General features: G+C 39.0%; 1 protein-coding gene, 1 long non-coding RNA gene, 1 other non-coding gene and 1 pseudogene across 3 annotated transcripts; 2 read left to right on the top strand and 2 right to left on the bottom strand.

The window, feature by feature from the left end:
- Nucleotides 1-3,028: 3,028 nt before the first annotated feature.
- LOC127131832 (uncharacterized) lies at nt 3,029-3,928 on the top strand. Its single transcript, XM_051060728.1, has 2 exons — nt 3,029-3,180; nt 3,277-3,928. Exons 1-2 carry the CDS (start codon nt 3,029-3,031, stop codon nt 3,926-3,928), a joined length of 804 nt encoding a protein of 267 aa, XP_050916685.1.
- Nucleotides 3,929-24,199: 20,271 nt separating this feature from the next.
- On the top strand, nt 24,200-24,306 carry LOC127133043 (small nucleolar RNA R71). The gene has a single exon (XR_007807039.1). It is a non-coding gene; the product is annotated as a small nucleolar RNA R71 (small nucleolar RNA).
- A 25,286-nt stretch (nt 24,307-49,592) lies between these two features.
- LOC127129654 (uncharacterized) lies at nt 49,593-51,183 on the bottom strand. Its single transcript, XR_007806374.1, has 5 exons — nt 50,781-51,183; nt 50,519-50,605; nt 50,203-50,432; nt 49,972-50,124; nt 49,593-49,859 (listed from the first exon to the last, which is right to left on the bottom strand). It is a non-coding gene; the product is annotated as an uncharacterized LOC127129654 (long non-coding RNA).
- A 9,697-nt stretch (nt 51,184-60,880) lies between these two features.
- Nucleotides 60,881-60,980, bottom strand: LOC127133876 (uncharacterized; annotated as a pseudogene).
- Between the last annotated feature and the right edge of the window lie 11,109 nt (nt 60,981-72,089).

Genomic DNA, 72,089 nt, shown 5'->3' with positions numbered 1-72,089 from the left:
CAATCTCTATTGGCGTCTCCAATGAACCCAAGTACAATCTCCTTTTGCATCATTTTCAAAATACGATGTTCATGGGTAACCCACAATCTAACAACATTCAATTCCATAAAATCCAATCGCCATTGGTACAATAAATTACATTTTTGCTTGACCTTTTTGAGGAAAGAAGATAAAGCCACACACAAAAAACAGAAGAACCCCAATCACTCGTCTGCATTTCGACATGCATCAATCCTAACACTTAATACATAACATCTATGTCGAGGCGAAGCATTACATTAAATAAAATCCAATCATCCATTTGCACTTATACATGCATTAATCATACAATTTTAATGTGAAGGTAATGGAAGCACAAGAAAGGGGAGTTTAAATTGGGATTCAAGAATGAAAATTTCTGCAACCCAAAAAGCAATGAGAAAACTTAGAAGAAAAATAATGAACACAATTATTTTTATCATGGGTCGTTGTTAACTAAGCTACCCCAGTCCATCCACCAAGGTGATTTCTCCTTATCACAAGGACTTAATCCATTATAAGCAAACTTGATTAAAACCATAAAGACTAACTGTCAACATCTTCTTTATTATTTCTAACTAAACCCTAGTCACTCAAGGAAATAGAATCGCAAAGATTGACATACAAAGTGTGTTTACAAAATGTTTCTAAGAAATTAAAATGCAAAAATGAATTACAAAGTATTTAATAAAAAATATATTCAATGAAGAGTATGAACAAAATTTCCTTGTGTGAATGTTTATTTTCTCTCAAATACATTCACAGCATGCAATATTCACATAGATGATATTCTCTTAGAATTCTTGGTACTATCAATTCTTTCATGACTCCTTTATATAGGAAATGAAGAGATCCGTTGGAGGGCATAAATGGAATACACAAATTTAGATCTATTCTTGCATAACGGTCAGTGGAAATGTGATACACAATGATACAATAGTATAATCCTTTCTCCACAAAATTAGTGTAGCGGAAAGAATATTTGATCTTGTATTATGCACTATTTTCTCACGTAAAACCTTTTTGATCTTATCTTTAAATATTTAGGGGCTTCTTATAGAGAGGTGATGATGCATGCATAGAAGAAGAATCAAAGTCATTATGAGAGAATGTTTAGAAACATGGTCTTTAGAGTCTTAATTCAGTTCATCAGAACCTAGTCCTCAGAGTCTGGTGACACAATTCATCACTAAGAGGTCTGTTTTAGTGGTCCTCCACTCAATTCCTTTTCGGTGGATTGAGCCAAGGAATCTCAATTGATCCCCCAGCGGTAGTGTCCGCGTGGCCTCCATGAATTGGATGAAGAAAGATATTTTTTATTTATAATTTTCTTGGTTAAACAAATAAAATAGAAAATGTTAATTTATGGTTGGTTAAAAAAAGAAAGTGAGGATAATGCATGTGAACCTTTCATTAATTTGAATCAAGGATTAAGATTGAATCAAAGAAGCACAAACAATTCAAAATGATAGAGTTATCCCTTCTAGATGATTTAATTGATTTAAAACAACTTAACTCAATTGAATCAAATAAAATTCACAACTTTCTAAATAAATGTGATAAACATAAAATGAAGATGTGAAAAATTCTATTGAACTATCCCGATTAATTTGACAAAATAATAAAAATAAAATGACTAAAAATGAATAAAAGTCGGACACAAATATGCTCGAAAATTAAATTGAATGCATTAAAATGATTAGTGTGAAATAAACTTATTGGAAAAATACAACATTTCTTTTAATTCTAAAATAATTATTGACCGGTTAAAAGGTTCAGATTGATCAAAATGCGACTGAAAAAGTCATCAAAAACTATAACGAGCACACTAGGTTAAACTACGTGAACCGTAGATTAATAATACTGACGCCTGCAAGTTTGATTTCGAAACTTTTTACCCGCTGATATTGCACGTACTTGAGGAATTATTTAACCAATTTTTCTGTATATCCAAGAATTTATTTCGACTGATATTTTAGGTATTATTCATGATGAAATGCATGTCATGCTATACATATGATGCAAACTGAAATTAAAATCGAAATTATGAAAGTTTTAAAATTCCCGAACAAAACTGGGGTATGACATATGGCTGCTAGAAATGTAAAAATCTTTGAACCCTCTACTGCTATAAAGAAACCTCATTCATTGAAAAGCCTTTACCTTGATCCCATTAATTTCAAACCTAATGTTGGTGCTTCTGAAGAATGTCATGTTATGCCACATGTTACGAAAAATGTTGAAGCCTCTAAAACCAGAAATAAACCTCGATTTGTCACTATCTTGAGTAAATATAGCATGATTGTTGCCGATAGAGACGACGTAGATAAGAATATTTGTGTGCTAATCTCTCAAGTTTGCATTGAACCTAAGACTGGTTTTATGTCGGATGTCTCCACATCCTTGGCCCAACCTGATAACACTATTGAAACCCCTCTGAATAAATTTGATGTTAATATGTCTACTCAGTCTCTTGAAAAATCTAATAACAAAGAGGATTCTGACGGCATGTTTGATGGCTTAGCTAAAAAAGAAGAAAGATCTATAGAGAGGAAGGATCAATCCACTGACATAGTGAATATATACGATCTGGACTCTGATGATGAGCCAATTGGCAAAAAACTGGCTCCAGGAATAGCCAAGAGGCTAAAGAACAGAAAAGGTAAAGCAGTTGAATCCTCTAGAACACCCTCAAAATCTCTCGGGAGAAGGACGAGTGTTGGCCCTAAAAAAGGATGAAGCAAGGTGGTTACTCATGTTTCCAAGAATAAATCTCTTAAGAGGAAGGAAGTCCCTTCTGAGTCTAGTCAATCTGACCATGATGTTGAACACAATGTTCAAGACACCGTTTCTGCTACAAGAAAGCAAGCTTTTGGGAAGAAGATTCCAGCAAATATTCCCGAAGTCCCTATTGACAAAATCTCCTTTCACTCCATGGAGAATGTAGAAAAATGGAAATTTGTTTATCAATGATGACTTGGGAAAAGATGTGTTTGAATGCAAAGAAGTAATGAGTCTGATTCAAGAAGCTAGACTAATAAAGACTGTGTCTGGCTTTGGAAAGTGTTATGAAATGCTTGTTAATGAATTCATTATGAATATCTCCAAGGAATGTGACAACAAAAGGAGCAAGGAGTTTAGAAAAGTGTATGTAAGAGGAAGGTGTGTGGATTTCTCTCCTGAAATCATTAATAGGTTTTTGGGAAGAAATGAATAAAAACAAGCTGAAGTGGAAGTTTTTGACAATGTCATTTGCAGAGAGATTATTGTTAAGCAAGTGAAGGAATGTCCAAGGAAAGGGAAGCTATCAGCAAGTTACTTGAGTGTGACGTATGCAATACTTCACAGAATTGAAGTTGCTAATTGGGTACCAATAAATCACATTTCAAACATTCCTACTAGATTAGGTAAATTCATCTATATTTTAGGAACCAAGACAGAGTTTGACTTTGGATCCTATGTCTTTGATCAAACAATGAAGCATGTTGCCTCCTTTGCTGTGAAGATGCCAATAGCCTTTCCCTCATTAATTTGTGGTGTCATACTGAGTCAACACCCAAGTATTTTGCTCAGTTCTTATAGTGTGTGCAAAAGAGATCCCCCTCTGTCATTACATTATAGGATTTTCACTGGGAAACATGTTCCAGATATTGTCATGACATCTGACCAGAAATCTTCCAGGCCTATTATAAGAACATGCATCCTTGCTGACCTAAAAGACACATGCAAGACCTTGGATGAAACTATCAAAATTTGTACTGAAAAGAAGAGCAGGCTTGAGATCTTAATAAAGGCCTTGTCTGAAGAAGAAGGGAATTTGAAAGGTGATGAAACAAGTGAAGAATATGCTAATGAAGAAGGTACTGATGCAAGTGATGATGAAGAAAATACTAGTAGCGATGGGGACTGAAGTACTCTGGCTCTAGCTCTTCTGTGTTTATATGTGCTTCTAGTTTCTTTTTATGGGATTTTCCCTGAATATTTATGCACTACATAGTGCTATGGTATGTAACCTTTCGTTTGATTCTATGCTACTTCTAATATTTGTTTGTGCTTGTCAACTTTTTGGCTAAAAAGGGGGAGTAGTTGCGTTACGATTGTTTAATTTTGTGTTTGATTGGTTGTTAGCCCTTCCATGTCTCTTGCCCTTAGAGGGGGAGCATGTATGGAGTGGGAGTAGCTCTTTCCCCTGGATCTGCTACTCAGGGGGGGAGGGGATTTGTTTTTTTTAGCCTATGATGATAGACTAGTTTTGAGTGGGCTGCCGATTTTAATGAAGTCAGGAAAATTTTCTTGACATCCTGACTAAAGAGAATTTATTTTTCTATTAAGCAGGTTCTTCGTGTGAGAATTTATCTATTTTGATTATAAGGTTATCTTCTTTTCTGCTGCACCTGACTCTGTTGTTTTGGGTGGTAAAGGATTTTTTTGTGTGCTTGTGTTGTGGTTTATAGTTGTGATCCTTAACCTCTTTCTTGTTGGTCTATGCAAAGGTTGTTTTAGCCAAAATTTTCCAAATGGGGAGATTGTTAGGTCTGGTATATAGTGATTGGCTGCATTTTAGAAAAACAATTATTCTAGTCAGATGTTGAACAAGATGTTCTGACATGTTGGTTCAACGTTAGAGTGCAACCTGCTTTTGTGTCTTGTAAGATTTGTTTCCTTTTATGATATCTAAAGATACACTAAAGATTTAGTTCACGAGATATGTGAGTCAAGTAGCGTGTTTTCTAAAAAGCAAAAGATTGTTTTGCCTTGACTTATTTTTGAAGTAAAGATGTCAAAACATTTTAGGAAACATCTTATCTGATTGAAATCAAATATGTAGAAGATTATGCAGAGTCCTTGGATCTACTATGGATCAAGCCTGAAGCCCATGACTTTTCACTGCTATTTATAGATTGTTTCTAAACCTAAGAAGGCATCAAAGCAACGCTGAATATTGTCTATGTTAGGGTTTAGTTGTCTTTGCTTGTGAGCCATTAGAGTGTCTCCTTGTTACTTGAATTGGAATTGTTTTATTGAGTTGTAATTGTCAATCCCTCATAAGGTTTTAAGAAAGAGTGGATTGTGTTTTATGATATAAGTTATTGTCACTACTGTGTGGTCAAAGGGAAGTGATTGGGGTCTCATGTCTAGGAGTGTCTTAGATAGAAACGTCCACGAGTAGAGATTAGGTTAGAAGTTTGTAAAACATAAGGTTGTTTAGAACTTTGAACTAATTCTGTGATAGTGGATTCTCTTCCTGGCTTGCTAGCCCCTAGATGTAGGTGACGTTGCACTGGACTAGGTTAATAATTACTTATGTTATTTACTTATTGTAGCGGGGTATTCGTTACCATTAGAGATATTGACTAAATCCAAGGTAAACCATACAAGTCGAGTCGCCACCGCACTTCTATTTATCCAAAGGAATGGTTAGAAAGTGAACAAAAACCTAAAAGTTTTATCGAATCAAAAACTAGTAAAAATGTCAGAGATCTGGGTAAGGGGGTGGGTTATGCAATGGGAAGGTTTTAAGCACCCAAAACATCCTAGGTACTCCTAGGGAGCCCTTTTCATAAGTGTTGTTCTAGTCTAAAGGGTGTAGGTATATCTAAAGTACTATTTACTAAAAGGAAGGTTAAAAGAAAATGACTCGCAAGGATGACGCATCCACTGCCTACGTATCTCATCTGAGTATGAGAATCAAAGTCTTCGTAGCTCGGCTACCTATGGGTTAAAGAGAAGTGTGCTCGGTAAGACGTCGCGTCTTATGCCTACGTATCTCATCTGGAATGAGAATCAGAGCAAAACGTAGTTCGGCTAACTAGGGGTTAAGGATTGCCATCTGAACATGGACTTACAAAAGAGGACACCAGCTATGTCAAAGGAGGGTGGGAAGTATGTTCAACGTCCTAGCAGTAGGTGTCGTAGCTCGCTGAATCGAGTCTTGGGCAGTTACCTCTTTGCAATAGAACGGACTGACATGCCACAAGATCGGAGACGCACGGAAGGTCTAAAAATGGGGAAGCTCTACTCTAGAGTTGTCATGCAATATGTACCTATGTGCTAGGATTTATAAAGGGGAACATCTACCTAATGTTAGCATGCAAAGAATATGGGAATTCTACCTATGTTATCATACAAAGGGTTCTACCTAATGGGTGCTACCTAAACGGAACAAGAGTCGACGGATGGAGCGCGGAGAAGAGTTACAGATAAGGGTAGATGGCGATACCGGAGGCAATCGACTTACAGGTAGATGGTGATGCCTGAGGCAATCGACTTACAAGAGGATGGATGAATGCATGTTGGTTTTGTTAAGTTTTGAAAATGATTACTCGACGTTGGATCGAGCTTTTGATCTTATTTTAAAATGGTTATCGGATGTTCGTTTTAATTCTTGTATTAACAGGTGGCTAAAGAAATAAAGAAATAAATATTATACACTTTATGGGAGAGGGGTACATTTGTTATGAATGGGGATTGTTCATGGCAAACAAACAATAAGAATATATGCCTCATACATCATACAAGTAGGCAACAGTTATCAATCAGATCGGATAAATAAACAATATATAATCAAACCAAAGAATCAAATAATGGAGCATTTAAGTAATGCATGGGAGTACGAACATGTTAAATAATCAAGCAATAGAAAGCATGAATGAGAGAAAAAGTGTAAAAGATAACAGATGAATCAAACAGATGAAAATATGCATACGAAGGGTCCACTGAATAATTTAATCAGGAAATGAGGTAAGGACCAAATAAAATCAAGGTAAAAGGAATATAATACATGGCATATGAGATGAACGAGGGAGGATCAAAAGATCTCTTCAATTGCCATAAGCAATCCCTAAGTCAAACATCGATCATAAAGAAGTCAACTGAAAATTCAAGTCAACTTAAAAAATAACAAATAAATAGCAAATTCATCAAGAAAATTATGAAAAATTAAACTAAATAAATTGGGGTCAGGACATCATCATCCCCCAAAAAGAATTTAAAATTAATGAAAATTGGCACGTGAATTAATTAAAATTAAACATAGGTCAAACCAAAAGTCAATTAATAAGACTAGGTTAGAAATAAATCAAGAATAAATAGTAAATTAATCAAGAAAATTATTAAAAATTAAACTAAATAAGGTGGGGTCAGGACATCATTATCCCCCAAAAAGATTTTAAAAATAATGAAAATTGGCACGTGAATTAATTAAAACAAAACATAGGTCAAACCAAAAGTCAATTAATAAGACTAGGTTAGAAATAAATCAAGAATAAATAGTAAGTTAATTAATAAAATCATGAAAAATTAAACTAAATAAGGTGGGGTCAGGAAATCATCATCCCCCAAAAAGATTTTAAAAATAACGAAAATTGGTACATAAATTAATTAAAGTAAAACAGAGGTCAAACCAAAAGTCAATTAATGAGACTAGGTTAGAAATAAATCAAGAATAAATAGTAAATTAATCAAGAAAAATATGAAAAACTAAAATAAATAAGATGGGGTCAGGACATCATCATCCCCCAAATGGATTTTAAAAATAACGAAAATTGGCACGTGAATTAATTAAAATAAAACAGAAGTCAAACCAAAAGTCAATTAATGAGACTAGGTTAGAAATAAATCAAGAATAAATAGTAAATTAATCAAGAAAATTATGAAAACTTAAACTAAATAAGATGGGGTCAGGACATCAACACCCTCCAAAAATATTTTTAAAATAATGAAAATTGGCACGTGAATTAATTAAAATAAAACAAAAGTGAAATTAAAAGTCAACCAACCAAACTAGGTCAAAAATAAATCCAAAATAAAATGAAAATGTGAAATAAAATTCCAAGAAAATGTCAGGTTGACCATGAGACAGTGGTCAACCTTCATCCCAAAAATCAAATGCTAACAATAATTTTAAGTCATAAAAATAAAATCAATAAAAAAAGTGTGTTAAAATGGACCATTTAAAATAAATAATTAAAATAAAATATTAATATTAAAAAAATACGAAAATAAAAATTATATAAAATTAAATAAAACGTTAAGAAAAGTGAAAAATATTTTTTGGTAATTTTATGAACGAAGAAAATATTTTAAATAAGAAAAAGAAATATGAAAATGGAAGGATTAATGGTGATGAACATGGTAAGCAAGCGTAGATATATCAAAACATGGTCATGGAAGGGATGATTACCTAATGGAAAATAGAAGTGGAATGGAATCTGATATGTGATGAAGCTTTTCCTCCTTGCCACGAAATTCCAATGCTCCTTTAGGGTTAGGGTTTCAGCTTCTTAAATAGGGTGGATTAGGTGTTCTCATGGGCTTTTTAATAAGTGATTTATCCATAAGAATAAAAGTGTGAAGTGAGGTGTAAAATGTTGTTATTTTGGGCCAAACTTAAGTGAATGGATGTCCAATGCATGGCCAAAAGAGGTAAAAAAACGTGACCGGTTTGTGCAGCATGCTTAGAAAATCTGATTGGGACAGCCAGGCCCAAAATCTGCCTAGAAAATCAAGTCATGGTGCCCACTTTAAATGAATGTATCTCTCAAACCATGGATCCAAATGAGATGATTCCAAAAGGATGTGAAAGAGGACATGGCAAGGTACAATTGTTATGAAGAAAGTATTTTCAAATAATGCCTTGAAGCGCAAGAAAACTGGCCAAGAAGTCTTGACAAATTTTGAAGATTTTGGACTTAGAAATTTTTCTAAGTGTCCTTAAAATATGTCTCACTTTAACTAAGCATAACTTTCTCAATTCTAATCCAAATGGAGCAAACTTTATATATCTAGAAAGCTTGGAACAAGAGGAACAACTTTCATGTTGGAAAATTTTCAAATGGAGCTTTTTATCTTGATGCAAAATGGGCTTTAAGTGAGTGCAACAATCATGAAAACTTGCCCTAAATGGAAAGTCAACCATTTCCAAATTAAGTAACTTTTCCAATTCCTGATTAAATGATGAATCCATGATCCAACCTAGATCAAATTTCACATGTAGGATCCCCTAGGCATGGATTTTGAGATTCCACTCTCAAAATGTCAGGAGTTGACTTTTCTGGCCCCACAGTTGACTTTTCCCAAACTGTCTGATTCCTGATTCCATTGATCAATTGAAGCACTTCTAGCTCAAATAAAGAGCTGATTTTTTGTATGTAGACCCTTGTGGACATATGGAGGGCCATGGAAAAGAGTTTCACCCAAAGAATCAGAAATAAACTGATTTTATACCAAACCCTAGTTTTAGGGCAAAATGATCAGGAACTGATTGCACTGATTGCCAATGGATCTTTCTGAGATAATTGTGAATCTTCCTAGGCCAAGATGCCTCTCTAATCATGACATGGATGATATACTCTACTTCCAACCAAACATTTCCTGTTGCAGGTAGCCATGAAACCCTAATTTCTGATTAAATCCAAATGAACACTCTGATAGCTTTGAATCCTTCACTAATGAGCTGAGGACCATAATAAGATACTTGGACCCCCCTGAGACCCTTGAGACTTGTATACTTAGAAAATGAAGTTCAATTCTCAATCTTTCTTTGTGTGGGCTCCTTCTGTTAAGGAGTGATCAATCAAAACCTGATTTCCATGTCACTAATGCAGTATGCAATGTGTATGACCTAGTATGATGCTAATGAAATGTAAAACGTAATCCCATGCTTCCAGGGAAAAAATGAAGGGTAAATTTTGGGGTATTACACTTATGTGCTTTTATTTAAATCCTAATATTTTTTGTGGTGTGACAATGTGTTGACCTTGGTGCCATGACATCGTGTACGCCATTCGAGATCTACATACCAAAACTTCAAATCTTAAGAAATCATTGTGTGGTCTGAAACAAGCTCCTAGAGCATGGTATGAAAGACTAAGCGATTTTCTTTTAGAAAATAATTTCACCAGAGGGAAGGTTGATGCAACTCTTTTCTGTAAGTCATTCAAAAATGATATTCTTGTTGTTTAAGTTTATGTTAATGATATCATATTTGGTTTTTCTAATGCTACTTTGTGCAAGGAATTTTGCTAATGTGATGCTTGTCGTGACTATATATAAAATATAGTTTATCGGGTACTTAACTGCAAGTGCACAGTCCAATCACTTTAGTTTTAAAAGATATCGATCCCACGGGGACCTATGGTCAAACTAGTGTTACTAACGTCACTATGTTTAGCTAAAGGAATTGATTAATATAAGTTCGGAGGCAGAATAGTAAATCTAAGGGAAATTTAGTTTTAAGAAATAATTGATGGAAGGAATCAGTATGCAACGCATTAATTGTCAGGGATTCGATAAGTCACCGGTGAATAGTTTAAATGCCAAATATCTCTCAGTAGAAAATATTTATTTAAAAAGCTCTATCTCACACTCTCGTGATTGTTGATTCGGCCCATAGCTTTAAGTCAGAATGTACGCTCTCGCTATCCCATTTGAAGTTAAAATTACTTTTTTAAAATAAATAAGTTCTAATTGCTTTTAAAGTGCTCTCGTTGTTTTTAAACTCAATGCCTAATTTTTACTATCCAGCTCGAGCCTCACGCTCTCGCGATTGTTGGTTCTCACCTTAGTTAATTTCCCACTCTCATGGCAAAATCGTATTAAATAGCTTCTCACGCTTTTGTGATAAAGTTAACTAAATTTAAATTAAAAACCTCGGCCTAAAAGATTGTATGAGAAAAAGAGTTTTTACCGATTATTATTAAATCCCATCAAATTAAATTGTTACATACCGATACCAGTAATTTAGCTGGACATGTTAAATAAGGCAAACACAGAGCATAAACAGATCAACATTGCGGCAAACATAATTATAATAATAATCGGGCAATAATAATAATAATTTAATTAAAACCTGGCAATCGAAGTAATAGAGTATATCGAATCTCGGAGTTCTTGAGCAGTCCTCCACAAGTCGGTAGGCTTCTGCTTCTTCAATACAAATTGCTTACTAAAATTAAATAAAGTGTAGTAGTTCCCCAGTGTAGGAAACTACTACTATGGCTAACTGGAAAACGGAAAGGAAAAGGGAAAAGGGAAATTCTAAAAAGAATGGCAAAATCTAAGGCAACGGAAACAACATTTGCTGAAAAGAAAATAACTAAAAAGCTAGAAAGCTGTAAAAATTAATTGCAAAGCATAAGTGTAAATGTAGGCGTTTTCAATTTTTCCCACTTTGGTCCTTTATATAGTGCTCCTATAGGTCTTGATGGTTGAGCTATTTAAGGAAGACTTGGTTTGAATGAGGAATCCGGGGGAGTCATGTTATTGGAGGGAATTTAGGCACGTTTGGGTGCCTGTGATTGACTGTTTCAAAGCGCAAATTCTGGCCGTGTGACGCTCGTCATGGGCCTGTGACGGTCGTCACAGGCTGGGTCGTGACGGTCGTCATGAATCTGTGACGGTCGTCACATTAACAAATTTTTCATTCTGGTTTTCTGTTTTTTCCTGTGCTTTCTCATCTGTTTCTTCTTCTTTTTCTTCCTTTTCTTCATTTTGCTCATTAATGCATGGAGATTTAAATACCTGCAAAAACAACTCGAATACTTGCGCAATAATCGGGATATTAATTAAGATGGTATGATCTTTGAGTGTAAATCAAGGCAAATATCCGATGTGTTTTCGCGTTATCAAACTCCCTAAACTTGAATCTTTGCTTGTCTTCAAGAAAACACAATTTTGAAAACAAAGTTAAACGCGAATACATTACACATTCGTACGTGGTTGTCAGGTGGATTGTTAGGATGACCGATATTCAAGAAAAACACCAAAGATACTGTGACGACACGAGCGTTAAGCATTAGCGTAGATCTCTCCTTTGTACAAGCCAGTTCGAATCATGCTATTATAGCTTAACCTAGTGTCTCTCGTTTCTATTTCACCCAGTTTCATTCTAGCGCAATCACATTAAGCCCTTTGCCTTCGCACACACTTAGTGAAGTAGCTGGTTAGTGACTTTGATCCTTTTCTCAGTAGGGGGTCTGGTACACTAGTGCGGTACCCCTTTATATATCCCCTTTTTGAAGGTTGTGGGGGATCGAACCATAGTTCGCCCTACCGAGTCCAGTACCAGGTACCTCTGGACCAACCAACTGGGGTTTCTGTTCTTTCTTTTTGTGTATCTTTGCAACCTTTTATATGGTTCGTTTATCAATTTCTTGATAGCAACAGTATGAATGAATTTCTTAATTTGTAAGCATCAAACACTTATATTCATCGGCTCTCCACGTGGTTTGCGCTTGAGACGGTGTTGACTGCTAGTATAAACTACTAGGGGTTAATCTAGAATGGAGACTTAAGGTGTCGGTATAATGGTTATTCCAACTGATCTCGTAGAAGTGAGGGATCTAGGGTGTCCGGGCGGTATCAATCTTGTTAGATCTTTCTCAGTTTTCCTAACAAAACCTCTGCAAGACAACCTATATACTCGTAGGGTATGCATTTAATCTTAAGGAAAATATTTTTTTTAGTTATGCCAAAATATGTATAAATGATTGAAAAGGACAAACAAAAATTTATGTATTGGCTGAAAACTATTAGCAATAGAAACAAGTAGAGGAGTGATAAGGATTTCCTCCCACATTTAATCAATGCATTATCCTCAATGCGACAGTGTACAAAAAAAAGAAACAAATGTCACTACTCGTCGTTACGTTGTTGGCTTCTGCGAGCTCTAGCTCTTGATCTTGTGCGCTCACCTCTCCCTCGCTGGGTAGGATCCAATCCTACATGCTGAGTGTACTCCTGGATGGCATCTACGCAATAAGTCAGGGCACTCATCTGGTCTGAAAGCTCCGTCATCCTCTGATCATGCCAGTTTGCATAATCGTGTTGATCCCGTTGTATTTGCTGGATCGCTTGCATCATATCCGTTTGGCGGTCTTCCATTCTTTGGTTGTGTCACGGCATCTCAGCATAGATGTTTTTCATGGAGGCAGTTCCTCGTTGGCTTCTATGCTGCCCTCGGGAAGAAGTCTCTGCAGCGTGCTCTTGAGATGGTTGAGGCATGCCTCGGTCAAGCTCCTCTTCGACTTCATCTGCACCATTACCAGGATTTCCATCATTTGCCTCGGGGGCATCCAGATCAAAAATCCAATTTGCCATATCTCTCGGATCTGTGCGCTTCCTGTTGGGCATGATGATGCTCCGAACTACCTTGTTTCTGACAACAGGATGGTACTTCCGGTTATCTCTTGCTTTGATCAAGTGTGAAGCACGGCAGTAGTCGATGTCGAGGGATTCTGCCTGCAAGGCTGGTAAGTTGGCTAGCCTATCTCCCAAATTCAAGCCTAGTGCTATGGAGGTCATGATTCCCCCAAAACAAAATGTTTGGCTGCCTCTCATGCACGCAGCCTGGATGTTGGCTACTAGGAAAGGAGTGACATTGAATGCAATTTGGGCAAACACACAGTGAAGAAGGAAAAGTTCCTTGGAGTTTACCTTATGATTGCTGACTCTTCCAAAAACTGTGTGCCCCAGGACTCGGTGGAAGTATCTAATGGTTGGGTTGTGAATATATGTTGTGTTAAGCGTATCCCAGCTCGTGGCGTTCATGTTGGTGAGGTTGTGCCAAACTGGAAATGTTATCTCTGACCATCCGTCAGGGATGCAGCAGTGAATTCCTTCTCCATGTCGAAAACCAAGCATTCGCGCTATCTGGGTTTGATTTAGGGAATACTCGATGCCGAACATTCTAAATATGGCGACTCCGATGAGATATTGAGTAGCGCCAGGGGGTGTAATATAGGAGTAGGAACTCAGAAACTCCAGGGTCAACGCTTCGTAGGTTGGCTGCAGTGTGGTACACAGTTGCATCAAGCTGGAGTTTGTCAGCATCCAATCCTTGCCCTCCAAAAGTCTTAGCTACGTCAGGCATTCATGATCAACATACCTCGTAGCTTGAACGGAGCGTTGGTAGAACTTGAGTTAGTTTTCTCTTTGGCGTTCGCCGGCTTCTCCATTTCGGAATACGACGGTTGAAAGGTCGGGAGCGGCTCTTTCTTGACGGGCCATTGATAAGGTGTAGGAAACTTTTGGTGTTGGTGGGTGAGATGGAATATTTGTGAGTTACACGCTTGAAAAAAAAATGTAACGAATTGAATAATGGAGAGCAAAATGGTATGAGAGTGGTGATTGATGAGGAAGAAGAGAGGAAAAGCGCCTCCATTTATAGGAGAGCTCTCTGGAGTTCGTGACGGTCGTCACAGGGGTGTGACGGTCATCACGCGCAACGGATGCGTAACGGTCAGATGCTCGTAACGGTCATTTGTATGTCGTGTGACGATCGTGGCAGATCCGTGACGGTCGTCACGTCTGTGAGATGAGCGTCACATTATATGTGACGGTCGTCACACGCTGATTTTCAATTTTCTCATCACAGGTTGCAGCAGCATATGATAACAACATAATATGATAACTAAGCAATTGAATTTAAAAGCATAGATGCAAAGATAAATAAATAAATGAATAAGCGGAAATAAATGAATATCAATTGAATTAATAGATTGAAATTAAATGTAACATAGGAAAAAAAATAGTAACGATAACATAGCAAACAAAAGTAGTAAGGTAATAAAATAAATGTGCTCCCTCCCCACACAAAACAAAGCAGTGTCCTCATTGCTTAGTGCGAGTATGAGAAATCAGTGGTCAGTAGTATTAGCCACGGTTTTGTCCCAATGCAACTACATCTTCGTTCAGGTGATGAAACAGCTCGACGGCTATATCCATCAGGCCTAAGATATCAAGACGCATGATCTTTATCTCTTCTTTCACAATTGTGATGTTAGCTTGGAAATCATTCAAACGGGTAAGAAGCATGGCATGATTATCAGCATATGATGGAGGAACCGGTTCATCAATGTTATAATAGTTGGGAGGTGTTTCAGGGTCAGATTCTTCCATATGGATAGGGTCATTGATATACTCATATTTAGGCGGTGTCTCTAGAGGTGAAGGTGGATCAATAGGGTGTTCATCTAAGTCATAAAGCCAGTTATTGCGGTTGTGAGCACTCGTTCTTTCATGGTTAGGCAAGGTAAATAGTCGGACCACTTCGTTATTGATTAAATAATCAAAGGTATTCGTCCCAAGGTTTCCTATGATTCTGCAGTTAAAGCAAAATTTGATATCCATGGGTCGGATGTTTCCAAATGGTACAAGCTCATAAAGTGGGCGTCTAAGTCCGATGGCGTCTGCTATCATGGTTACTAGGCCACCTATTATTATTGGGGTACGGTTGTTCTTAGCAAGGTGAACAAATCTTTCCATCATGAATGTTACGATATTGACATGTCGACCTTGATCGACACATAGCAAGATGAAAAGTTCATCACGGGACACTATGGTGTTATTCTCTTCCTTACCAAATAACGTGTGGGCTAGTATTTTATGAAAGTATCGGATAGCAGGGTTATGGATATTTTGTGAGTGCATCTCATTCGGGTTAGGGTTGGATTCTCCAGTTAAGTTACCCCAAAAGTCATCTAAGTCGATGTCATCGATTAGTTCCTCCTGGCGGGTAGTAAAAACGAAAGGGCCACTAGGGAATCCTAGGAGGTCAGCAAGGTCTCGACGGCTATAGGTGAAGTCCATGCTAAACATCCTAAAGGATATCAACCCTTTGTTAAATCTGTAACCATGTTCGGGGTTGTATACAAGGGAGCTAAGGAATTCTAAGGTTAGTTCACGGTACGTGACAAACCGTCTCTTAATGGCTGCGTTCTCCCACCTAAGCTGGTTAAGCATAAATAGGATGTTATCTCGGATGCCTAGTTTATCCATGGTAGGTCCATCATAATATATGGTCAATGCCATATCCTTCCGAGCTAGATAATCATACCGCCTTCTTTGAACTCTGCCTCTGAAAACTGTCTCTATTTGTTGCATGATGAAAGTAATTAACTAACTAGTTAGTAATTTTCCTGTTTATCAGTATCCAATATGTCTAAGTTAGTTACTAGAAGCAACAAGAATGACTACAAAGAATCAAGAAGAGGGGAGCAAAAGATAAAGAAGAAAAGCAAAGAAGGAAAATAGTTTGTAACAAAGATAACAAAATAAAGAAAAAAAAGGTGGGTTGTCTCCCACTAAGCACTTTGTTTAATGTCATAAGTTCGACAGTAGCATCGCGGTGTACTAGGTTTGGGGTTGAGCGGGCAGCTCTATGAGTCTGAAACTGTTCGAATAGTCTTTATTTCCAATATTATGATAGTGCTTTAATCGCTGCCCGTTTACTATAAAAGGTTCACTATTCCTACCTTTTATTTCTATCGCACCGCTTTTGAGGACTTTGGTGATCTCGAAAGGGCCGGACCACCTAGATTTGAGTTTTCCTGGAAAAAGTTTAAGTCTTGAATTGAATAATAGCACTATGTCGCCCACATTAAACTCCTTCCTGGAAATGCGTTTGTCATGCCATCTTTTGGTTCGCTCTTTGTATATCCTGGCATTCTCATAGGCGTCCAGTCTTAGCTCTTCTAATTCGTGGATGTCCATAATCCGTTTCTCGCCTGCGGAAGTATAGTTTATATTTAGGGTCTTAATTTCCCAATATGCTTTATGTTCTAATTCCACAAGGAGGTGACATGATTTACCATAGACTAGTTTAAAGGGTGTGGTTCCTATCGGGGTTTTGTAAGCCGTCCTGTAGGCCCACAGAGCTTCGTTTAGTTTGGATGACCAGTCTTTTCTGGATATTCCTACAGTCTTCTCTAGAATTTGTTTGATTTCTCGACTCGAGACTTCGACTTGCCCGCTAGTTTGTGGATGATACGGTTTTGCTACACGGTGTCGGACTCCATACTTCAGAAGAAGTTTTCCAAAGATATTCAATATGAAGTGGGAGCCACCGTCACTAACTACTAGTTTTGGCACACCGAATCTAGGAAAGATGATGTTCTTGAATAACTTAATCACTACTCGTGTGTCATTTGTCGGAGAAGCTACAGCCTCGATCTATTTTCAAACATAATCGACAGCAACGAGTATGTACTTATTACCAAAAGAAGATGGGAATGGTCCCATGAAGTCAATCCCTACATCGAAGACTTCGACTTCTAAGATTCCCGTTTGTGGCATTTCGTCGCGTCTTGAGATGTTGACAGTGCGTTGGCACCGGTCGCATTTTATAACTGCATTATGGACGTCTTTCCATAGAGTAGTCCAAAAGAGGCCTGATTGCAGGATCTTAGTACAGGTCTTTGAGGTACTTGCATGCCCTCCATAGGGAGCGGAATGGCAATGAGAGATTATATCATCTATTTCATCCTCAGGAACACATCAATGGAAAATACCTTCGGTACCTCTTTTGAAAAGTAGAGGTTCATCCCAGTAGTATTGTTTTAGATCGTGAAAGAATTTCTTCTTTTGTTGGTAAGATAGGTCCGGTGGAAGTACTCTGACATCTAGGTAGTTGACAAAGTCAGCATACCATGGCAGCGTTGCATTCGCATGTATTTATTCCACGGATTCTTCTATTTCTGTATCGTTTAATGTTAGTTCAGACATATCGCTTTCCATTTGGGCTATGAGTCGTTCGTAAGGGAAATCATCATTAATTGGAATTTGTTCAGGTTTATTCCCTTCGATTCGTGATAAGTGGTTTGCTACTACGTTTTCAGTACCTTTCTTATCTTTTATCTCTAAGTCAAACTCTTGTAAGAGCATGATCCATCTTAAAAGTCTTGGTTTGGCATCCTTCTTACTTAACAGATATCTAATAGCGGCGTGGTCGGTATAGATGATAATTTTCGCTCCTACTAGGTAGGAACGGAGTTTGTCCAAAGCGAACACGACGGCTAGAAGTTCTTTTTCAGTGGTGGCGTAGTTCATTTGGGCTGGATCTAGTGTTCTACTTGCATAGTAAATAGCATGAAGCTTCTTATCCTTTCTTTGTCCTAGTACTGCGCCTACTGCGTAATCACTCGCATCGCACATGATTTCAAAAGGTAGTCTCCAGTCAAGTGGTTGCATTATGGGTGCGGTGATTAAGGATGTTTTTAGTTGGTTGAACGTCGTTAAGCATTTTTCATCAAATATGAACTCAACGTCTTTCATTAATAAACCTGTAAGTGGCTTGGTAATTTTCGAGAAATCTTTAATGAAACGTCGGTAGAAACCGGCGTGTCCTAGAAAGCTTCTTATTTCTTGTACGGTTTTCAGAGGTTGAAGGTTCTCTATGATTTCGATCTTAGCTTTGTCTACTTCAATTCCTCTGTCAGATACCACGTGACCTAACATGATTCCTTGTTGAACCATGAAATGGCATTTCTCCCAGTTTAAAATGAGGTTTACTTTCACGCATCTTTCGAGTACCATTTCAAGGTTTGATAGACATCCTTCAAAACTCTGCCCACAAACAGAAAAATCATCCATAAAGACTTCCGTGATGTCGTCTATAAAATCGGAGAAGATTGCTACCATGCATCTTTGAAATGTTGCGGTTTGAAGTTTCAAAAGCCCTTTTTCAAAGCAAGTTAGCTAAGGGAGCCCCTGTGGGTCCCCATGTACTCAAGATGATTGGGTATGTGGAAAACCTTGAGAGATTGGGTTTTCCCCTCGAAAGGGAACTTGCAACTGATTTGATCTTGCAATCGTTGCCAGATAGTTTCAGTCAATTTGTCCTAAATTTCAATATGATTGATATGGACAAATCTCTTCCTGAACTGCTCGCCATGTTAAGAACTGCCGAGCAGAATCTGAAGTCAAAAGGGAAGTCCATTCTGATGATCGGAAATGGAAAGAGACAAAACAAAAGGCCCACTAAGCAGAGTGATAAGGGAAAGGGAAAGGAAGTTGCCAATCCCAGACCCACTGCTGCTTTGAAGCCTAGTGGAGGCATAGCAAAAGAAGGCACCTGCTTCCATTGCGGTAAGACCGGACACTGGAAGAGGAACTGCCCAAAGTACCTGGAAGATAAGAAGAATGGAGTAGAGACTTCAACTTCAGTTATTTTTGTTATTAATTTATCTACTTCTGCATCATGGGTATTAGATACTGGATGCAGTTCTCACATTTGTACAAATGTGCAGGAACTAAAAAGAGTAGAGATTTGGCAAAAGGTGAAGTCGACCTACGAGTTGGCTATGGAGCAAAGGTTGCTGCTTTAGCCGTAGGAACTTTTGTATTGACTTTACCTAGTGGTTTAATAATTCAGTTAGAGAACTGTTATTATGTACCTGCAATTAGCAGGAATATTATTTCCATTGCTTGTTTGGACAAGTTTGGTTTTTCATTTATAATAAAGAACAATTGTTGCTCAATTTATTTGAATGATATATTCTATGCTACTGCACAAATGAACAATGGACTATATGTCCTTGATCTTGAAATGCCTATTAATAACATTAATACAAAAGGGTGAAACCTAACGAGTTAAAACCAACTAGGTAAGAATATTAAAACTCTTCGATCAGATCGAAGTGATGAGTATTTAATCCTAGAGTTTGATGACCATCTGAAAGAGTGTGGGATCCTATCCCAACTTACTCCTCCTGGAACATCCCAATGGAAGGGTGTATCTGAGAGAAGAAATCGAATCCTGTTGGACATGGTCCGATCCATGATGAGTCACACCAATCTTCCAAACTCCTTTTGAGGACATACACCATTGACATCAGCTTACACACTTAACCGTGTTCCACCCAAAAGGTTGAAAAGACACCATATGAGATATGGAGTGGTAAGAGACCACATATGTCTTACATAAAGATTTGGGGTTGCGAAGTTTATGTGAAACGACAAATTTCAACTAAGCTTAAGCCCAAATCTGACCAATGCTTATTTGTGGGGGTATCCTAAAGAAACAAGAGGATATTACTTCTACAATCCTTCGGAGGGCAAAGTGTTTGTCGCTCAAACTGGAGTTTTCCTAGAAAAGGATTTTAATTCCAAAGGAACCAGTGGGAGGAAACTAGAGCTTGAAGAAATTCAAGAATCACAAAGCATCGATACACCTATGGAGGAATTAGAGCAGGAAACACAAGTAGTTGTGTAAGAGCAACCTGCTCAAGTAGAACAAGACCAACGTAGGTCAGGCAGGATACGTCACCTACCTGAGATATATGGATATCTGATCAAGGTGATGTATTACTCATGGATCAAGATGAGCCTATGACCTACTCATGGAATCTTCGTTCTGATGAAACAGTAAAACTGTATGGATTCATCAAAAACGAAGATGAGCCTTGTGTCTACAAGAAGGTTAGTGGGAGCATGATCGTATTCCTGGTATTATATATAGATGACATATTACTCATTGGAATCGATATCCCTACCCTGCAACAAGTAAAGTCTTGGTTGGGGAAATGCTTTTCTATGAAGGACCTAGGTGAAGCAGCTTATATATTAGGAATCAGAATCTATAGAGATAGATCACAAAACTGCTTGGCCTAAGTCAGAGTACATACATAGACAAAGTGTTGAGACGCTTTAATATGAATGATTCCAATCTGGTTATGTGTTTTGCTTAAATGGTGGCACTATGAGCTTGAAAAGTTCAACGCAAGATGCAGTTGCTGATTCTACAATTGAGGCCGAGTATATTGCTGCCTTAAGTGCAGCAAAGGAAGCTGTTTGGATCAATAAACTTGGCATAGTCCCTAGCATTGTGGATCCCATTGGTCTCTATTATGATAACAATGGTGTTATCGCACAAGCTAAGGAGCCTAGATCTCACCAACGATCCAAACACATACTTAGGCGTTGTGCGAAAATATGTAAAGTACCTACACTTGACAATATAGTTGACCCACTGACAAAGCCTCTTGCGCAGCAGAAGCATGATGGCCATACTAGATCAATGGGCATATGGGGTATGCCTGATTGGCTCTAGTGCTAGTGGGAGATTGTTTGTGTAAGCCCTAGAGGCCAATACTTTTGGTACTTGTATCGAATTATTTATTAATAATAAAAGGCATTTTCTTTATTATGGTTGATTAATAAAGTCCCTGGAATAGATAGTCCGTTTAATGTATTAAGTGTGACTTAATCATGAGAACACATTAAACATAAGGACACTATTCTTAAAGTATCCGTAGTCGAGCTTTAATGTGAAGTGGGATAACATTAAAGCATTAAGACTATTATGTTTGTAGACTGATGATCACATCTCATGGATCATGGATAAAGAGTTATCAAGTCTTAAACATAGGTATGAATATTAGGAGTAATATTTATACCGGATTGACCCGCTATGAGAATACTATATAGAAAGTTATGCAAAGTGTCATAAGTTATTCTCATGGTGATAATAGTGTATACCACTCTTCGACCTGAAACCACTATGGATCCTAGATGTAGAGTCGAGTGCTTTGTTGCTGATCCAACGTTGTCCGTAACTGGATAACCATAAAGACAGTTGATGGGTACTCTACGAAGCATGCTGAGGGACATGAGTGTCCTAGATGGAATTTGCCAATCCTGCGTAACAGGATAAATGTCTATGGGCCCAATATTGAACTGGACAAGGGTGACACGATCTATACCTTGTGTTCAATATAGACATAAGGGAAAAGGGGTAATTATACACGTAATTATTATCACAGGAGGTTTTGTCAGATCACATGACATTTTCGTGACTTGGGTAGCAGTGATGTGTTGCTAGATACCGCTCACTGTTTATTATGTTAAATGCGTGATTTAATATAATTTCCAACGCCGCGAAAACCTATAGGGTCACACACAAAGGACGGATTGATGAGAGATAGAGTAACTAAGGAACACCGTAAGGTACGGTGCACTTAAGTGGGAGACGAAATATGGTAAGGTACCAAATACTTAAGTGATTTTGGGCATATTATAAGATATGGGCCAAAATACACTTAAGTGGGCTTTTTAGCTTGAAGCCCACACAAGTGATTCTATAAATAGAACCCCTTGGGTAGAAGCATTGTCACTCCAATCCACTCAGACAGAAATTCAAGTAGAGACTTGGAATTTTGTTTCCCTCTTTCTCTCACTCAAAGCCTTCATTCATAACAGCTAGCACTGCGATTGAAGGAATCCGTTCGTGTGGACTGAATAGAGACGTTGTCATCGTTCAACGTTCGTGATCGCCCCGTGGATCTGTATCAAAGGTTTTGATCATTATCATAGATCTGCACCAAAGGTTTGAATCGCCACAAGAGGTAACGATTCTATCACTGATCATGCCCATTCGTAAGGATCACTAAATGGAGAAATTTTTAAATTCCGCTGCGCCTTTGATGGCTATTCTCCTACAGTAATTTCTCAGTTTCCATATGTCCCAAGTTAGTGTTGACTATTACTAGTCTTTTTCAGTTTAGTGTCTAGGAATTCATATCTTAGGTTCTTTGGTAGTGCTTTTAATTCCAAGTCAGGTTTCTTTGGGCATGGCATGTGGTTGGGTGTAAGTGCTAAGCATTCGCTTAGACTTTCGTTTTGGTATGGTTCATGCCAATTATCGTCTTCAAAGATTGGAGGGATTTGGATTTTCATTATATCAGAGTATGTGGTTTCTTGCATCTCCATCTCTCTCACGCACTCGTCTATGACATCAAGCAGATAGCAGGTGTCGTCTATAGCTGGCGCTTGTAAGAATTAAGTCAAGATGAATTCAACCTTTTCCTCTCCAACTTCGAATGTCAGCTTACCTCTCTTTACGTCTATTATAGCTTCGGCGGTAGCCAAGAATGGCCTTCCTAATATGATAGGTGTACTGGAATCTTCTTTGATGTCCATGATTATGAAGTCTGTAGGAATGTAAAATTGTTTTACACGTACTGGGACATTTTCTAGTATACCGACAGTATATTTGATTGAGCGGTCAGCTAATTGAACAGACATCTTGGTCGGTCTTAATTCTCCCATACTGAGCCTTTTAAAAATGGTTAAGGGAATTACCCTAATGCTGGCTCCTAGATCACATAGAGCTTTGTCTATGACGAATTTTCCTATGACACAGGGTATGGAGAAACTACCTGGGTCTTTTAGTTTGGGAGGCATGTTATTCTGGATTATTGCGCTACACTCTGCAGTAAGTGTAACTGTTTCGTCATCCTCAATCTTTTTCTTATTGGATAGGATTTCCTTAAGAAATTTAGCATAGGAGGGCATTTGTGTGATGGCTTCTGTAAAGGGTATCGTAATGTTTAGTTGCTTCAGAAGTTCAACAAATTTCCTAAATTGACTCGCAGTTTTAGAACTTTTGAGTCTTTAAGGATACGGAATGGGTGGTTTATAAGGAGGTGGAGGCACATAAGGTTTTTCTTTCTCTTCGGCCTCTTGGGTATTATCTTTTGTTTCCTTTGGTTCATTCACCTGCTCAGTTGAGGTTTTATCTGGTTTTTGGTACATGGCAGGGTTTTGGAGTCTTGGATCTACGGGTCCGTCTATTTCTTTTCCACTCCTCAGTATAACGGCATTTGCATGTCCTTTTGGATTCGGTTGCGGCTGTCCAGGAAATGTTCCAGCTGGAGCGGCTGTAGATGCTTGATGTTGAGCCACTTGTGAAATTTGTGTTTCAAGTATTTTATTTTGGGTGGCTAAGGCGTCTACTTTGCTCGCTAGTTATTTAAGTTGCTCGCTAGTATGTATGTTTTGGTTCAAGAAGTCTTTGTTCATCTGAGCTTGGGTAGCTATGAAGCTTTCCATCATTAATTCGAGATTTGACTTCCTAGGCATGTTAGGAGCATTATTAGCTGGCTTTTGATATCCAGGCGGAACAGCTAGTGCTTGGCCAGGTGCATACAGGGCATTGTTATTCTTATACGAGAAATTAGGATGGTTTTCCCAACCTGGGTTGTAGGTATTCGAATAGGGATTTCCTTGTGTGTAATTCACTTGATTGGTTGGGACTCCTGCTAATATTTGACATTCTTGTGCAGTGTGTCCAGGGTTTCCACATAACTCACAGTTTGGAGTTACAACAGCCACGGTGGCTGCGGGTGGTACGGTCAAGTTATCTAATTTTTGAACAAGGGCATCTACCTTTGCATGAACATGGTCAAGGCTACTGGTTTCGTACATTCCACCCTTAGTCTGGGACTTTTCCACTGGAGTTCGTTCACCTCCCCATTGGCAATGGTTTTGGGCCATGTTTTCAATGGGTTGATAGGCTTCGTTGTATGGCTTATCCATAACTGCACCGCCCGCGGCAGCGTCTACTGTAAGTCTTGTGTTATACATAAGCCCATTGTAAAATGTGTGAATGATCACCCAGTCTTCGAGACCGTGATGTGGACATATCCTCATTATGTCCTTGTATCTCTCCCACACTTCGTAGAGAGATTCCACATTTTTTTGCCTGAATCCATTGATTTGAGCTCTCAGCATAGCAGTTTTGCTTGGCGGAAAATATCAGGATAAGAAGACGTTTTTCAGTTCTTCCCATGTTGTAACGGAGTTGGAGGGCAAGGATTGCAACCAAGCCGAAGCTCTGTCTCTTAGTGAGAAAGGGAAGAGGCGCAATCTTATCGCATCTTGAGATACACCATTCGCCTTTACAGTATCTGCGTACTGCACAAACTTGGTCAGGTGTTCAATAGGATCGTCCGTAGGATTTCCAGCAAATTGATGTTGTTGGACGGCTGATAATAGTGAGGGTTTCAGCTCGAAATCGTTTCAATTGATAGCGGGGGGAGCAATGCTGTTGTGAGGTTTTTGTTGAGACAGGGTAGCATAGAATTTAAGAGGACAATTCTGTGGTCCTTCTTCAGCCATGTTTGGTTTTTCTTCTGGTTTAGGAGGAGAGAAGATATCGGGAATATCGTACTTTTGTTGATATTCGTGTATTCGGCGTCTTACGTATAAGAAACGCTCTAATTCAGGGACTGGTGGTGCTAAGTTATCGCCTTGTGAGCGAGTACTTGGCATGCAATCAGGGAAATAAGTGAGAGTAGATTAGTTTTTATTTTTACCTTAGTCTATACCGTGCAACGAAAGAATCGCACTATTCGACTAAAACAGGTCCCCGGCAATGGCGCCAATAACTTGATGTTTGTCGTGACTATATAAAATATAGTCTATCGGGTACTTGACTGCAAGTGCATAGTCCAATCGCTTTAGTTTTAAAAGATATTGATCCCACAGGGACCTATGGTCAAACTAGTGTTACTAACGTCACTATGTTTAGCTAAGGGAATTGATTAGTAGAAGTTCGGGGGCAGAATAGTAAATCTAAGGGAAATTTAGTTTTAAGAAATAATTGATTGAAGGAATCAGTATGCAACGCAGTAATTGTCAGGGATTCGATAAGTCACCGGTGAATAGTTTAAATGCCAAATATCTCAGTAGAAAATATTTATTTAAAAAGCTCTATCTCACACTCTCGTCATTGTTAATTCGGCCCATAGCTTTAAGTCAGAATGTACGCTCTCGCTGTCCCATTTGAAGTTAAAATTACTTTTTGAAAATAAATAAGTTCTAATTGCTTTTAAAGTGCTCTCGCAATTTTTAAACTCAATGCCTAATTTTTACTATCCAGCTCGAGCCTCACGCTCTCGCGATTGTTGGTTCTCACCTTAGTTAATTTCCCACTCTCGTGGCAAAATCGTATTAAATAACTTCTCACACTTTTGTGATAAAGTTATTAAATTTAAATTAAAAACCTCGGCCTAAAAGATTGTTTGAGAAAAAGAGTTTTCACCGATTATTATTAAATTCCATCAAATTAAATTGCTACATACCGATATTGGTAATTTAGCCGGACATGTTAAATAAGGCAAACACAGAGCATAAACAGATCAACATTGCGGAAAACATAATTATAATAATAATCGGGCAATAATAATAATAATTTAATAAAAACCTGGCAATCAAAGTAACAGAGTATAGCGAATCTCGGAGTACTTGAGCAGTCCTCCACAAGTCGGTAGGCTTCTGCTTCTTCAATACAAATTGCTTACTAAAATTAAATAAAGTGTAGTAGTTCCCCAGTGTAGGAAACTACTACTATGGCTAACTGGAAAACGGAAAGGAAAAGGGAAAAAGGTAATTCTAAAAAGAATGGCAAAATCTAAGGCAACGGAAACAAAGTTGCTGAAAAGAAAATAACTAAAAAGCTAGAAAGCTGTAAAAATTAATTGCAGAGCATAAGTGTAAATGTAGGAGTTTTCAATTTTTCCCACTTTGGTCCTTTATATTGTGCTCCTTTAGGTCTTGATGGTTGAGATATTTAAGGAAGACTTGGTTTGAATGAAGAATCCGGAGGAGTCATGCTGTTAGAGGGAATTTAGGCACGTTTGGGTGCCTGTGATTGAATGTTTCAAAGTGCAAATTCTGGCCGTGTGACGCTCGTCATAGGCCTGTGACGGTCATCATAGGCTAGGTCGTGACGGTCGTCATGAATCTGTGACGGTCGTCACATCAACAAATTTTGCATTCTGGTTTTCTTCTTTTTCCTGTGCTTTCTCATCTGTTTCTTCTTCTTTTTCTTTCTTTTCTTCATTTTGCTCATTAATGCATGGAGATTTAAATACCTGCAAAAATAACTCGAATACTTGAGCAATAATCGGGATATTAATTAAAATGGTATGATCTTTGAGTGTAAATCAAGGCAAATATCTGATATATTTTCGCGTTATCGTAATGCTACATTGATGATATCGACACTTCGATAAAGATTTGTGTCATGATTGTGTTGATCTTGTGCTAATTGTTATGGTGTCTAATATTATGTTCTTTGGTTTGGGATTGTAACATTGTTTTTTTCATTTTGAGTTGTGTTGTAGTTGTAATGTTGCTTTTCATTTTGAGTTGTGGTTACTATTGTGATTGACTTACTATTTTTGTAATGTTGTTGTTATATCAACCAGGGGCAGCTCACCCAGAGGTTCTGTTGATTAAGGGAAAATACTTCCAAAGCTCAATCAATATGAGTTAAATCACTTCAACGCTCATACCGGGGAAAGGCGTCTCAAAGGCATATCGAAGCCAACCACTCCAAGAGTCGGTTGATCAAGGAAAAATCATTTCTTGACTCTAAATTCTGGGGAATCATGCTATTAAGCTACAGAAGGGTAAGCCCTCTCCATGCTTTCAAGCTACTCAAGCCAACTCTACAGTACGTCAGCAACCTCTGAGTTCAAGATGAGTGTTGGGGAATCATGCTATTATCCCATTAAATAACCTTTTGAGATACAAGACGCCTTACTTCAAAAGAACACTTCCATCTATTACCCACCACAGGGGCATTTTTGGAATTATTCAAATCATTGCATAAATCATCCTCATGCATTAGTCATGTCGCTTCGCTCAAGCATAAAGCCAAGCATATCATATCATTCATTAGGCCTAACCCCATAGCATGAATTTGGCATTAGAAAACCTTGTAAAACAAGATATGACATCAGAGCCCAACATCGCTTGGGAATTCAAAGCCCAGTTCCCATCTGGAAAATTATTTTAAAGCCCAATTCCCATCTGGAAAACTATTTCCAAAGTCCAGTTCCCGTCAGGTAAATCATTTCAAAGTCCAGTTCCCGTCTGGAAAATTATTTACCAAATACCAGTTCTTATATGGTAGGCCGCCTTTCAAACCTATTCTCGTCTGGTCACATATTTTGACACCAGTTCCCTTCTGGTAGTCAGTCTTTCGTAACCAGTTCTTGTCTAGTAGCCAACTTTAAAAGGTAGTCCTTATCTAAAAAACAAAAACAAAACACTATTTCTTGTCCAGTAATCTATCAAACAAAGTAAATTCATGTCTGATAACTTACTCCTTTTCACTAGTTCTCGTATGGTCATTTATCCTTCAAGTACAGTTCTTAGCTATCAATCCCCCTTCAAAGTCCAATATCATTGGCAACCAAAGATAAATCCCTACAAAAATCTATTTATTTGCTTGCATTCTCACATGCATTGCATATGCATACATGCATAGCCCTCCCGCCGAAACGGGAAGCTTCATAAAAAATGAAAAAAAAGTTATTTGCATTCCTACATGCACATCTAAAAATCCCCAACAATTGCATCCTACATGGATCTTCAAGCATCATTCCATACATGTTTGTCGCTATGTAAAAAATACAGAGTCACCATCAGATTTTATTAATTCCAAAGAAAATAGGAAATATCGAGAAAACCCCAAAAGAATGGACATCCCAACCATGAGCAGATTTGGAAGTCAGTTATGCAAGGGGAAGATATTAGCCCCCTCACATCCATCGTACTTGATGGGAATCATCTAGATTATCTCTCACTTGAATGGGTATTGTTATCTTAATGCTTATATGCTTAAAGGTTTACGGAGTTGAAGTGAGTTTTTTATTAGTGTGCTCGCGAAGGATTTGGGACCTCGTGCCTACGTATCCTCATTCATGCAATAAGAAAGTTAGAGCTTTGTAGTTCGTGGTAAAAAATGTTTGTGTGTTGATTGTTTTTATACCTTGAAAATGGGTTTTTAGAGTGACGCCCTAAGGAGCAAAAATGAGTTTGATGAGTTGATGTTGATTTTATGTTTTTTGTGAAAAGATGTGGTTGGTTTGGATTGCAATACTACACAAAGTGCGGAATCCTAGTCGTATTTTATTACCTTTTAAGTTGGATTGAAAAAAGGTCGCTTGACGTTGGATCAAGGGTTTATTTTATTTAATGTGAAATATGGTGACGATCCTAACTCTTAAGGTCGGCTAACAAGCAACAACAAAACAAAGGAAAGCAAGGAAAAAAGTACAACAAAGTGGGGAGAGGGATACATGAAAAATACAAGGGATATTGCAAGAAATAAAGGGTCTCGTTGTAAGGTAGTCCAAGAGAAAGCCTTGTATGTGTATTGTATCCTAAGATAACAATTGGATAATGGAATCAACATGTCTCCCTAGGGTAGTGCCATGAACGAAAGCCATTCTTGTAATGAAAGATTACAAGTACTCAAAAACTCCAAGTTGTGCATAGGTCAATCACAAAAGTCTAAGTCCATACAAGGGTACTAACAAATCTTCTAAGTCCATTATTAAATCCCAAAGATTACTCTTTTTGGTCTTTTCCATCTTTATCATGTGTTTGTTCTTTTTCATATTAGATGATAATATAAAGTAATAACAAGGATGTGTAAAGATGAGGTATAGTGATAATGATGATGAATGATAGGTTGCAAGGATTTAAATGACATGTATTTTAACTTGCAAAAAAGTAGAAGTTAGAAGTTAGCATTGCATAATGTAAAGGTTAGAAGTTATGTTAAAAGAACAATCTCTTGAGGATCATCTATCAACAAATCAAAGGACCTAAATATATACTTCTCCAAGGGATAACCTATTGTCGCAACCTGAAAAATACAGTGCGCAAAAAAAAACAACCGGCAAAAGAAAAAGACAGAAGAGTCGCCACCGTGCGTTATTCATCCCAAAGGAGGGAAAGGAAACGCTCGAAGTAAACCTGAAAAAGGAAAGGACAAGACGGGGTCTCGCAACCAAATCTTGGGTTCGGGAGTCGGTTATGCGAAGGGAAGGTATTAGCACCCCTACGCATCCGTAGTACTCTACGGGATCCACTTTTGTAGTTTTCGTCTAAAGGGTGTGAGTTTATCTTGTGTTGTTTACCAAAAAAAAAGGGTTAAATGAAAATGACTCGCGCGGATGTCGCATCCACTGCATACGTATCTCATCTGAATATGAGAATCAGAGTCTTCGTAGCTCGGCTGACCTATGGGTTGGGGGATGTGTGCTCGCTAAGACATCGCGTCTTATGCCTACGTATCTCATCTGGAATGAGAATCAGAGCAAGCTGTAGTTCGGCTAACTACGGGGTTGTGGATTGGGTTTTGGACGAACGACGTCACTACGCAATCTACCGGATGCTCGACCTTTGGAGACTTACTCGCCTGTAGTAGAAGGAGTAAATGTGTGTTATGGAGAAGAAAAATCAATGAAGGGTTTGTTTGCATTGTAGGAACGCGCATGCAAAAGGGTAATGAGGATAAGACCTCATAGCTCTTAACCCTGGACAAAGGAACCTGCATAAAGTAAACACAAAAACATTGCCTCCTATCGAGGTCTTCCAGCTAGGAAAGCAGTAAAATGCGGGAAAAATGTAAAAGTACCACGCGGATAAAGATCCGAAGTAACAGCAATTAGAGGAATGGGAAACCCTGAGATCCTTCCAAGCTAACATCATCAAAGAAAGTGGGTTAGTACAGGTAATCGGAATGAACCTCCAGGGGTTATCCCACAAATAAAGTGGGAAACCACGCAAGTTATCCCTGCAAAAGTCATGTGAGCCCTCACAAAAACTCAACAAAAGGGTTAGTGAAACACCATAAGCATTTTTTTCATGGATAACAGTATGGTTTCAGAAACCTCAAACCCTGTGGCATACACTTCAGAAATCATGTGATTAAACATTCAAGGCATAGGTTTCACCCATTCATAATACATCACACATTTAAAACATTCAAATTGAAGGCGTAAAATAATGGGAATAGGGCAAACCTGATTGGAGAGCTTGATTGAAATTGAGTTGCACACGTGAGGCCCTTCAGGGTTTGGAGGCTGCTCTGAGTCCTCTGTCAGGTTTCTCTTCAGGTTTTGTCCAGGGTTTTGTTCCAAGGAAACCTCAGGGTATTTTGCTTCTCTTCCTTTTTCTCAAGTGAAGCCTTGGTATTTATAGACTGAATTTCATGGTTTTGTGGGCTCAAATGAGAGAGACCCAAGTCCAAAATTTTTTTATTATATTTTATTTATTTATTTATTATTATTTTTATTTATTTTGTAAAAAATTATTTATTTTTTTTCCATTTTTTTTTCGTTTTTTTTTTCGGATCTAATTCTGATTGACATGATGAAATGCAATATGAAATGCTAAATGAATGCATGAATGAGGAGGGAAAATTTTGGGGTGTTACAACTGCCCCTATTCAATCATCAGCTAAACCGAGTAGGATGAAAGCGAACAGCTTATCAGACAAACGGGGTGAGCTGTGATTGAATACCAAAGACATACCGAAAATTTGCGCTCCGAGAACACCACAAAAACGCGGAAATACACCGTGCTGTTTATTTTTCTTCCGATCCTCTGGCTTAATCTGGAGTTTCGATCCTCTGGCTGAACCTATACTCAATTTAGTCCTCTGGTTGGATATTAATTTTGATCCTCGGGCTGGATACGATTTTGATCTTCTGGCTAGATCTTCTTCGATCTTCTGGCTAGATCTCCTCCGTTTCGATTCTCTGGCTGAATCTATTCTCAATTTAGTCCTCTGGTTGGATATTAATTTTGATCCTCGGGCTGGATACGATTTTGATCTTCTGGCTAGATCTTCTTCGATCTTCGATTCTCTGGCTGAATCTATTTCCTTTTATTCTCTGGCTGAATCTACTTCGATCTTCTGGCTAGATCTGAATTGTTGCGATTTTCGATCTTCTGGCTAGATCTTCTTTGTTTCGATTCTCTGGCTGAATCTACTTCGATCTTCTGGCTAGATCTGGATTGTTTTGATGATAAATTCCCGTCATTAGGATCCCACATCTGAGGCATGCGCTGGTTGACCCTCTTTTGAAATCTACACCCAACCTTCATATTAGATATGCAGCTTCGAGAATATTCCACTTTTGGGCTTCGTACATATTCTTCGGGCTAGAACATGTTGTAATGACTCCTCAATTAGACTTGGGCTTGCTGGGGAAATAAAGCTTGTAGGCGACTTCACTGGGGAATCTTCAAATTGAGCCTTAGGCTGGCTTACTGGAACACGATTCTCAGGCTGAATCTTCGAAATGACCCTCAGGCTGGATCACTGGAACACGATTCTCAGGCTGAATCTTCAAAATGGACCCTCAGGCTGGATCACTGGAACACGATTCTCAGGCTGAATCTTCAAAATGACCCTCAGGCTAGATCACTGGAAAACGATTCTCAGGCTGAATCTTCGAAATGACCCTCAGGCTGGATCACTCACGCTTGATCCTCTGGCTTGTAAAGTAATTCTTCAGTCTGCTTGGAAGAACCTGTTTATCAGCTTATGTGTATGCTTGATATGATATGCATGCAAATGCAAATGTTATGCATGGTGTAAAAAGAAATCTGCTTGGGGAAGCAAACTCCGGTAGGGAACAAATCGTTGTATCAATCCTTGAATGCACTGTGGGGAATGATCCGTCTGCCGGGACCAATGAGCCACCAAAAATAAATTGGCTGCTTGAAAAGTTGACCTTGCGGGGGGAGTATCAACTATGGAAACTTTGTTCGGCGAGGCTCTGTGAGGAGAGTCTGTGAGGAAAACACTTCCTGGGGAAATGTCGTAGGAAACGACCTTTGCTGGGGATATGAACTTGCTAATCATCCTCAAGATGGGGATTAGAAAAAATCTGTTAGAAATAATCTGCTGGGGATGAGATGAACACTGGGAACACCACCCTCTTGTCCGTTGGGTATGCAACCACTCCGCTGTTGCTAGGAAGATACAGTCTGACACTGTTAACTCCGCTGGGGATATATAGTCTGGATACTGTCAACTCTACTGGGGATAGACAGTCTGGATACTGTCAACTCTGTTGGGGAACATGCTCTGCTGAGGAGAGACTTTGTCAACCGCTTAGGGATGAGGATTCATGACTTGGCATCCGGTTCCTGTGACCTGCAACCAAAAATACACGTATGCCTCGGGGGAATTACTCGGTTTGAATTCACCGTTCGGGATTAAGCACATTCAAAGCAATTTTAAATGTTTTCCTGTGCAAATCATCTGCAAAAGCCACCATTATGTTCATATGTAATATGTTTTATCAAAAATTCGGACATTTTTGCAAACAAACTGATAAATGAAAAATAAAGAGGCTCTTTAACTGAATTATTCGACTCTTACTGGGGAGAAAATTTGTGCCAGGAATAGGCGAGGGTATCAGGAAGTTGATCCCTGAAAAGAGGTGATCGCTATAAAAAGAGAACTATCCTAATCGCAATGGGGATACGGGGTCCCACTGAGTTTCGACTCTGCTATGACTCGTATGTCCTCAAGACGCTCTGCTCATCTTGCTTTTTGAAGTGGATGATTAGTCGATCTTTAACCATCGAAGATTGCCGGATTGAATGAAACGGTGATATAACACTGATGAACTCAGATCACAGTCATTCGCTTATTCCCTAACTTTTGCCTGGATCGCCCCCTTTTTCGGGTTTTCAATCCTTCGGGATACCCTTTTTTGCCTGAGCCGCCCTTTCGGGTTTTCGACTCACCGGGTGTACATTTTTTATTTTTATATCCCTAATTTATGCCCGAACCTCTTTATTCCTTTTTTTTGGTTCGTCGGGATGCCCTTTTTTTTGCCTAGACTATTCTTTTTATCGTCCAGCGGGTCTATTTTATGCGAAGTATTTTTTTTTTAACTGCGTCTGAGTTAATAGGGGACGGGAATCCTTCGCCATCCATGGTTGTTAGCATCAAAACTCCGCCATAGAAAATCCTTTTAACCACGTACGGACCCTCATAGTTCGGTGTCCATTTGCCCCTGTGATCTGTGTTGGGAGGAAGAAATATTTTGAGTACCAATTCACCGACTTGATACCCCCGAGGGCGTACTTTCTGACCAAATGCTTTCTTCATTCGTCTCTGACCGAGATACGTCAATTCTGGGTACGTAGTTCCAGCATAGCACCTTAATCATCGAAGACAAGGTAAACAAAGCATCAGCAAATTGGTTTTCTTCAAAAGAAAATTAACAATCTTCTCGTGTAGTCTCCGTTGGTTTGATTGATGACCAAAGCTGAATCCCCGTATACATCCAGGGTTTTAATCTATATATTGACGGCTTCCTCAAGTCTTAGGATACAAGCTTCGTATTCGGCTTCATTGTTGGTGCAGGGAAAAGTTATTCTAGCACCAAATGGCATATGAACCCCCTTCCGGTGTGATCAACACTATACCAACTCCGCGACCATTGACGTGGACCGCCCCATCAAACATCATAACCCATTTGGATTCAGGATCAGGCCCCTCCTCCGGGAGTGGTTCCTCTCAATCTTTCGATTTGAGAAACATGATGTCCTCATCAGGAAAGTCAAACCTCATAGGTTGGTAATCATCAATCGGTTGCTCTGCAAGATAGTCTGACAAGACACTTCCCTTGATGGCTTTTTGTGAAGTGTATTGGATGTCATACTCTGTCAGTATCATTTGTCACCTAGTAACCTTTCCGGTAAGTGATGGCTTTTCAAAAGTATACTTGACTGGATCCATTTTTGATATCAATAGAGTCGTGTGAGTCAACATATACTGTCTTAGTCGGCGAGTAGCCCATGCCAAAGCGCGGCAAGTTTTCTCGAGCAATGAGTATCTTTGTTCACAGTCGGTAAACTTTTGCTAAGGTAGTATATTGCATGCTCTTTTCGACCTGACTCGTCATGCTGACCGAGCACACAACCCATTGACCTTTCTAACACTGTCAAGTACATGATCAACGGTCTTTCCTCTCGGCCTGTAGACTTGCCCCGATCTTGATCTCTTTCTTGTCGTCTTCGGTACCAACGTTGATGGTCTCAACCACCTCCTGATAAGGTGTAATAGCTCGGTCCTCCTGTTTCAACAATCTGGCTAACCCTTCAGGCAATTCACAATCTTCCTCAGCCCCTTCTTCGGCTTGATAGATAGGATTGTCGAAGTCATACTTGGCCATAGCAGTGTCGTTAGCAGTGAGATCCGAGTGGTCGGCTCTGCATGATGGAGGATCATGCTTTTCCTTAGAATGAGAGTTTTTTTTTTTGAAAGAAAGAAAAAAACGAAAAAAGAAACATTGCCATTTTTTTTGTAAAAGTAAAAAAACTGAAAGAAAGAGAACACAAAATTGTTTGCAAAAGCTGTCCTTTATTGATGATAAAAATAATTGCGAAATGTAACTAAATGGATGGCCCTACAAATGAGCCGTTACACCTTGGGCAAAGTGTAAGACTTTATTATGCATGTAATAAAGGAAAACAATAAAAATCACTCTTTCAGTAGAGTAACCCGGACGGTTTTTTCAGACGACCAATTGTCGAGCTTTTCTCCCGGGACACACGGGCGAATCCAGCTATCTAAGTCACAGTCGCTGTCAGCCTTGTCTTCATCTGCAGCATTGACGATGTGGGGGGAAACCAAACCCCCGCCGGAGAGAGTACCGGTTTCATTCTTCTGAGATCCCGGAGCATACCCCAATCCAAACTTGTCTTCTTTGATGACTGGCTCCACAAATTTGCCCCAGCCTTGGGCATTACCAGCTTTAACCACTTCGACAGCTTGCTTGTATGAAGAGATAGAAGTCCCGACCTTCTCAAACTCAGGTGAAAAGACAGCTTCGGGCACGACCTCATTGATGTTTGTAGTTTCGAAGCCCTGACACAGCATCTCATGCATCTCGCCATCCATCTCTACATATTTAAATGTAGACAGGTGGCTAACAAAAATATCCTCTTCACCACATACAGTGACGATCTGACCTTCTAGTTCATATTTGAGCTTCTGGTGGAGGGTAGAAGTAACAGCACCGGCAGCATGAATCCAAGGCCGACCTAGCAGACAGCTGTAGGCAGGCTGGATATCCATCACATAAAAGGTGCTCTTGAACACCTGCGGTCCAATCTTAATTGGCAACTCAACTTCGCCAAAAACAGCTCTCTTAGAGCCATCAAAAGCCCTCACAACTAAGTTACTTGGCCTCAGGATGGTGTCATCGCAATCCAACTTCGTTAAGGCTTTCTTTGGAAGAACATTCAGAGAAGAGCATGTATCAACCAAAACATGGGAAAGCACCACCCCTTTGCACTCCATTGTGATATGCAAGGCTTTGTTGTGATTCCTGCCCTCAGGTGTCAGGTCATTATCGGTGAAACCTAGCCCCCGGCTAGCGTTTACATTGGAAACTACCGACTCCAGCTGGTTAACAGTTATCTCCGGTGGAACATAGGCCATATTCAGTACTTTCAACAAGGCTGCTCTGTGCGCCTCAGAGCACAGCAATAGTGAGAGAATGGAGATCTTTGAGGGTATCTGATTTAGCTGGTCGACTACCTTGTAGTCACTTTTCTTGATAATCCTCATAAACTCATCCACTTCCTTCTCGAATGCGGTCTTAGGAGGATCTTCCTCAGTAGTAACCTCTTCGGTGGATACCTGTTTCCCTTTAGCCTTGGCAGCTGCCTCGGCTTCAGTATTCGCGCGTAATGTTGATGGTGCAAATAGGCGTCCACTGCGAGTGAAGCCACCAACCCCTCCAACATTGTCTACAGCGGAGCTACCAATGTCAATGTCTTCTTCGTTAACTTTCTGCCCCTGGCAGTAGATATCAGCCCCATAGTGCCACGGGATAGCACTGTCTTTCTCATACGGAACAGGTCCTGGTACCGTGATGGTGATTGGACCAACCAAAGTCGGTTGAGGGCTATCAGAGTAAATTGCGACTGGTGCTGAACTTTCGATGTTCACCGCTGCTGGTTCTGTACTTTCTGGGAAATATATTGTTGTCGGAGCGAGTCTCTCGGGAACATATATTTCTTCAGGAGTGAAATAAAACGTCACCATCGATACATCATTCTTCACCAGACGGGCCTGATCGAACTGAAGACAACCTTCATCTATCAGTTGCTGAATACCCCTTGTCAAACTGTCACATCCGTTTTCTGCAGCTTGACAATTTCTGCATTCTTCCCCACAGCCCGGGAAAATCTATCCTTTCAGAAGTCGGTCTTTAACCACCGATAGAGAAGTCTTCACCTTAGTCACATCAGAAACCAAATTCAAAGTTTCCCCACTATCAACAGCATTAATCCTCTGCCCGCCGTGAGCCGGCATCGGGTTCTGGATAACATTAGGCACCGGAGAAAAATTGATAGCCTGAGCATCTCTCAAATCTTGTACCTTTAACTGGAGAGCCTTGCAATTATCTGTAGTATGGCCAGGTGCGTTGGAGTGAAAAGCGCATCTGGCGTTGACATCATAACGTCTAGGCAAATTATTGGGATCGATTGGTGGGGCCAGAGTTCTCAATGTAACCAGATTCATGTCAATCAGCTTGGGAAGTAATATTGAATAAGGCATTGGGATTGGCTCGATGACCCGGTCCGTCTGCCTTGGACGTTGTTGATAGTGTCTCTGCTGACCCGGATTACCTCCTTGTTGTTGATTGTTGTACCTGGGTTGTTATTGCGGATGATATTGCGGTTGAGGAACATGTGTTGGAATAGTGACTGCGGCCACTTGATCTTGATAATTATTAGGGCGTCCTCTACCCCTGCTTCTGCCGGCATACACAACGCTTGCCTCGCCTTCTTTTCTTCGCTGACCGTTACCAGCAAACTGTCTCTTGGGACCTGATGAGTTGGAAGCACTATTGTCTTGAATTCGGCCCATCTTCAACAGACTCTCGATTCTTTCTCTAGCAATTACTATCTCTGCAAAGCTGATTGACGGGCAAGCAGCCAATCTCTCAATATAATTGCCTTGAAGAGTGTTCATGAACATGTCCGCCATCTCCCTTTCAGACATAGGGGGTTGGACGGACGCAGCAATCTGTCTCCAACGCTGAGCATATTCTCTAAAGGTTTCCTTGGCAGTCTGAGACATACCTTGCAACAAGGTCCGATTTGGAGCCATGTCCAAGTTGTATTGATATTGCTTGACAAAAGCCTCTGCCAAGTCTTTCCAGCTCTTGATGGTAGTACGAGACAAATGAGAATACCATTCACGAGAAGCTCCAGTTAGACTGTCTTCAAAATAGTACATCCACAGCTTTTCATCTTCCGTGTGAGCTCCCAACCTTCCCAAATAAGATTGGAGATGAGTGCGTGGGCAAGAAGCCCCGTTGTATTTCTCAAAAGTAGGGGTTTGAACTTGTGAGGAATCCTTACTCCCTGAACCAGACCAAGATTTGTGACATCAAAGCCTAAGGAATTTTGAGACTCCAAAGATTTGAGCTTCTCAGCAAGCTCATCCATACGGCGAGTGGTCTCGAGGGCCTCGTCGTGCAAAGAAAATTGATCATACTGATAATCTTCAGTAACGGGGTGCCCGTTAATCCGAATTCCTTGATTCACATTGTACCTTCCGCCAATACCATTTCCAACATTCCCTGTGTTGCCAACATTACCCGAGTTTCCATCAGCATTTGCGTTACCCGCGTTACCAGTGTTCACAGGGTTATCAGCGTTCCCAGGGTTACCAGGGTTTCCCTCAGCATTTAGTATCTCCACCTCAAGCCTCGGTTGCCCAACCAATTCCCTCAGCTTTTCTTGACCTGCTGCCATACCAGTCATCAATGTCATGAACTGATCCATCCTTTCACGCATATCAGCCAGCTCTTTCTGTACTTGGTCCATCGCTAGTCGTGGACGGTTTTCCTTTGTCGGGTATCTGTGAACTCGCTTGGGACCAATAACTGCCTGATACAGGGAACAAACATTAGACACTGCGGTGACACCTGCAAAACAGACAAGGGTTAATATGCATGGTATGCGATGCACTGCTTGTTCAGTTTTAAGGCACCCCCATTTTGAAAGGGAATACCCTGCAAATGAATAAGCATGAGATGTTGGATGCAAATATGCAGATGATGTTATGCAATGCAAAGGCATGTCAATCGGAATTGATGGATCCGCTTGAACATCTGTCAGGTTGCACTGCCTGGAGAGAAATTCACTGAGGAATATAATACAAGACCAAAACTCTGCTCCAGAAAACCGGGTTGGTTGGAGGTTAAGGTTTCCTGAATTTAGCCCACCCCTCACTGGTAGGTTCTAAGAATAGAAGTTCGTCAGCTTCAGCCCTTCAGTCGCGAATAATACGTTTACCACTGAAGGTTTGGCATTATTACGGGATAAAAGACCTCCACTGACTCCCCTCAACAGGACATCCTAAAGCAAGTTCCCAGTCTCGGGGTCCTCGGATTGATCAGTGAGAATGCGCCCACCAGAGCTAACATAATCACGTCTCGGAGGAGAGGCCTCGACTGAGTTCTCGGGAAATGGTCACCAGAGTCGACGATTTCTAAAGGAACACCATGTCGTTACGGAACATCCGTAGGACATAATATATCCAAAAGAAACCTCGTCTGGGTGTGGTTCTTCACGAACGACTTAACGTAGCAACATGCCACGCAAGCCTCATGATCATCCACTCTAAAACCTGTGTGTACACTCAAGCCTGGGTAATGGGCTTATCTCTCATAGAACATCCCATCCCAACAAACAAACAAACAGATCCAATAGATACAACAGATGCATGCAAGCAGGTAAGCAAATAAATGTACAAAAGCATGAACACCCAATAAACAAGAAATCACACAAGCTAGGAGGGACTCGCTTAGGGAAGATGGACCAGCAAGAGGTCAACTTCTTAGTCCCCAGCAGAGTCGCCAGCTGTCGCAACCTGAAAAATACAGTGCGCAAAAAAAAACAACCGGCGAAAGAAAAAGACAGAAGAGTCGCCACCGTGCGTTATTCATCCCAAAGGAGGGAAAGGAAACGCTCGAGGTAAACCTGAAAAAGGAAAGGACGAGACGGGGTCTCGCAACCAAATCTTGGGTTCGGGAGTCGGTTATGCGAAGGGAAGGTATTAGCACCCCTACGCATCCGTAGTACTCTACGAGATCCACTTTTGTAGTTTTCGTCTAAAGGGTGTGAGTTTATCTTGTGCTGTTTACCAAAAAAAAAGGGTTAAATGAAAATGACTCGCGCGGATGTCGCATCCACTGCATACGTATCTCATCTGAATATGAGAATCAGAGTCTTTGTAGCTCGGATGACCTATGGGTTGGGGGATGTGTGCTCGCTAAGACATCGCGTCTTATGCCTACGTATCTCATCTGGAATGAGAATCAGAGCAAGCCGTAGTTCGGCTAACTACGGGGTTGTGGATTGGGTTTTGGACGAACGACATCACTACGCAATCTACCGGATGCTCGACCTTTGGAGACTTACTCGCCTGTAGTAGAAGGAGTAAACGTGTGTTATGGAGAAGAAAAATCAATGAAGGGTTTGTTTGCATTGTAGGAACGCGCATGCAAAAGGGTAATGAGGATAAGACCTCATAGCTCTTAACCCTGGACAAAGGAACCTGCATAAAGTAAACACAAAAACATTGCCTCCTATCGAGGTCTTCCAGCTAGGAAAGCAGTAAAATGCGGGAAAAATGTAAAAGTACCACGCGGATAAAGATCCGAAGTAACAGCAATTAGAGGAATGGGAAACCCTGAGATCCTTCCAAGCTAACATCATCAAAGAAAGTGGGTCAGTACAGGTAATCGGAATGAACCTCCAGGGGTTATCCCACAAATAAAGTGGGAAACCACGCAAGTTATCCCTGCAAAAGTCATGTGAGCCCTCACAAAAACTCAACAAAAGGGTTAGTGAAACACCATAAGCATTTTTTTCATGGATAACAGTATGGTTTCAGAAACCTCAAACCCTGTGGCATACACTTCAGAAATCATGTGATTAAACATTCAAGGCATAGGTTTCACCCATTCATAATACATCACACATTTAAAACATTCAAATTGAAGACGTAAAATAATGGGAATAGGGCAAACCTGATTGGAGAGCTTGATTAAAATTGAGTTGCACCCGTGAGGCCCTTCAGGGTTTGGAGGCTGCTCTGAGTCCTCTGTCAGGTTTCTCTTCAGGTTTTGTCCAGGGTTTTGTTCCAAGGAAACCTCAGGGTATTTTGCTTCTCTTCCTTTTTCTCAAGTGAAGCCTTGGTATTTATAAACTGAATTTCATGGTTTTGTGGGCTCAAATGAGAGAGACCCAAGTCCAAAAAAATTTTTATTATATTTTATTTACTTATTTATTATTATTTTTATTTATTTATTTATTTATATTTTTTCCATTTTTTTTTTCTTTTTTTTTTAGTTTTTTTTTTTTTTCCGGATCTAATTCTGATTGACATGATGAAATGCAATATGAAATGCTAAATGAATGCATGAATGAGGAGGGAAACTTTTGGGGTGTTACACCTATCATCAACTCAAAGTGTAAAGAATGATCAATTAATCACTTATCAACACGTTTGAATTGAAGAAGATTGAATAAACCAAGAATATTCAGCTATGGATGATTTGAGATGATGAAGATTAATCAACCAAGCAATCACAAAAGATGAACAAGAATTAGAATAAAAAGAAATAGAAGTTAGTGGTTAGAGGTTAATTGGAATTCAAGAAATTAAGGTGAAAACAATAAAGAAGATTAAAACCAAATTATAATGCAATTAATCCGATTATTATACTAAAAATAAAATGAAAATTAAATTACAAAATAAAAAATTGAATTAAAATGCAATTAATCAAATTATACTACTAATAAAATGAAAATAAAACAATTGATAGAAATAAAATCAAGTAGTAGAAAATAAAATCATAAATGTGAAATTAAAAGGAAATTGAATTAAAAAATAAAATGAAATAAAAAACAATTAAAATAAAAACAAGAAAAAATAGAAATAAAATGAGAGGAGGGTGGTGGACTGAAAAAAAGGAGTCCAAATAGCATTTGGATCAAGCCCATAGCGCTAAGGCCCATTACCAAAGTCAATGTCTGAATAAAACAATGAAGAACCCTCATACCATCAGATCCATTGGATCTGATCCAAAGGTTCACATGCGTTGCATAATGGACTCACAATAGCCATCTGATTTGAATACTAAAATAAGTAATCCATATGGATGGAGCAGATTTAGGGAGAGCACATGGTCCAAGTCAAGCTTATTACATATTGCGGAGCCAACTAACTCGTCCTTAATAACCACTCAAAACATAATAAATGGAGAAACATGATTTGATAATTCAAATAAAATCAGAAATTTGGAGGGAAGCAACGTGTGAGCATTATCTTCAACCTCCAGCCATGTTGAAAACCAAATTATTCCACTCGAGGTTTTAGGTAAAATTAACCATGGATTTCACCTCCCATATGGTTATCGTTACAGGCTCCACACTCATGAGTCTTTGATTGGCTCTGAGTATGGAGAATTTGATCAAAAATCGTATGAACTCCAAAACCTAAAACAAAAATTAAATAACAATGGCACATTAATTGAACCTTGAAGGTTAGGGGAAATGATCAGTACATCATCATGAGTAGTGTGGTAACTTGTTTCAATCAAGTTGATCGTGTTTTCTACCTTGCCAAAAAGTTGCTCAAGTACAGATTCTGATAGATTTGGGGAGCTCAGGCACGAAGGTTGTAGTTGCTTCTCTTGATCCTATTAGCTTCAGTGGTGCTCGGGGAAGGCGTCTGGATGCGTAGAGTGAGCTGAAAGTTTTTGAGTCGAGCTGACCGTATGCTCTATTTTGGTGAAGGTGCAGTGTGATTCTGGAAGCTTTTCGATGGCTCTGAAACATGGAAAAATGGTGCAACATAATCCCATATTTATAGGGAAGGTGATGGAGAATGATTTGTGATTAATTGAGGTGGAAATTGTGTGAACCAAATCTGAGCACGTGCTTCAAATGTGAATGATTGATGAGCTGGAAAAAGGATCAAATCCACTTTAAATTGCGTGCAAATCATTCATCAATGATGTGGAAATTATTTAGTTTCTAGAAGCCTTCTTAATTTTTTCTTTTTATGGTATTTCATATTGATCCATATCATGGTATTTTTTGGTGTATTTGTACCTTGCTCATGTTTCACTGCACGTGGCCACACATTCTGCACATGGCTTTGATTCAATTGGACATGTATAATCCTCGATTCACATTGCCTTCTGCACCTGATCTTGTACTTGACCTACATGTTTGATTTTGATGGTTTGGCGTGGTATTTTGACCTCGCCCGTGGTGTGTGTTCATGTGATCAAATGATGGTGACGTTGCTGCAATTGTCTATGGTGGTTCACAACTTCAGCCTTGCATTACTCATGGATTCATGATGATGTTGATGTTGTTATGTGATGCACATTAAGTTCATAACCTTACCATGTTTGCTTTTGTTTGAATAATGAAACATGCCTTATTTGATCTTTGAACAACCATATTATACCACACTTGCATTTGAATGGTGAATACCTTTGGATAGCTTTGATCAAAATGTAAACATGCAAAATGATTATTGAACTTTGGTGTATGAATTTGTATTGAATTGCATTGCTTGAACCTTGTCATGTGCCATATTATGCTTAATGAACTTTGGTTAAAATGATGCATACTTGTCCATGTAGAATCCAATGTATGAGCTTACGAGTGACTAAGAGCCATCTTGAATTCAAAACCAAATTAAAAATGAATAGAATGTTGATTGGTTCCCTGTTGAGCAAGCTGAAATCAATCTTGAAAGGAAACCTTGATCATGAAGGTATGCCTTACCAATTCCTTGTCGCTTAAGAAATGATGAACATCTTGAATTTTCTTTGGCCAAAGTGAACTTTTTATGACATGGGAACAAAACCTTGATTATACAATTTAATTCAAGCATAATGATCCTTGAATTCTCACTTGTAATTGATGTGGAACACACCTGCATAGCTGAACATGTTGAAAACAAACATCCATCTTGAATGCATGATGGTCATATGTTCAATAATGCAACAAGAATGAATAAACCATAACAACAAAAGAAGCACACAATGCTAGGTGACCTTGGCAAAACCCCCTTAGGAAAAATCATAGAAAACCCTAATTCTCATCCCTTTGTACTTAAGTCACTAGAGCCATGCTTGAGGACCAGTGCAAATGAGAAATTATGGTGAATGGATGATATGAATGCTAGGGTAAAAATGTGGGTGTGACAATGGCATTTCCACCTAAAGTGGAACATCATACAAAAATCATACATAACACTATTCAGGATCCAGGATCAATCATAAGTATCCATGACAATCCTCATTTAAGTCGGTGGCATTCTTACCCCGCTTGTGCTCGTGGAATTATTTCCCAACAACCCATTCTCTAACTTTATGGTTAATAATGATATTCTCCAGCATCTTCACTATTGTTGCTCCCCATGCAGAGGTTACCCTAAAAAGTCTCGTATCAGCTTTTCCCCTGTAAATATTTGCCAGTAAACCTTATCCAAAAGGAGTCTTTTCTGAAGTATTTTCCCTAAGAGATAAGCTTTGATAAAGATATTACTCTGGTATTATCGGAGAATCTTAAGATACGATTGAGGTATCATTCTATTGTTGGAATATCTTGATTATATCATATAAGATACTGCTTCATTGATTCAGATAATCTCGTCAGATTTTGGTTGAGATACTACTCTAATATCCTAAGAGAATCTTAAGTTACAATTCAGGTATCATTCCATTATTGGAATATCTCGATTATATCATATAAGATATTGCTTCTTTGATTCGGGGAATCTCATAAGCTTTGTTAGAGATACTTCTTTAGTATCCTCATAGAATCTTAAGATGTGATTGAGGTATCATTCCATGATTGGAACATCTTAATTATGTCATATAAGATATTGCTTCTTGATCCTCAGGGAGTCTCATAAGATTTTATATTCTTTGCTCTAGTATCCTCGGAGAATCTTAAGATATGATTGAGGTATCATTCCATTATTAGAATACCTCGACTATAACATATAAGATATTGCTTCATTGATCCTCAGGGAATCTCGTATGTGTTTGTCTCGTCAGTACTCTAGTATCTTCAGAGAATCTTAAGATACGATTGAGGTATCATTCCATTTTTGGAATATCTCGATTATATCATATAAGTTACTACTTCGTTGATTCAGAGAATCTCATTGGCTTTGTTTGAGATAGTGGTATAATATCAATGGAGAATCTTATATACGATTGAGGTATCATTCTATTGTTGGAATATCTTGATTATATCATATAAGATACTACTTCGTTGGTCCTTAGGGAATCTCATGTGTTCTGTTCAAGACGTTGCTCTACTAATGTTCAGAAAATCTTATATACGATTGGGATTTCATTCCATCTTTGGAAAGTCTCGATTATATCATGAAAGATATTGTTCTGATGATTCTTAAGAAGTCTTGATTGTTTCATTTACCTTTTGATGACTACTTCACTACATTTCCTGATTACATTTCTCCCTACACTCCATCCCTATATCTTGAAGGACACAATTTGGGGTCTTTTCCTATTTAACTATCTTCCACCATGAATGTACGAAGACCATTGTCATTCATACCTTCTAGTTCAAGGTAATTAAATAGGGGCAGCTGTCATACCCCAATTTTGTCAGAGCATTTTAAAATTGTCATGCATCTAACTTTATCTTTACTTTGCAACACCTACATAGCATAACATGTCTTTCATCATGCATAATGCCTAAAATATCGATCAGAATAAATTTTCAGATCTACAAGCATACCGATATAATCGTTTCTCAAATATACATAAAATCAGCGGGCAAAAAACTTAAATATCGGACCTGCAGACGTCAGTTTTATTAATCTACATTTCGCGTAGTTTAACCTTGCGTTCTCACTTTATTTTTTCGACTACCTTTTCAGTCATATTTTAATCAACCTTAGCCTTTTCAACCGGACGTTTTTTACTTCAAAAATTAATAAAAGTCTGTATGTTTTCGAGAAGTTTATTTCGCACTGATCATTTTAGTGCATTCATTTTAATTTTTTGGGCACTTTTTTCATGTCTTCATTTTATTTTTATCATATTTATTTAAGAAGGTGTGAGTTTTAGTTGTTTCAATTGATTTAATCTCATTTAAATTAATTAAAGCTTCTAGAAGGGGCAGCTTTGGTATTTTAAATTATGTGTGTTTCTTTGATTCAATCTCGATCGTTAAATCGAGATTAATCGAAGGTCTGTATTAGTTATCCATGTTTGTCTCATTCATCCAATCAAAAAATAGCAATTAAATGAATATCATTGATAAGAAAAATCATAATAATAAAAATATCTCTCTCCATCCATTATTGTCATGCCACGTGTCCTCATTTGGTTGGGGACTTTTTGTCATGATCTCCTTCTCATTGGTTGTTAAATAGGAGGAGGAGAATTCAACCAATAAGAGCCAGACACGTCCCGCATTTCACATGGGATATTCTCACACATTTTTTACACCTTATCCTCACAATGCCAACGCATGAGTTAAAAAAGGGGAAACAAACTTTTTCTCTATTTTCGGAACCTCTCTCTCACGAATTTCTTCGAGAAATAGAAAAAATGAAAAAACACAGAGATACTTTTTTCCTCTTCTTCGTCCCTCCACCTTCATCTCAGTCTCCTTCGATGACCATACCTCACCACAAAACTCCATTGATCACCCGTAAACCACCACTGCAAAACTGAAGTTACCACCACACTTTATATTGTGGCTAACTCGCTTCGATTATTTTATGTTCGATCTTGTTGCTTATTCTTTAATTAAATTAGTTAATTCATTAAAGTTTTTGTTTAATTAGATAATTTTGTTAATCAATTTTAATTAACTTAATTATTTGATCACATTAATTTTAATTCAAATAGTTTTGATAATTAATTTTAATTAGCTTAATTAGATGATTTAATCAAATTTCAATTAATTGATTTTGATAATTAAAAATTGATCGACTTATTTCCACTATCCCAATTTCACATTCAATTCTAAACCAAACTTCTCAATCATTTTTTTAATAAATAAAACCCTTGGTCCAACACCAAGTAAGCTTTTAAAACTCGATTAAACTGATTCAATACAATTCCAATCTCTTCCCAATTAAGCGAAACAATATTAAACCCTTTTCTTAACAAACACAAAAGAAGAAGGTTCTTGGACTCTCCCGTTCCTTGAATATTCAAATAAATGCTCTCGAGGCACACGTCTTGGGTTAGTCGTTCATTCACTCTTTCAATTCTAAAATAACATAAAAACTTGGATGAAAAGAGGGGCCATGGGAGTCTAGCATTCCGGTGGAACCTTTGAACAATCTCTTGAAAGTTCATCGTCCATCAAACAATTTCTTGAATATATTGAATGAAAAAGGTATTGTTGGAGTCTAGCATTCCGATAATATCCCGATTAATTGGTCCTGAGGCTCACATCTCGTTCTCATTAAATATTCATCATTCTCCTAAATCATTCAGCACAACTTTAATCTAATTTCTCGCCCCCGTGCGATCAACAACTTCGTTTCAGAAGAACATTTGTCTAATCTTTTCTAACACATACAAACTTGCGCTTAAGCCTCTGTTGGAGTAAGAAAACCATTTTTTACCATTAGAATACGATCTAGACACATGTTAAACCCTAAACACACTCTAATCAAGCTCAAACCTCTTTTCTCTCCCTCGTGCGATCGAAACCTCTTTTCATAAACACACAATGTTTAGTCCTTTTTAATGCATACACAAAAAGTGCTTAAGCATTCCATGGGAGGGCATACAGCTAAATATTTAAAATTCTAGAACACGATAAAACAAGATCCCTTTTACCGCAAAACAAACAAATGCTAAGTCTCTCATCTGCGAGCAAACAAGCCAATGTTTAACCGTTAGAATGCAACATAAACATCCATCCTCTAAAATTAATCAACCAACACTCTTGGCTACCAAGAACTACGTAGCTTTGAGTTCTCTATCGCACCTGGAGATACGTAGGAGCGAAATTCACGTCTCGTCAAGCATTATAACAAAAAACATAAAAAAATATCTTTTGTCTTGCCTAGAACTATGTTGCTTTGAATTCCTCTTTGTACCTGAGGATACATAGAAGAAAGACTCGTAATCTTGTCAAGCACCCTAATAAAAACATTTTTGTGACCCCTTTTCTTTTCTCTTTTGTACACTTTATCTCTCGAAGAAAACAATTAACATAAACTAACATTTAATCGCAAATTTAACTAAAAGGTTCCCGTTGAGTATAACGGACGTGAAGGATGTTAATACCTTCCCCTTGCGTAATCGACTCCCGAACCCAAATTTGGTTGCGAAGACTATTTTCCTTTTATCTTAAGGGGTTTATCGATATTTTCCTACTCCTCTTTTGGAATAAATAAAGTTCGGTGGCGACTCTGTTCAAATCATTTTTTCTACGACCATTGCGAAGGATCGTATTTTTTGAGATATGACACAGCCTGGTTAAAAGCTTTATCAGATCGAGATTATCCTGGTATAAAATCTCACTCAATTTCTTAGTTCAAATTGTGTAAAAGCTTAGTAGGTTTGAGATCACCCCGGTAAAAATCTCAGTCTGACTTATGGTCATCACGTGTAAAATTTGGGTTCGGTTTGGAGGATATCAAACTCAAAACTCCAACTTGGTTAGAGATCATCCTGTGCAAAATATCAGTCTGGCTTAGAGACTAATCTCTCAAAGCTTTGTTTGTTGTTTGGCGTGAAGACTAACCACTTCATTTCATTGTTTGCTGTTTGGTTAGAAGTTAGCCTGGAAATTCATTTTCCTTGTATAAGGCGGTTTGTTGGCTTAACCTTATAAGAGCTCTTAAGCATTATTGGGTATTCTGAATATCATTTCTTTGGGAGAGGATTAGGTCACTTTTTAAGACCAAACATCTATTAATCTTAGGGGTTATTTATCTTCTCTTAACTCTTTTACTTTCACCTTTTTTCTTTACTTTGAATTTATGCTACCTATACAAACATTTTGAGAAAATGTTTTTGTCATACCCCGATTTTGGTCCTGAATTTTTTATGTTTTTAATTTTGTTTAGCATGTTTGGCCCAACTTTACTTTGGTCTTATATGAGGATTGGTTTTGGTCCAAAGTTATGGTGTTGTTCATGTGATTGTTAATACTCATAACCAATCTTCTCGTGTCACAAGCCAATGGCCAATCATGCCACTTGATTCATGAATATCCCTTTCAAACCCCAATCTTGTGCCTTTGTTTGTCCGTCTTTTGATGCCAAAAGTAAGAAAGTTGAAAGGACTTGCATCTCGAAAGAAAGCAAGTATTTGTCATCGGAAAGCTATTCTGAGATTCATAACTGAACTTGATATCACTGAGCTGCCTCTTTTCTTTGCATTACTGATAAAGCCTTTGCAAATAGTAAAGAAAACCGATGGGCCTGCTAACTTGTTTTGGACTTTACCTATAGGCTGCACTAGTGAATTTCAAGCGTCTTCTTTGTTAGAATACTTTACTTTAGACGATGTTGCAACCTTATCCTGGAAAAAGAAATACGGCTTCTTGCATGTCATAAGAGATGTTGTTGGAGTTTTTGATGAATTCCATATTGGACCCTTTCTTGATTTACTGGTGGGGTGTTGTTCGAGTATTGGAAAATTGCACTTCAAGCCTTGACAATCAATTGGATTATGAAAACAATTCTGCCCATAGAGTTTTACTTTCAAATATTTAAGTGCTTATGGACAGCATTTGTTGTTTATTTGAAAATGATAATGCATCCAAGAGAAGACTGATCAAATCTCCTGACGAAACATTGATAAGAATTTTCAAATTTTTACATTTCCTTAAGGCATACTGTTTATACAAACAAAAACAAGTTGGACGAAGCTTTGCAGTCTTTACAAAAAAAGCATGAAAGAAGTGACGAAACTATGCTTCTGAAGTCTCTGGAAGACCCTCAACATTGTAACCATCACTGCCAGGTTCTTTTAGGACAGAGAAAATGGAGGACAAAGCCGCATCAATTTTCAACAAATTTGTGAGTTTTCAAAGAGAATCTAAATCCAGTTCAATTCGAACCGAAAATTCTCAGTGGTATATCAGATGGATCATTTTGCAACAGCTGAAGAACAATTAGCTTCTCAGAGACTTAGGCAAAAACTTGAGGAAGTGAATGTAGCTGCTCAAACTCAGCTTGCCCCTGTTCAAGACCATGTCAACTACACTCTTCAGAAAGCCTATTTTAAATGTGCATATGTGTGCTTTGATAGAAGCAGAAGGCAGGAGGAGATAAGCCATTGTGTTGAAAATTGCAGTATTCCTATTACTAATGTGCAACAAACGTTTGATAATGAAATGGGCAAAGTTGGGAAGTTGTGAATCCTGCAATTGTAAAAACAATCATAGCCCTGCAATTAAAAAAAAACCAAACACCAGTTTCACAACAAGAGATGGTGATGATAAGCAAGTTCTTAAGATTAATTCAAAGGCCGCTGTCGTATTTGTCATAGCAGCATCTACCTTTCTTGTTCTGCTGTTCTTCTTCATGACAACATGGTTTATGTGGGTGCTCATCATACTTTTCTGCATTTCCGGTGTTCAGGGGATGCACAATTGCATTACAAGCCTCACTTTAAGGAAATGGCCATGGATTAGTCCTGCGTCCATTAGTACCTGTCATTAGCACAACCAAGCTTAGTCATTACAAACAAGTTTTCTAACCTACAAAAGTTGAATTATTTGAAGAAATACCTATTGGATTGGGTGTATTGAATATTCAGTTTGAAGGAATATTGAATGATGGAATGAAAGGTTGAAGAGTTGTTCGCTGCAAAACTGCAAATTGAGGAACTAGAGTCTCAGGCAGCATGTCGACAGAAGGAGATATTTGCACTGAATGCCAAATAAGCAACCTGCAGCAATTGCAATCCTCCGTGAGCATAGTCCATAAGCATTCCAATTCGTCACCATGCCCTGTCCACCTACATTACCAATGTAAACCAAACCATACAACAGTCATTCAATAATTACACGCATTGAATCAAATGATGATGCAAATGATGCTCACCTTGAACTGCACTGTGTTGAATCAGCATTTGTGTAAATAATTTTACCAAAGAAGAAGCTCTATTGAAGGCCTTGAATAATGGCCGTCCTAGAAAAAAACAGGAACCATTTGAACATCAAGCCACAATGAAACCAGAAAATTCATTTTTACTAGAGGAATTCACTGCAGTAACACAAAATTAGTCAAAGTTGGTTGAATTCCAAAAAAATTCCCAAAATTGGCATAAGGACAAAAACATAGAAGAAAGCAAAACCCAGTTTACCTGTTCCAACCCAAGCATCGATTAGGGCGACCAAAACCTGACCATCCAGAAGGGGGTTTTGCAGGATACTCTTTTGAGCTCCATATGCCATCCTGAAAACCCTAATTCGTAGGGGATAAATAGAGAGGGATTAGTGAGGCGATCGAGGAGAGAATTCGAAAACGGAAAGTGGAGGCGGAAAAGAATCTCAAAAAAACCTAAATCCCAAAATCAGACCTGGTTTGAAGAGGCGGAGGAGGGAGTTTTAGGCTTCATCGTCTCCGTTTGTTTTCGCCAAAGGTGAGCCTCTTTCTCCTTGTTTCTCCTTAAAAACCTTGGACCCTTGCATTTTAGAGTGAGAGAGATTGTGTGGTACGCGAGAGATGGAGAGCGGCGGTGAGTGAGGTTAAGCGATCGAGAGATTGAGAGAGATAAGTGAGAGAGTGAAGGCTGAGGACGTCGACGGAAACAGAGCAATGGGGGAGGAATTCGTTGAGAGCGATTGTTTGGAGTGGTGAGAAGCGCAGAGTGAGAGAGACGGAAGCACTATTGCATTTTGTTTTTCCTTTTTCTTTTCTTCAATTTATTATTAAACAGAATAAGTATTTTTTTTTTATTACAAAAAAAAAACATTAAAAAATTCGTTTAATTTTTCTAGGTTATTAGTTAATAAGTGTTTTATGTGTTCAATTTATTCCTCATTGTAAACCCAACAGCCATGCGGCTGGGTTTAATTACTAGTAGACCAACAGTTTTCTTTTTTATTTAGTTTTTTATTTTAATCCTATTTTTAATTTATCTTAGTTTATATATTTAAGTTAGTATTAAAATGACAATTAGTTGGTAAGTGGTCTGGTGGAGGGGAGTGGTGTTTAGGTCTTTAGTGTAGTGGGTTAACATTTTCTTTTATATTTATGCTTTATTACTCATAGTTTTTTATTATTGTTTAATAATATAGATTTGATTTCTTTTAATTTCATCATGCATTCGAAACCATTTTAAAACTGTAAAAATCATTTCTTTTCTCGATTTAATATCGAGCCCATTTCCACACCCTTGTAAGTCGATTGCTTTTTAAGCATCGCCATCAACCTCACATAGCTTACTCTTGGGCTTTCTTACAATGAGCCGGTTCTCTTGCACTTACACTCATATTTCGCATCATTTGTTGTTTGGGCCTGATTTAATTATTTCATGATTTTTGAATCCCCATTTGACAAAATGTACCCCACTTCCCCAATGTGTATATAATTTTGTATTTGTTTTTATTTCTCTATTTGTTTTAGACACTAACACAAGAATAAATCCACCATTCCTAGAAAATACGAAAAAATATGACTCGATCCAACGTCGAGTATTTTCTCAATAAACAAATCAACTCATTTCTCCCTCCTATTCCATTCCATTTCTTCCAAACTTTCATCAAACGCTTGATTCAACGTCAAGCCATTTTTCCTAATAAAAACTCAAAAAAATATTAATTCATAGTTAAGACCTTTTCAATAAAGATGGAAGTGGAACGTGGTGTATACCACGCACTCCTGAGACTAGGATTCGAGATGTATATCTCACCAATCCTAGCTCTCGCCATCATCCAAATTTATCCACTTTGTTTCTCTCAAACACTCATTCAAATTTCTTTTAAACGTCCATCAATACTTGATCTAGGTCAAGTTATTTTCACAACAAAACTCAAAATACCTAATTCTTATTTAACATTTTCTCAATAAAGGTGGAAATGGAACATGGTGTATACCATGCACTCCTGAGGTTAAGATTCGAGACGTATGCCTCGCCAATCTTAACTCTCGCCATCGTCTAAAACTGTCAATGCTGTTTCTTCAAACCTTTCTCAATCAAATTCCAAAAAATACTTAATTCCTATCTTAACTTCTTTCAATAAAGATGGAAATGGAATATGGTGTATACCGTGCACTCCTGAGGCTAGGATTCGAGATGTATATCTCGCTCATCCAAGTTCTCGCCATCACTCAAAATACATCCAACCAATCAAACTTTTTCTCGCCGCCGTGCGATTAATCAAAAACCTTTTTCATAAACGAAAGGTATCTTGTCTTAAATGATACAAAACAATGTTTCGGCCACGATTGTTGAGTAGAGATAAATGACGCTTTTCCGAATGCAGATTTATAAATCCGTTCGATGTGTGGTATGCGTTCACTCCTCATCTGTTTTGGGTAAAATAATGTTTTCGTCGATTAATACAGTATGACTTTCGCTAAAATCGACCAACAAACAAACATTTTTCTACCCAGAACTACGTAAGCCTTGATTTCTCTTTTGAGATGCGTAGGAGCAGGATTTTTAAATCTTGTCAGGCCCACTAATAAAAAACTTAGGTTTAGTCCTTCGCCAAAAAAATCCAAAAACATTCTCTTCTCATACTTTCTTTCTTTCCCACATAATAATTCGAAAAGCCTAACATTTCAAGCTAACATTAACGCACACAACTGACCTAATGGTTCTCGTTGAGTACAACGGACGTGAGGGGTGCTAATACCTTCCCCTCGCGTAATCGACTCCCGAACCCTGATATTGGTTGCGATGACCATATCTTATCCTTTCTTTTTGTCTTGGGTTTTTTTGATATTTCCCCTTTCCTTTTTAGGAATAAATAAAGTTCGGTGGCGACTCTGTTCAGTCCATCATTGCGAGCGTACGATCGCGCTTCGCTTTGAAGTCGTATCCCCATTTTTTCGAGGTGCGACTGATGGCGACTCTGCTGGGGAAAGGAACATCCCTAAGTGAGTCAAGCCTTGTTAGGACGTCTGTGTGCCTTTGGTTGTTTAATTGTGTGGCTTTTCTTTATTGTTTTTATTATCTTTATTTTTATATTGTTATATTTGTTGAATATTGGTTCTATTGTGATTGTTGGTACTTGGATCTTGATTGCAAACCATGTGGGAAAGACTCTACACCCGAGTCTAGAGTGAAAAAACATAAGATAGGACGATGGTTGAGTAGTACGGACTCCCGAGGTGAATACTTCGTAAGAGTCGGTACGAGAACCTCACTTAGAGTAGATCCTTTTGCAAATATTGTCGCCCGAGGTGTATACCTCGTAAGCTTCAATGTTTCAAAAGGGTCCATGACTCTAAGGACCTTTTAGAACATTAAACCTTTGGACAACTAGAAATGATGGTTGCGTAGTATGGATTCCCGAGGTGGATACCTCGTAAGGATCGATACGAGAACCTCGCTCAGAATAGATTCTCTAGACGGAGTTGATGACCGGAAAGTATTTTCCATAAGCGTCAAACAGTCTATTGAATCCATGACTCTGAGTACCCTGTCTAGAACCCAGTCGATGGTTGCGTAGTACGGACTCCCGAAGTGAATACTTCGTAAGGGTCGGTACGAGAACCTCACTCAGAATAGATTCCCTTGATGGAGTTGACGACCGGAAAGTATTTCCCGTAAGCGTCAAACATTCTTGTGAATCAATGACTCTGGGGATCCCTTGTAACAAAGCCTTAGATCATACCCGATGAGAACCCTGTTTTGGAAAAGCAATCAAATTTATCCATACCTCCGACCTTTGAACCTATCCAAAGAAAAAACAAAAAAACATTGCATCCATACATGCATTGCATACGCATAAAAAGCAAAACTCTTAGTTGTTTCGCATTATTTCAGGAATCCAAGACTTGTTAGCAAGATGAATCCTGAAAGAAGAGGCACTTTTCAGTTCAAATACAAGAACGTGGACCTTACCAGCCTACAGAAGTTGAGTGCCAAAGTAACACCCCTCAAACTCAACAGCTTTGTACAAAACTATGGAAGAATCTTGGACATCCTAAATGAGAAGATGGACATGATGACCGCAGTGACTATTGCTCAGTTCTATGATCCACCTCTCCGTTGTTTCACGTTTTCTGACTTCCAGTTGGTTCCTACCTTGGAGGAGGTTGAGAGGATCATAGGCCGGAATTTGAAAGACCATAACCCATTTCCTAAGCTCGATGAAGATATTCCTCCCAAGAGAATAGCTTCAGCTTTGGGTCTGAAAGTTGCCGAAGTCGTGGACAATTGGGATGTGAAAGGACCTTTCAGTGGTTTTTCTAGGAAGTTCTTGGAAGATCAGGCTAAGAAGATGGAAAGAGAAGGGAATTGGGAAGCCTTTTATGTTGTGTTAGCTGTGTTGGTATATGGGATAGTTCTCTTCCCAAATATTGACCATTTTGTGGACCACCTGGCGGTGAGAATTTTCCTCTCTGGTAACCCTGTACCATTCCTCTTGGCAGATATCTACTACACTCTCCATGATCGTCATGAGAAGAAGGGAGGAATCGTCTTATGTTGTGCACAGTTGCTACATGCCTGGTTCAGATCCCATATGCCCGAAGAAGGTCCTTTTGTCTCCAATGAACTCAAGCCCTTCCAGAAGTTAGCTTCCCTCACCTCTAGTCATGTTAAGTGGTATATCAGGGATTGGGAAACCGAGAATGTGATTATCAGCATTGGAGACTTCCCCAATGTGCCGTTGATAGGAACCAAGGGTTGCATCAACTATAACCCCATGTTATCTCTAAGGCAGCATGGGTACCCTATGAATGGCCCTCCAAAAGCTGAAGCTCTAGAGCCTTTCATCTTACATGGTATTGAAGCGGATCATCCCATGGTGAAGAAAATCAAGAGGTCTTGGCAAGCAGTCATCAGAAAGGGTAAGGAGTTAGGTAAGAGAAATGTCATTGCCCAAGAGCCTTACACTTGTTGGGTTAGAGAGAGGGTTCAGATGATTAAACTCCCTTATCCATTTGATCCTTCCATCTATCCATTGGTTCCTGAGCCAGAACCCATATTACCTGAAGATGTAGAGAAGCTCAACAACCGTATCAAGGAGTTGGAGTTGGAAAATGCTGATTTGAGAATCAAGCTTGGCCGAGTCTCGATAGAGAATGGGAATCTGAAAGACGATCAACAAAAGAAGGACAAAGAGCTTGAAGTCTCCAACAAAAGAGCCAGAGAGTCTGAAGCAAGGAGAGAAAAGTTTGGGCAAGCGCTCTATAGCACTAAATCTGTGTTCAAATCAAAGGAAGAGGAGTTGGATAGAGCTTTACTCCGGATTCAGAAACTCAACAAGACTTTGGAGTTGACCCTTGAGATGAAAAGGGAAGCACGGCTAATTTCTGAGATTCGTACTCGTGAGCTGGAGAATACCATTCAAACATACAAGGATGATCTGGAACGCGAGAAGCTGAAGACCGAAGAGTCAGAAAGAGTTTGCACACGGTTGAAACATCATTTGGATCGAGCTGATGCTAGAATCCAGGCACTTGAAGGCGGGGATCAGGATGCTGCCTATATGGTGTTGCTAAATGAATGCAGATATTGGAGAAACCTCTATAGGGACATAGAGGTGACCAAGGTTGAAGACGTGCGCATTATCCAAGATCTCCAAGGGCTTTACACTGAGTGGAAGGGCAAATTTCTGAAGCTGTCCGGATTTGCGAGTTCCATCATGCGTGAGCTACCTGAGAAGCTGCAAGAAGCTGATTGGTGCATGTGTCCAGAAAACACCCCGCATCAAGTCTATAATTTCATTAAGTTTTGTAAGGCAATGTTAGAAGGGTTAACTACCGACCTTGCTACGGTTCGGAAAGCCCATAAACCATGAGCACGTTGTTTGTATTTGAACTTGGATATGAGATTAATGAAAAATCGCTTTTGAGATTCATTTTGTTGTGTTTCATTTCCTTATTATTTTAAATATTTGCGAACAAGTGTTGTGACATTTTGAAATGAATGATTGAAACTAACCAAGGGTTTTACAAACAAAATGCATCCATACATGCATTCATGCATTTTCAAAACTAGAGTCTCATTCTGTCCTTTCTTCCTCCAGTTTCACGCTGAATTTTCAACACCAATATAATACTCGTGCCCGAGCTCGTCAAAGGATGGAAGATCAAGAGCATGAATTGGAGCGAGTGAGCTCAGAGCTCGAAGACCTGCGTGGAAACATGGGGCAGGTCATGGAAATATTACAGGTCATCAGGGCAAAGTTAGATACCCAAACAACGATTGTTTCTGAAATCGCAGGTCCATCGATTGAACCCCAACCTGTGAGGGCGGTACCAACAACCTGGCCAACCTATGGTTTACCTCCCGGTTTCACGCCTACAGTTAAAGGTGCACCTGGCTTTGTACCATCCGCTCAGCAGACGGCCCCTCTACCGACCATAAACGAAAATCATCCTGTGGTCCACACGTTCGCACCTCCTCTCGTTCGTGCACACGTGCAACCCTACTTTGAGGATCAACAACACGCTTCAGACTTTTCAGATGAAGATGAGGAAAGGCAGGAGGACCTAAGAGGGATCAAGGAGAACTACCAGCTGCTTGAGAAGAGATTGAGGGCTATGGAAGGTGACCAAGTTTTTGGTGCTACAGCTAAGGAGATGTGCCTGGTGTCCGGTCTTGTGATCCCTGCAAAGTTCAGGACCCCAGATTTCGATAAGTATGAGGGCCACTCGTGTCCTAAGAGACACCTCATTATGTACTATCGAAAAATGGCTGCGCATGTGGAGGATGATAAACTCATGATACATTGCTTCCAGGACAGCTTGAGGGGTGCTCCCTCCAAGTGGTACTTAAGCCTTGATCAGAGTAGGATCCGTTGTTTTCAAGACTTATCTGATGCCTTCATCCAACATTACAAGTACAACATGGATATGGCCCCAGATAGGAGACAACTGCTCAGCATGTCCCAGAAAGACAAGGAGTCTTTTAAGGAATACGCGCAAAGATGGAGGGAAGTGGCCTCGCAAGTCGAACCACCTCTGGCTGAGAAGGAATTAGCGGATTGGCTCATGGATACAGTCAAACCTGTGTTTTATGAAAGAATGGTGAGTAGTGTATCTGCGAGCTTCTCTGACCTGGTCGCCGTGGGCATAAAGGTCGAGCTAGGACTGAAGAATGGAAAGATGGTGACTACCTCTAAAACATCTGGTAGTAATGCCAAAAAGTTTCCTGGAGGGTTTCAAAGAAAGAAGGAGGGTGATACGAATGCAGTGTCAACCAGTCAAAGAAGGAGTCATTCATGGAAGAAGCAACACCAATTTGCTCAACAACAACCGATTTATCCAGTACAATATGTTCAACAACCATATGTGGCAGCAGTCACACCAAATTTTAACCAACCACAAGCTCATGTTTATCCACCCGCTCAACAAGCGCCAATATACCAGCAGGCACCAGCGCCACCTGCTTATCAACAGCCGAGAGCACAGGCTCCTCGTCCACAAAATCCTCAAAATCAAAATAGGGTACAGAGAAGTAGACTTCCGTTTGCTTCAATCCCTATGACATACACTGAATTGTACCCATCATTGCTACAGAAAGGGTTAGTGACGCCCAGATCTTTGGGACCTCCACCAAATCCTTTACCGCCGTGGTACAATCCAGATGCCCATTGTCCGTTCCATGGGGGTGCCCCTAGGCATGATTTAGAAGGATGTTATGCTTTAAAGCATATTGTACGAGACCTGGTTAAGAAGAAGATTCTTTCATTTCGAGACGTCGGACCCAATGTCAAAAGTAACCCTTTGCCAGCACATGGTGATGTCAATGCTGTCGAGGATGTTTCTGATGTGTGTGTAATCAAGAACGTAGAAGATGTTAAAACTCCATTGCTAGCGCTTCATGCAGGATTGGTGAGGGCTAGATTGATTGACGCATGTCACGATAGTTGTGAGGTGATAACACGAAATTATATCATATTTTAGGACTTAATTCAATTAAAATTTATTATTACTTATTTCAGTTCACTTCATTTTATTAGATATTACGTGGTATTTTCTTCCTATTTGTCTCAGGTGGCTTATTTTGAAGCACAAGTAAAAATGGAAGAAAATGAGGTGCAAAAAGGAAAGAAAATGAACCAAATGTCAAAGCCCAGCCCAAAACACAAAACGCAGGTGCCGTGCATGTGACGGACGTCACAGAGGGCGTGACGAGCGTCACGCCTTGCACACTTCTGTGACGGACGTCACACATGGTGTGACGAACGTCACACCATCCCCCTACATTTTTGGCGCAAGGAACGCCTCAGAGACGTTGAGGAGACGTTGAGGAGTGTTGAGCCCTATATCCACGCCATGCTTTTATGCACGTTGAAGACCTTTTTGGCAGCGGAAGCGGTTACTCAAGCATATATAAATAGCCACTTGCAAAACCAAAAAGGGTTCCGAAGCTTTTCCACATTTTTTCCTTTGCCGTTTTCGCTTTTGCATATTTTCTTTTCCAGCAACTTACGCATTATTGTTTCTTATTTATTTTTACGAGTTCTACACTATTTCCTTTGCAATTCCTATTTTCCTTTTTAGCATTTAGTTAATTCTTTTCGCACAATAGTTTCTACACCGGAAACTATTGTGCACCTTTTTACCGGATCTAACCTTACGTTAGAATCTAGTTTTTATTTCCTTCGTTTTGTTTTGTTGTTTAATTGAAGAATCCAAGAACAAATCCTACCGGCTTGTGGTGGAGTGTTCAAGACTATTGTTTAACTCATTCAGGTTCTTTAATTATTATTTAATGCTTTGTTTTATTGTTTATTTATATTATCTGCCTGGGATGAGTCTGTTTATGCATGATAAGTATTTTAGTTTGTTTAGCATGTCTGGCTAATTCGCTTAGATATCGGTATGTAAAGTAAGCGGAATAAGGAATCAAAACTAAGTCGGTTAAATTAAGTTTAGAATTAAAATCACTCTTTTTACGGTCTCAATTTACAGGTTTAATAACAAAGGTTTTTACGAAAGTAAAAGACATAAAGAAGTTAAAATCAATAGAGCGAGAGTTTGAGGTTTTAACTGGACAGTGTAAATTAGACATTAATTCTAGATCAGGGCGAGAGCAAGTTTTAGAGTTAATTAAATTCCGATCTTTTCCAAAAAGTATTTTTAAAGATTGAATGTGAGGACGAGAGTTAAGCATTCGAATTTAATTATATAACCTAAGTCAACAGAGCGAGAGTTTGAGATAAGGGTGTTTAAACGGTCAGTGTTTTCTTGAAAAGAGTTTCTATGGGCTGTATTGCTTTCAAAAAAATGGTTTTTGACTTAATTATAAGTGACAGCTACATTAACATAAAATCATGGTTTATTCAACAGAGCGAGAGTTTGAGATAAAACTTTTAATCAATAAAGTCAACTGAAAAGATTTATTTTAAAACCAAGAGACCGACAAAGGATTGATTCCCTAATTACGACGAACTGCATACCGATATCTGCTTTATTAATATTTAATCTAGATCTTAGTTTAGTTTTTAGCTTTCCCCCAAACAATCAAACATTGTTCACCTTAGCTTTACGAAGTAACCTTAGATAACGGTATATCGATTCATAAGTCCCTGTGGGATCGATATCTTTTAAAACTACGCGATAGAACTGTGCACTTGCAGTTTGTACCCCAAATTCGACTCATAGAGTCGCGATCAAGTTTTTGGCGCCGTTGCCGGGGACTTTTATTTAATCGATATCGTAACTCTTCCGTTACGCTGTAGAGACTAAGGTTTCTTTTTCTTCTATTCTTTCTTTCGTTGATTTGTATGCCACGCACTCGCTCTCAAGGCGAACCGCTCTATTTACGAATCAACGATATCGAACTATATCTCCGAGTCCTACGACGAATTCGGGAATATCGTGCTGCAAACAATCTCCCTCCTATAGAACTTCCTGATTTCAAAAACCTTTTTCCTTCGATAACCGAGATGGCAGAACCAGCTCGTGCTCTTAGAGATTACGCCGCTCCATCGCAAGATGAGCCGCATTCAAGTATTGCTCCGCCCGCAATCGAAGCAAACAACTTCGAACTTAAACCTTCGCTGTTGCAGGTTGTGCAACAGAACCAATTCTCTGGAAATCCTACCGAGGATCCAAACCTTCATTTATCCGTATTTGTCCAATACGCTGATACTGTTAAAGCTAATGGTGTCACTTCGGAGGCAATTCGACTTCGTCTTTTTCCTTTCTCATTAAGAGATAGCGCTAGAAGATGGCTTCAGTCTCTCCCTTCAAACTCTGTCACCACATGGAACGAGTTGAAGAAAGTTTTTCTTGCCCGATACTTTCCGCCAAGCAAAACAGCTATGTTAAGAGCCCAGATAAACGGATTTAAACAGAAAGACAACGAGTCTCTTTTCGAAGCATGGGAAAGATACAAAGACATGATGAGACTTTGCCCACACCATGGTTTGGAAGATTGGTTAGTAATTCACACATTTTATAATGGTCTCTTGTACAACACAAGGTTAACAATAGACGCCGCTGCAGGTGGTGCACTAATGAACAAACCTTATGCTGATGCTTACCAGCTTATCGAAAGCATGGCCCAAAACCACTATCAGTGGGGAACCGAACGAACAATGGTGGAAAAACCTCAAACGAAAACTGGCATGTACGAGATAAGTAACCTTGATCACGTTAATGCAAAAGTGGATGCTTTGGTCCAGAAAATTGAAAGTTTAAATGTATCACCTCCAGCCGCCGTGGTTGCTATAACTCAGAATTGCGAGGTCTGTGGAATCCAAGGTCACACTCCTACGGATTGTCAACTCTTGACAGGAATCCAAGCAGAGCAAGTAAACTATGCTCAAGGAAGCCCCTACTCGAATACCTATAACTCAAATTGGAAGAACCATCCAAACTTTTCGTATAAGAGTAATAATGCTTTGTACGCACCTGGACAGTCTCAAAATCAAGCCCCAGCTATACCTCCGGGATATCAGAAACCGAGCCAATCCATGCCTAACAATAACACCCCTAGGAAATCCAACTTGGAAATCATGATGGAAAACTTTATAGCTTCCCAACAACAAACCAATAAAGATTTTTTAAACCAGAATGTACACACTGGCGAACAACTTAAACAACTAGCAAGCAAAGTAGATGCCCTGGCTACCCATAACAAAATGCTGGAAACACAAATATCACAAGTAGCCCAACAACAAGCACCTACTGCTGCCCCAACTGGTACATTCCCTGGACAGCCCCAACCTAACCCGAGAAGCCACGCTCATGCAATTATATTAAGAAGTGGAACGGAAGTGGAAGGACCATCTGATCCAAGGATAGAAAACCAAAACCCTAAGAAATCAACTGAGTAAAGTGAACCTAAGGAAAAGGAAGAGAGTAATAAGGAAACCCTAGAAAAGAAGGAACCTTATGTACCTCCACCACCTTACAAACCACCTATCCCTTACCCTCAAAGGCTTGTTAAAACCAAAGATGCGGGCCAATTTAGAAAATTTGTTGATCTCCTTAAACAATTAAACGTTACAATTCCGTTCACCGAAGTTATTACGCAGATGCCCTCCTATGCTAAATTCTTAAAAGAAATTCTTTCTAATAAGAGGAAACTTGAAGATAGCGAAACCGTTACACTCCCTGCCGAATGTAGCGCTATAATCCAAAACATGCCTCCTAAACTCAAGGATCCGGGTAGTTTCTCTATACCCTGTCACATAGGAAAATTTGTCATCGACAAAGCCTTAGGCGATTTAGGAGCCGGAATTAGCGTTATGCCTTTATCCATATGTAAGAAACTGGAAATGGGAGAATTAAGACCAACCAAAATGTCTGTGCAACTAGCAGATCGTTCCATCAAATATCCTGTAGGAATTCTTGAAAACGTTCCCGTACGCATAGGTCAATTCTACATTCCAACTGATTTTACAATTATGGACATTAGAGAAGATGATATTACACCCATTATACTGGGAAGACCGTTTTTAGCAACTGCCGGTGCAATCATAGACGTAAAACGAGGACGACTCACCTTCGAAGTAGGTGAAGAGAAAATTGAGTTCATTCTTTCCCAATTCTTGAAAGCACCTGCAATAGAAGATACATGTTACTTCATGGATATCATCGATGAATGCATAAAAGAAGCAGAGTTAGGAGAAGACAAATCATCAGACTATCTTTTAAAAGACAAATCTAACCAATGTTTAGCAATAACACCGGGCCCCACGAAATGTCTAAACAAACCAACCCTTGACCTGAAAACACTTCCCAAAAATCTGAGATATGAATTCCTAGATTTAGAACTTGAACGACCTGTGATAGTTAATGCAGACCTAGGAAGACTCGAAACAGAAAAACTCCTACATATCTTAAGAAAGTATCCAACCGCACTAGGTTACCACATCACCGATCTTAAAGGAATAAGTCCTTCTATTTGTATGCACCGCATCATGTTAGAAGAAGACTGTAAAACCTTTAGGGAACACCAGAGGAGACTAAATCCGATCCTGAGTGAGGTAGTAAAGAAGGAAATAACCAAGTTATTAGAAGCAGGTATTATATATCCTATATCTGATAGCAAATGGGTTAGTCCTGTACACGTAGTACCAAAGAAAGGAGGCATAACCGTTATTGAAAACGAAAAAGGGGAAACTATAACTAAACGAATCGAATCGGGATGGAGAATGTGCATTGACTATAGGAAACTAAACAAAGCAACCCAAAAAGATCATTTCCCTTTACCATTCATTGACCAGATGTTAGAACGATTAGCAAAACATTCGCATTTCTGTTATCTAGACGGTTATTCAGGCTTCTTTCAAATACCAATTCACCCTGATGACCAAGAAAAGACAACGTTCACGTGCCCTTTTGGTACCTTCGCTTATAGACGAATGCCGTTTGGCCTGTGTAATGCTCCTGCAACCTTTCAAAGATGCATGATGGCAATTTTCGCCGACTTTCTCGAAAACATCATGGAAGTATTTATGGATGACTTTTCCGTATACGGACAAAGTTTTGAAGAATGCCTTGAAAACCTAGAAAGAGTTCTTGAGCGATGTGTGAAAGTAAACTTAGTACTTAACTGGGAGAAGTGCCATTTTATGGTACAAGAAGGAATTGTTTTAGGACACATCATCTCGAACAGAGGAATTGAAGTAGACAAAGCCAAAATAGAGGTAATCGAAAACCTTCAACCCCCGAAAACTGTGAGAGAAGTACGAAGCTTCTTAGGACACGTCGGTTTTTACCGACGATTCATCAAAGACTTCTCTAAGATAACTAAACCTTTAACCGGACTATTGATGAAAGATGTTGATTTCATATTCGACGATAACTGTTTAAAAGCATTTCAAGCGCTTAAGCAAGCATTGATCTCCGCACCCATAATGCAGACACCCGACTGGAATGAACCATTCGAAATAATGTGTGATGCCAGCGATTATGTTGTAGGTGCTGTTTTAGGACAACGAAAGGATAAAAAGCTTCACGTTATATATTACGCAAGTAGAACCCTGGATGAAGCGCAAATGAATTACGCCACTACCGAGAAAGAACTCCTAGCAGTTGTATTTGCGCTAGATAAATTTCGTTCTTACTTGGTCGGAGCCAAAATAATAGTTTACACTGATCACGCTGCTATCAAGTACCTTTTAACAAAAAAGGATGCTAAACCTAGACTCCTAAGATGGATCTTGTTGCTACAAGAGTTCGATTTAGAAATCAAAGACAAGAAAGGAACTGAAAACGTAGTAGCAGACCACCTCTCTAGACTTGAGAACCTTGAACCGGAAAGAACCTCAATTAACGATGATTTCTCGTACGATAAACTTATAGCTACTTTGGAAGAGAACAACTCCGACACGCAAGCAGAAACCACCTTAGCTATATCTGTCACACCATGGTACGCTGATCTCGTCAATTATTTAGCTGCCGGAATAGTTCCACCTACCTTATCTTACCAGCAGAAGAAACGATTCTTCTACGATATAAAACACTATTACTGGGATGATCCTTTACTTTTCAAAAGGGGCCCAGATGGTATTTTCCGTCGATGTATACCCGAAGAAGAGGTGGAAAATATAATCCAACACTGCCACTCCGCTCCTTATGGTGGACACACAAGTACATCCAAGACCTGCTCTAAAATCCTACAAGCCGGCTTTTATTGGCCAACTATATGGAAGGACGTACATGCGGCTATTAAGGAATGTGACAGATGTCAACGCACAGGAAACATATCTAGACGTGACGAGATGCCACAAAAAGGTATTTTGGAAGTAGAGATCTTCGACGTGTGGGGAATAGACTTCATGGGACCTTTTCCACCCTCTTTCGGTAACAAATACATACTCGTGGCAGTTGACTACGTATCAAAATGGATCGAAGCTATAGCTTCTCCAACAAATGACACCCGAGTAGTAACTAGACTCTTTAAGAATATAATATTTCCGAGATTTGGCATCCCAAGAATAGTAGTCAGTGATGGTGGATCGCACTTTATATCCAAGGTACTCGAAAAATTATTGTTTAAATATGGCGTGAGACATAGGATAGCGACACCTTACCACCCTCAGACCAGTGGACAAGTGGAAGTATCTAACAGAGAAATCAAGCAAATACTAGAAAAAACAGTCGCCACTTCAAGGAAAGACTGGTCGTTGAAATTACCAGAAGCTTTGTGGGCATACCGAACTGTTTATAAAACCCCCATAGGGACGACCCCATTTAAGCTCATATATGGAAAATCCTGCCACCTCCCGGTAGAATTAGAACATAAAGTCTATTGGGCTATTAGAAATCTGAATCTAAACTATAAAGCCGCCGGTGAAAAGAGAATCCTTGACATAAACGAATTAGAGGAACTCAGAAGAGACGCCTATGAAAATGCCAGAATCTACAAAGAAAGAACAAAACAATGGCATGACAAGCGTATATCAAGGAAAATCTTCAAGCAAGGCGACGCAGTCCTTTTATTTAACTCTAGACTAAAGTTATTCCCGGGAAAACTACGATCCAGATGGTCAGGTCCTTTTCATATCACTAACATCTTTCCCAGTGGAGCGATAGAAATTAAAGGCAAATCCACAGAACCGTTCACCGTAAACGGGCAACGTCTAAAACACTATCACTATGCGGAAACCAATGGAGATTCGCAAATCCTACACTTAGACGAAATGCCTCCAGGATTAATAGATTATATTTAACAGTTTCTTTGTCGAGCTTGCGACATTTAAACAAAGCGCTTAGTGGGAGACAACCCACAATTATTTTATTATTTCCTTATATTATTATTATTATCTTCCTATTTCTTCCTTAATTATTCTTTTAATTTTTGTTTAGTATTCATTCCTAATTCATTTTAATTTAATAATAATTTTTTCTTCTTTCGGCATTTGGCCAAATCCTGACTAAAACTCATGTTTTCTTTTCTCTAGCTAACACTAACCAGATGGGACATATTGATCGTATGGGTATCAAATTCAGAGGAATGGCTCAGAAACAAAAGTTTGAAGAACTAGCCACTAGAGAGATGCTACCTAGTTTATATGCTGATGATTGGGCTATGACTGCCCTTGGACTGAGAGAAAGTGTCCTGTATTTGCTGAATCAGATAGGATGGGAGACATCCCCTATCCTAAGACATTTCACCACCTACCGGAGACTCACACTAGAATTCCTTAGCTCATTAATCTATCTACCCAGCCATGGAAAAGGAATTAGCAGAGGTTTTATCCAGTTCAGAATGTTCAACATGGAGTACCAATTTAATATTAGAGACTTTACCAACCTTTTGGGTTTTCCTACCTCCTTTGACACATTCACAGTAAGCCAGGAAGAACTTTTTGAATATAGAGAACTTGAACACTTTTGGGGTAAGTTGACTGGAAATGACGAGCCCGAGGAACATGAGTTTCTCTCTGGAAACATACACAACCCGGCCTTTCTCTATTTCCATAAGATCCTGACCCACACTTTATTTGGGAAGAAGCCAAACAGTACTTCAGTTTCACGTGATGAACTCTTCATCATATTTTGTGCTTCCCAGAACCGTCCAGTAAACGGTGCCACTTTTATGTTAGCTAATTTGGACCACCTTATCCAAGATGAGCGAGCACCAATCCGAATAGGCGGTTTGATAACTATGATAGGTAATGCTATTGGATTACGTCAGCCTATGCTTGACCTAAGCCCTTTTTGTGGCATTACTACTATGAGTATACCCTTCCTTTTCAACACTATGTTTATAGCAAACCTAGGGTCTGACGAGTTTGAGCTTATTATTGATAACCAAGTTCTTTGCCTATTCACCATGCCCGATCCTAGGACTAGTGTTCATAACTGCAGTAACTGGCTCTACAACCTGAACGAAACCCCCTCTCCTGCTAGATCCACTGAATCCATCCAGGACTATGAGATTTGTGATGACTATGAGACTTATGATGACCAGATCCCTCATGCTGAATCTGACCCTCAGACACCATCTGGCTATTATGATATTGACCCTCCTCCTCAGCCTGTTCAGACCGAAGAATCAGCAATATCCGACCTCCGGCATCATATGCCCGAAACTGATTACAACACCGCCATTGAAGCTTTGATGTCAGAACAAGGCGCCCTCAGAGCAGAATTTACTGACATGAGACACGAAGTTCTAGGGTACATGAGCAGTATGACAGATCAGTTTCACGAGTTGCTACATCGTGTTAACTCTTTTGCTCCTCCGGCCAGAGATCATGCAGATGGATAGTATTCATTTGTTTTTCTTAGTTATTTAGTTTTAAGCTAGATTATTCATTAATGTTATTTGAATTCATGTTCGCATTTGTTTCCTTTTCGCATTTCTTTTGTTCTTCTTTCCAATATTACATTATGATCATTTTATTGAAGCTATTTATTTAATTTTATTATGCAATAGCTATTATGTTCTCTACTGTTGCTACCTATGACTTATTATTACACAAAGTAAAATAAGCATGCAGGAGAAATTAAATTGCAGAATAAATCAATCAGTAGCAAACAAACAAAAAAATAACAATATATAATAACTTACCTGAAGGACGCTAGCTGAACATTAGCCAAACAGACAGTGTGACGAGCGTCACACATTCTGTCACGGACGTCACACTAAGAACCTGTGACGCCCGTCATGCACCTGTAACGAGCGTAACGCCCTTCAGACTAGGTGAACGTTAAGGAGCCGTTAGAGACGAACGTTACACCCCTTCAACTTTTTACCTTCCCCATTTATTCACATTTACCCACATTCATTCACTTTTCAACCACCTCCTTTCCAACTTCCAAATTCTTTTCCTATAAATACCCACCAAACCTTCCTTCATTCACCACAAACCATTCTCTCCTATCGAATACATTTCTTTTCTTTCCAAATCACTCCTTCAAAATTCATTCATCACAATGGCAGGAAATCAGAATTTCGGAAATATCATCTTCCGATCCGAAGATGAAAATTATCAAAGGGAGCAATTCGAGCGTTTCCAACAGCGAGGCGTCGTTTCCACCAGGTATCCTGATTTAACTTGTTTACAACAATTAGGATTACTCCAAGGTATCGAATGGATGCTCCGCCTAGCCGACTTAACCTTCCTTTGCACTCATAATCAACCCACCTACCCATCCCTAACCTTAGAATTCTTAAGTTCATACGACTACACCACTCCCGCCGGTGAAGACAAATTTTTAACCGGTACCGCAACGTTTCGTATGTTTAACACCGAGTACTCCTTAACCCAAAACCAATTGAGTACCATGCTACAATTTCCCATAGAAGGTCAGGTACACCCCAGAATCCCTCCAAACTCAAACTGGAACACAGTTGACGTTTTCGACCTTTTCAAGAAAATTTCCGGTATAGATGCCTACAACTGGGAAGAGCTCCTTCTTTCCCATATACACCAACTATCCGGTACTTTATCCGCATCCTGCAAAACACAGTTTTTGGAAGACCAAACAACAGCAAGGTCAACTCAAAGGAGCTATTCTTCCTCCAATGCGTCTTCGAACCGGATACTAAGGTAAACGCCGCCTCCTTTCTATTTCATCATATCCGCACCTTATGTGCTAGAGGCCGGCAACCTTTTATAATTGGTGGATTAATCACCACCATAGCACTTGGCCTAAACCTAGGGGATAAACTCCAAACTTTAGAATCTCTACCTCCCCTATCTATGGATATCAGCTACTATCGATCCAGCCGCCTGATTAAGAACAGAGTAGGCGGAGGATATTATCTTATGGTGAACAACCAGGCAGTCCCAAGCGTTGTTCTACCAAATATCGCCCTAACTGATGTCACAAACCCCGACCGCCACCTCTATGATCTAAACGCTCCCGAAGCCACCGAGCCTTCACAAACAAACCCGCACACAGACGAGTTTGAAGCAATGGAGCAAGGTGATCATCCTCCTACACAACATTCAGTCCCGCTCAACCCTTCCGGTAATGCAACTGGCCCATCCTCCCAACGTCGTCGACGAAGAAGGCCTGCAACCAACGACGACATCATGGATGCTATTGATGGTATGCAGGCACAGAATGTCGAGATGATGCAAATGATGCGTCAAATGCAACAACAACAGGATGCTAGGAATGCCATAACCGACCAGCGGTTTACTGAGTTGTTCAGCAGGTTCGACAACTTAGACTTACGTCAGAGATCACCAGGTCCAAGAACCAGAGGCGGAAGGCAGCCTTAGTTTAGTTTCTTTTTCCTTTCCATATTGTATTTCATTTCCTTAAAACATTAGGGACAATGTTTAGTTTAAGTATGGGGGGGAAACCATGTTCTTTCTATTTCCATTTCTTCAAGTATGTACCTTTCCTTTCATTGCTATTTTAATTATTATTTATTTATTAAAAAAAACAAAAAAACCAAAAAACAAAAAAACAAAAAAACAAAAAAACAAAAAAAAAACAAAAAATTCTATTATCTTAAGTTAAGTCCCGAGTGTGAACAAAATTTCCATTATCTATTCCCTCAAACTTTCATGAGCCACAACAACAAAAATTCAACACCCAATAAGTATAAAGGTTGCTCATCTTATCGATCTTGAGTCGAATCAAGACAAAGACTACTACCGCCAAACACTCTAAACGAACCTCAACACGTTAGATCAGGATAAGTACCTATTATACCAATTCCTTGAACTTTTAGTTTTATAGTAACCCCAAGTAGTTTATACGAGAAGTCAGCACCATCTTAATAGCAAACTACGTGGAGAGCCGATGAATATAAGTGAATGATTCCCAAAGTAACATAAAAAAATATATATATATATCAGGAAATGCACTAATTAAGTTAGGTGATCCTTACCAGATCATTTAATCTAAAGGTTGCAGATCATACAAAAACACAATATGAAAGATCCATTATGAGTTGGTTCAGTAGGTATCTGGTACTGAACTTGGTAGGGCGAACTACGGTTCGATCCCCCGCAATTTGCAATGGGCTGAATAACGAAGTTATCCGACTTATGTACCAGAACTTCTAGCTAAAAGGGGATCATAATCACTAACCGGTTACTCCACTATGTGCGCGAAAAGATAAAGGGCTTAATGTGATTTCGCTAGAATGAAAACGGGTGAAATAAGAGTAAAGGAACCAGGATGGCTATCATAGTGTACTTGAACTGATTTGCATAAGGCAGGGTTATCTAGGTTGTGACGGTGGTTGTTGATGTCAAGATTAAACTCAAGTTGCTTCTAAACAAAATCCACTTGCAACCTATTACGAATTGATGTGTGTTTTGAAATTTCATCTGGCTAAATTTTTAAAACGAGTTCTATACTGAATTTTGCTTGAGGACAAGCAAAGATCTAAGTATGGGGGAGTTTGATAACACGAAATTATATCATATTTTAGGACTTAATTCAATTAAATTTTATTATTACTTATTTCAGTTCACTTTATTTTATTAGATATTACGCGGTATTTTCTTCCTATTTGTCTCAGGTGGCTTATTTTGAAGCACAAGTAAAAATGGAAGAAAAGGAGGTGCAAAAAGGAAAGAAAATGAACCAAATGTCAAAGCCCAGCCCAAAACACAAAACGCAGGTGCCGTGCATGTGACGGACGTCACAGAGGGCGTGACGAGCGTCACGCCTTGCACACTCCTGTGACTGACGTCACACATGGTGTGACGAACGTCACACCATCCCCCTACATTTTTGGCGCAAGGAACGCCTCAGAGACGTTGAGGAGACGTTGAGGAGTGTTGAGCCCTATATCCACGCCATGCTTTTATGCACGTTGAAGACCTTTTTGGCAGCGGAAGCGGTTACTCAAGCATATATAAATAGCCACTTGCAAAACCAAAAAGGGTTCCGAAGCTTTTCCACATTTTTTCCTTTGCCGTTTTCGCTTTTGCATATTTTCTTTTCCAGCAACTTACGCATTATTGTTTCTTATTTATTTTTACGAGTTCTACACTATTTCCTTTGCAATTCCTATTTTCCTTTTTAGCATTTAGTTAATTCTTTTCGCACAATAGTTTCTACACCGGAAACTATTGTGCACCTTTTTACCGGATCTAACCTTACGTTAGAATCTAGTTTTTATTTCCTTCGTTTTTGTTTTGTTGTTTAATTGAAGAATCCAAGAACAAATCCTACCGGCTTGTGGTGGAGTGTTCAAGACTATTGTTTAACTCATTCAGGTTCTTTAATTATTATTTAATGCTTTGTTTTATTGTTTATTTATATTATCTGCCTGGGATGAGTCTGTTTATGCATGATAAGTATTTTAGTTTGTTTAGCATGTCTGGCTAATTCGCTTAGATATCGGTATGTAAAGTAAGCGGAATAAGGAATCAAAACTAAGTCGGTTAAATTAAGTTTAGAATTAAAATCACTCTTTTTACGGTCTCAATTTACAGGTTTAATAACAAAGGTTTTTACGAAAGTAAAAGACATAAAGAAGTTAAAATCAATAGAGCGGGAGTTTGAGGTTTTAACTGGACAGTGTAAATTAGACATTAATTCTAGATCAGGGCGAGAGCAAGTTTTAGAGTTAATTAAATTCCGATCTTTTCCAAAAAGTATTTTTAAAGATTGAATGTGAGGACGAGAGTTAAGCATTCGAATTTAATTATATAACCTAAGTCAACAGAGCGAGAGTTTGAGATAAGGGTGTTTAAACGGTCAGTGTTTTCTTGAAAAGAGTTTCTATGGGCTGTATTGCTTTCAAAAAAAATGGTTTTTGACTTAATTATAAGTGACAGCTACATTAACATAAAATCATGGTTTATTCAACAGAGCGAGAGTTTGAGATAAAACTTTTAATCAATAAAGTCAACTGAAAAGATTTATTTTAAAACCAAGAGACCGACAAAGGATTGATTCCCTAATTACGACGAACTGCATACCGATATCTGCTTTATTAATATTTAATCTAGATCTTAGTTTAGTTTTTAGCTTTCCCCCAAACAATCAAACATTGTTCACCTTAGCTTTACGAAGTAACCTTAGATAACGGTATATCGATTCATAAGTCCCTGTGGGATCGATATCTTTTAAAACTACGCGATAGAACTGTGCACTT

The sequence above is a fragment of the Lathyrus oleraceus genome, chromosome 3 (genome assembly GCF_024323335.1).
Source record: "Lathyrus oleraceus cultivar Zhongwan6 chromosome 3, CAAS_Psat_ZW6_1.0, whole genome shotgun sequence".
Lineage (NCBI taxonomy): Eukaryota > Viridiplantae > Streptophyta > Magnoliopsida > Fabales > Fabaceae > Lathyrus > Lathyrus oleraceus.
Note: the sequence above shows the minus strand (reverse complement) of the source record. Positions and strands in the feature narration are given on the sequence as shown.

Coding starts and splice junctions, on each gene's coding strand:
- LOC127131832 (XM_051060728.1), top strand. CDS start 3,029: ATGAGTCTGATTCAAGAAGCTAGACTAATAAAGACTGTGTCTGGCTTT. Junction 3,181..3,276: donor AAAGTGTATGTAAGAGGAAG/GTGTGTGGATTT, acceptor TGTCATTTGCAG/AGAGATTATTGTTAAGCAAG.